At 44.6% G+C, this 72,089-nt stretch overlaps 3 protein-coding genes and 1 long non-coding RNA gene across 5 annotated transcripts in view; 3 read left to right on the forward strand and 1 right to left on the reverse strand.

Moving 5' to 3' along the window:
• Positions 1-9,521: 9,521 nt before the first annotated feature.
• On the forward strand, positions 9,522-41,125 carry LOC142198437 (uncharacterized). The gene is made up of 5 exons (XM_075269478.1): positions 9,522-9,600; positions 12,951-13,029; positions 13,123-13,254; positions 15,350-15,892; positions 39,216-41,125. The coding sequence occupies exons 1-5, from the start codon at positions 9,538-9,540 to the stop codon at positions 39,950-39,952; spliced, it is 1,554 nt and encodes a 517-aa protein (XP_075125579.1). The 5' UTR covers positions 9,522-9,537; the 3' UTR covers positions 39,953-41,125.
• Positions 25,239-34,444, forward strand: LOC142198432 (oocyte zinc finger protein XlCOF8.4-like). Its single transcript, XM_075269473.1, has 5 exons — positions 25,239-25,363; positions 25,753-25,848; positions 25,932-26,058; positions 33,719-33,813; positions 34,155-34,444. The coding sequence occupies exons 1-5, from the start codon at positions 25,286-25,288 to the stop codon at positions 34,275-34,277; spliced, it is 519 nt and encodes a 172-aa protein (XP_075125574.1). The 5' UTR covers positions 25,239-25,285; the 3' UTR covers positions 34,278-34,444.
• Positions 36,013-36,804, forward strand: LOC142198440 (uncharacterized). The gene is made up of 3 exons (XR_012715358.1): positions 36,013-36,084; positions 36,487-36,565; positions 36,659-36,804. It is a non-coding gene; the product is annotated as an uncharacterized LOC142198440 (long non-coding RNA).
• Positions 41,126-57,520: 16,395 nt separating the features above from the next.
• Positions 57,521-72,089, reverse strand: part of LOC142198402 (uncharacterized) — a 169,274-nt gene continuing 154,705 nt past the window's right edge. For both annotated transcript variants that reach the window (XM_075269431.1, XM_075269432.1), the window contains one exon: positions 57,521-59,415. In XM_075269431.1, coding sequence (XP_075125532.1) covers positions 58,097-59,415 — 1,319 coding nt within the window. In that variant the 3' untranslated portion in view covers positions 57,521-58,096. The remainder of the gene's footprint in view (positions 59,416-72,089) is intronic.

A 72,089-nucleotide genomic window follows, 5' to 3' on the forward strand; every position in this document is an offset into this window, starting at 1 on the left:
ATGTGACCAGTACATGGGGGCGGAGCTCAGGAGAGGAGAAGGGTGAAGGACCTGTGATGATGTCATGTCGGGGCGGGGTTTCTATGCTCCTGTGTGTTCCTGGGACTTGTAGTTCTCTCCTCTTCTCCCGCATTACTGTTCTCCTACATTGTGTCGGCTGTTGCTTTGTGTCGGCGGTTGCTTTGTGTCGGCGGTTGCTTTGTGTCGGCTGTTGCTTTGTGTCGGCTGTTGCTTTGTGTCGGCGGTTGCTTTGTGTCGGCGGTTGCTTTGTGTCGGCTGTTGCTTTGTGTCGGCTGTTGCTTTGTGTCGGCGGTTGCTTTGTGTCGGCTGTTGCTGTGTGTCGGCGGTTGCTGTGTGTCGGCGGTTGCTTTGTGTCGGCGGTTGCTTTGTGTCGGCGGTTGCTTTGTGTCGGCGGTTGCTTTGTGTCGGCGGTTGCTTTGTGTCGGCGGTTGCTTTGTGTTTACTGATAGGTGTACTGCGCAGATTTGGGATCCCCAAGACCATGAAATGTGATAATGGAGCTCAGTATACAGGGCAGTGATTGAGCAGTAATGGAGGCCGTGGGGATACAGCGAGTGTCTCTTACCTCAGACTGTCCGAAAGTCATTTATACACAAAACTCCAGGACCCTCCAATAACCTCCCGGATGTGACGGAACAAAATCTTCTCATTGTTTGTTCTGTACAAAGCTGAATGTCACAAAAATCATCAATGGAAATCAAATGTATTAACTAGAGATGAGTGGACGCTGTTCGATGGAATATCATGGCGTTAGGCGTACGGTGTATTTGTTCACAATTGAATACCAGGCCGCAAACGCAGTAAAAATTTGTGTCCCCTCCCACCTTTCCTGGCGCGTTTTTTGCTACCAATAACAGGAACTACGACAACGGAGGCAGTGAAAAAATTGAAAAAACCCATTGGCTGCCAAAAACATGTGACCTCTGATTCATAAGAATAGTGTCGGCCATCTTTGTCTCATTCTTGGTGTTGGAGTGATAGAGGAGAGTGCGGGTGTGTCAGACTGTCAGGGCGATACAGGGCTGTGGTGAGGAGGGAATTGGGAATGATAACAGCTCAGAGCTCAATAATCACTAGCTAGCAAATCATACAGCAGCAGCAGGGGACGTGGGCGAGGACGGGGATACCCAGCTGTATATCCACTCCACAGTCCAGGTTACTGGAGAGATTCAGTCAGCAAACAATTTACTCTTCCTTATCCTCCTCCTACAACCCCCAGCCCCTACTCCTGAATGTAGTAATATTTTATTTTTTTTTTAAAGGGGCTCTAACAGCAAAATCCTGCTGCTAGAGCCCCCACATATGTGTGTGAAGTCTTTAAAAAGGCTATTCAGGCACCGCTAAAGTTATATTAAACTACCCCCCCCCCCCCCCCCGTTTTAAAATAATAACCTAAAAAAGAATGTGCTCTACTTACGGATCGTGCACACTGGGCGGACATTCAGGGTGTGTCTTCATCTTCTTTCCCCGCCTCTTCTTCCTCCGATGTCTTCGGGTCCCGTCCTCCTCCGGCGCTTGCTCGTGGGACACTGATATAAAAAAAAATAGCTTGGGCGCATGCGCAGTAGCATGCGGCTTCTACTACGGCTTCTTCTTCTTCTAGACACTTCTGCGCTGAAATGAGTGATAATCCTCTCTATCAAAGAAATGTCATTCATGCCAGCGCAAAAGGAAAGCATATATAAAAGGGGTGGGGCATCATAATGAAGGGGGCGTGGCATCATAATAAAGGGGAGAGGGCGCATTATAATAAAGGGTGGTGGGGTTAATTATAAAATGGGACGTAGTGACGTCAAAATAATCATATAAAAGGAGGCGTGGTCATATAATAAAAGGGGCGTGGTTACATTATAAAAGGGGCGGGAAGTTTGACAAGAAGTGGGGCTGTTACACTACTGTTATGTCTCTCACTGAATATGATGTGACAAGATGACGCCAGTAATATCTGGATATGGCTAGAATACGTCTTATTGTCCCAGGTTGCAGATAATATCCTATGTCCATACTGGCATCTTGTAATCCATTGTGGTCCGGGGACACAGTAGTCCCACTAGCCGTCTCCTTTTGGCTGCAGACGTCTCCTTTTGGGCATGTATTTCAAGGAGCCAATTTAATGACCAAGACCAAGTTAAAGGGGTTGTCCCATCACAAGGCTCCTATCTATACTGCTGGTTTATGTGGATTTAAGACTTTTCCTAAATTCATTGCTTTATCAGAACTGCTTTGTTTGGCCGCTCTCTTAATTTATTCACTTTATTGTTTACACCTCATTTCTATGGCCCTTGGGAATATCTGCTCATTTGTCAAGTGATGTAGCTGCATGTTCTGGGGGGGGGGGGAGAGGCTGGGAGCAGCTCTGAGCTGTTTGTGTCTTCTTCTCAGATAGAGCTCCAGGATTTCTGAGCTCTTATCAGTCGGTTTAATTGAATTTGGCTGATAAGGGCTGAGATAGGGAGTCCATTACCTCTGTATGTAATGCAAACTGACTCAAATCCAACTCTGCTACATCAGCTTCACACTGTGGTAATTCATTTACAACCAATCCTGTGCAAGTGAAACCCCACCCACCTATGTATCAAGAAAAGCAGGAAGTGAAGAGAGCACAACAGCCTGCAGGTTAGTGAACAAGCGGCATGGGAATACCCCTTTAATGAAAAGACAATTCAGAAGGACATCTCTATCCTCCAGCCCTCACACATCTAGAGTCTGGGGGTGGATGGAGTTCAGAGCTAAGTCAAAGCTGTATACTAGGCTATATGTATATACTGTAATGCTCGCATGGGACTGTGAAGATTGAGACTGCAAATACAAAGACATTCCTGTGTGTTATGGGCTTTTGACAATGTACCAGACATCATGACAAGATGGCCTCTATACTGTGCTCAGGTGTAGGCCTGAACATGTGAGCACAACAAGATTATACAGGGTTTCCCATGAGAGCATGGGAGAACCTGGCACATCCACAGAAAGTGACATCACAAGACCCGCCATCACAGGAAGCCAGGTCTATCCTTTATAGTGAGGAGTCCTGGAATGGAGGTCTATCCTTTATAGTGAGGAGTCCTGGAATGGAGGTCTATCCTCTATGATGTGTCCTGGAATGGAGGTCTATCCTCTATAGTGAGGAGTCCTGGAATGGAGGTCTATCCTTTATAGTGAGGAGTCCTGGAATGGAGGTCTATCCTTTATAGTGAGGAGTCCTGGAATGGAGGTCTATCCTTTATAGTGAGGAGTCCTGGAATGGAGGTCTATCCTCTATAGTGAGGAGTCCTGGAATGGAGGTCTATCCTCTATAGTGAGGAGTCCTGGAATGGAGGTCTAACCTCTATAGTGATGTGTCCTGGAATGGAGGTCTATCCTCTATAGTGATGTGTCCTGGAATGGAGGTCTATCCTCTATAGTGATGTGTCCTGGAATGGAGGTCTATCCTCTATAGTGATGTGTCCTGGAATGGAGGTCTATCGTCTATAGTGAGGAGTCCTGGAATGGAGGTCTATCCTCTATAGTGAGGAGTCCTGGAATGGAGGTCTATCCTCTATAGTGAGGAGTCCTGGAATGGAGGTCTATCCTCTATATAGTGAGGAGTCCTGGAATGGAGGTCTATCCTCTATAGTGAGGAGTCCTGGAATGGAGGTCTATCCTCTATAGTGATGTGTCCTGGAATGGAGGTCTATCCTCTATAGTGATGTGTCCTGGAATGGAGGTCTATCCTCTATAGTGATGTGTCCTGGAATGGAGGTCTATCCTCTATAGTGATGTGTCCTGGAATGGAGGTCTATCCTTTATAGTGAGGAGTCCTGGAATGGAGGTCTATCCTCTATATAGTGAGGAGTCCTGGAATGGAGGTCTATCCTCTATATAGTGAGGAGTCCTGGAATGGTGGTCTATCCTGTATAGTGAGGAGTCCTGGAATGGAGGTCTATCCTCTATATAGTGAGGAGTCCTGGAATGGAGGTCTATCCTCTATATAGTGAGGAGTCCTGGAATGGAGGTCAATCCTTTATAGTGATGTGTCCTGGAATGGAGGTCTATCCTCTATATAGTGATGTGTCCTGGAATGGAGGTCTATCCTCTATATAGTGATGTGTCCTGGAATGGAGGTCTATCCTCTATAGTGATGGGTCCTGGAATGGAGGTCTATCCTTTATAGTGAGGAGTCCTGGAATGGAGGTCTATCCTCTATATAGTGATGTGTCCTGGAATGGAGGTCTATCCTCTATAGTGATGGGTCCTGGAATGGAGGTCTATCCTTTATAGTGAGGAGTCCTGGAATGGAGGTCTATCCTCTATATAGTGATGTGTCCTGGAATGGAGGTCTATCCTGTATAGTGATGTGTCCTGGAATGGAGGTCTATCCTGTATAGTGATGTGTCCTGGAATGGAGGTCTATCCTCTACAGTGAGGAGTCCTGGAATGGAGGTCTATCCTGTATAGTGAGGAGTCCTGGAATGGAGGTCTATCCTCTATATAGTGATGTGTCCTGGAATGGAGGTCTATCCTGTATAGTGATGTGTCCTGGAATGGAGGTCTATCCTGTATAGTGATGTGTCCTGGAATGGAGGTCTATCCTCTACAGTGAGGAGTCCTGGAATGGAGGTCTATCCTCTATAGTGAGGAGTCCTGGAATGGAGGTCTATCCTCTATGACAGTGATGGCGAACCTATGGCACGCGTGCCAGAGAGGGCACGCAGAGCCCCCTCTGCTGGCACGCGTGCTGTCGCCCTGATCGCTCACTAACGGCGAATCCGATGCAGGATTCCCCGTTAGTGAGCGATCGCTGCCTTCAGCTGGTTGTGCAAATGCGCATCCAGCTGAAAGCTGTCAGTGTAGCTCAGTGTAGGCCACGCGTACTACGCGGCCTACACTGACTACAGAGTGTGACCTCTGAACAAGCGCGGGCGTGATGACGTAAGTCATCAGCGCGCGCAGTGAACAGAAGAGAGAACACCCGGCAGCTCTTCAGGTAACTATATTGTGTTTGTTTGCACTGTCAGGGGAGGGGGGCAACGGTGGACATTTCATGTTGTGTAGGAGGGGGCTACTGTAGACTTTCATGCTGTGTGGGTAGGGGGCTACTGTGGACCATTTTATGCTGTATGGGAGGGGGCTACTGTGGATCTTTCATGCTCTGTGGGAGGGGGCTACTGTGGACCAGTTCATGTTGTGTGGGAGGGGGCTACTGTGGATCTTTCATGCTCTGTGGGAGGGGGCTACTGTGGACCAGTTCATGTTGTGTGGGAGGGGGCTACTGTAGACTTTCATGCTGTGTGGGTAGGGGGCTACTGTGGACCATTTTATGCTGTATGGGAGGGGGCTACTGTGGACCAGTTCATGTTGTGTAGGAGGGGGCTACTCTGGACCATTTCATGCTGTGTGGGAGGGGGCTACTGTGGACCATTTCATGTTGTGTAGGAGTGGGCTACTGTGGACCATTTCATGTTGTGTAGGAGGGGGCTACTGTGGACCATTTCATGTTGTGTAGGAGGGGGCTACTGTGGACCATTTCATGTTGTGTGGGAGGGGGCTACTGTGGACCAGTTCATGCTCTGTGGGAGGGGGCTACTGTGGACCATTTCATGCTCTGTGGGAGGGGGCTACTGTGGACCATTTCATGCTGTGTGGGAGGGGGCTACTGTGGATCTTTTCATGTTGTGTAGGAGGGGGCTACTGTGGATCTTTCATGCTCTGTGGGAGGGGGCTACTGTGGACCAGTTCATGCTGTGTGGGAGGGGGCTACTCTGGACCATTTCATGCTCTGTGGGAGGGGGCTACTGTGGACCATTTCATGTTGTGTGGGAGGGGGCTACTGTGGACCATTTCATGCTGTGTGGGAGGGGGCTACTGTGGACCAGTTCATGTTGTGTGGGAGAGGGCTACTGTGGACCAGTTCATGTTGTGTGGGAGGGGGCTACTGTGGACCAGTTCATGCTGTGTGGGAGGGGGCTACTGTGGACCAGTTCATGTTGTGTGGGAGGGGGCTACTGTGGACCAGTTCATGTTGTGTGGGAGGGGGCTACTGTGGACCAGTTCATGTTGTGTGGGAGGGGGCTACTGTGGACCAGTTCATGTTGTGTGGGAGGGGGCTACTGTGGACCAGTTCATGTTGTGTGGGAGGGGGCTACTGTGGACCAGTTCATGCTGTGTGGGAGGGGGCTACTGTGGAGTATACAGGTATAATCCTGTGTGGGGGCCACTGTGGGCCAGATTGTACTGTGTGGGGTCCCCTCACTATGTATATCACACAGTATTTGTTTTATAGCAGACGTGAAATTAGTACAGGATGTAATAACATTGCACGGTAAACTATAAAACAGATCCTGTGCGATGTAAATAGTGAAAATTAATTGTTTAAAAGTACAGAATGCAGAGACCTTTACCTTTCAGTACAAGATCTGTAAAGCCCCAGTCACATGACTGTAATTTGTGGGTCCGCAATTGTGGACCCACAGAGTTTTAAGGTTAAATTGCCGTGTTGGCACTCCGTGATAATTTATTTGGTTTAGGGTTGCAGTTTAGGCACTCGGTCTCAAAAAGGTTCGCCATCACTGCTCTATGATGTGTCCTGGAATGGAGGTCTATCCTTTATAGTGAGGAGTCCTGGAATGGAGGTCTATCCTCTATAGTGATGTGTCCTGGAATGGAGGTCTATCCTCTATAGTGAGGAGTCCTGGAATGGAGGTCTATCCTCTACAGTGAGGAGTCCTGGAATGGAGGTCTATCCTCTGTAGTGAGGAGTCCTGGAATGGAGGTCTATCCTCTATAGTGATGTGTCCTGGAATGGAGGTCTATCCTCTATATAGTGAGGAGTCCTGGAATGGAGGTCTATCCTCTACAGTGAGGAGTCCTGGAATGGAGGTCTATCCTCTGTAGTGAGGAGTCCTGGAATGGAGGTCTATCCTCTATATAGTGATGTGTCCTGGAATGGAGGTCTATCCTCTATATAGTGATGTGTCCTGGAATGGAGGTCTATCCTCTATAGTGAGGAGTCCTGGAATGGAGGTCTATCCTCTATAGTGATGAGTCCTGGAATGGAGGTCTATCCTCTATAGTGGTGAGTCCTGGAATGGTGGTCTATCCTCTATAGTGAGGAGTCCTGGAATGGAGGTCTATCCTCTATAGTGATGTGTCCTGGAATGGAGGTCTATCCTCTATAGTGATGAGTCCTGGAATGGAGGTCTATTCTCTACAGTGGTGAGTCCTGGAATGGTGGTCTATCCTCTATAGTGAGGAGTCCTGGAATGGAGGTCTATTCTCTATAGTGATGTGTCCTGGAATGGAGGTCTATCCTCTATAGTGATGAGTCCAGGAATGGAGGTCTATCCTCTATATAGTGATGTGTCCTGGAATGGAGGTCTATCCTCTATAGTGATGTGTCCTGGAATGGAGGTCTATCCTCTATAGTGAGGAGTCCTGGAATGGTGGTCTATCCTGTATATAGTGATGTGTCCTGGAATGGAGGTCTATTCTCTACAGTGGTGAGTCCTGGAATGGTGGTCTATCCTCTATAGTGAGGAGTCCTGGAATGGAGGTCTATCCTGTATAGTGATGTGTCTTGGAATGGAGGTCTATCCTCTATAGTGATGAGTCCTGGAATGGTGGTCTATCCTGTATAGTGATGAGCCCCACCTGCCAGTGTCCGTAGATGACTCTCAGCCTGCGCTGTGAACAAGCAGACAGCGGGGATGCCTGGCTGCATCCCACGATCGACCCATACGTCCATTGCGATCAACGTATTGGGCACCCCTGCTCTATAGTGATGTGTCCTGGAATGGAGATCTATCCTCTATAGTGATGTGTCCTGCCTGTGGGCAACACTATGAAGGGGGTTTAACAAGGGAAGATCACACTGTTCCTACTCCTAGGATTATAGTGTGGGGTGATTTAATGTATGGTAGTCAGACCCCTCTTGCATATCATTACCCAGACAACCATTAATAAACTCATTGATAGCATGCCAAGTCATGTAAATTCCTTCAGGGGGCGCTGGTAATCCATACTGACTAAATCAGGTGTTTTGGATATTTTGTTTCCATTTTTAATCATTTGCATATCATTAAAGGGATTCTCCAGTTTTGTGGGCTTGCGTCCTTATGTGTCGCAGCGCAAGCCCCGGCTCAAGTGACTGACGAAGTAGAATTCGATCTGAATTTCAGGAAATATTTGATTCATATCAAATCCGGATTTCCTCACACTTTATGGTAACAAATCGCACGGCTTCAATCAGGGTTTAAGCCCTTGGATGCTGCGGTCAATCATGATCGCATCATCCAAGGGGTTCCACCATGCGAACTGGCGAGATCAGGTGTTGCCGTCGTGATCAACAAAAAAATGCTGATACTCACCTGTCCTGGGCTCAGCATCCATTACAGAGCTTTTTGGATGCCAGGAGTCTGTGAACGGGTGCATCAATGCATCTCCCTGCGTTGCGCTGCTTGCATCGAGGCAGGCGGCAGCACTTCCAGCAATCCTTGTAATAGGTAACAGTGATTAAACTGATCCCATTAAAGCGCTTTCTCTTCTTCGTTTCCCCTTTTACATGGCGCAGCGAGGGATAGGAAGCCGACATCTCGCCACAACCGTGCATGTCCGGTCACATGTTCATTAATAGAAGACGCTTCATATGCTGGCTAACGTCCAGCCTTTCATTTTGTGTACTTACTTTCCGGACACCCTGTATAATAAAACCCCTGAAATGCTGCGTTCATGTTTGACTGCGACATCTCAGGGGTTAACACCCGCAATCGGAGCTTAGCTCATTTGGACACAGGGTGCGCACCATGCTTTCACGTACTTTGCAGGAAGTCCTTCCCAGCAGAGCTGGACTATTAGGGCGGATGTCGGGAAAGGGTTAATGCGATTCACCGCAAATTAATTCTGATCGAATTGGATGGTATCAGAAAACTAGGTGAAGCTGATTGAATTCACTGATCTCTAGTCTTGTGTACTGCAACTACAGGGTCTGGTGCGCGACAACTTCAGGGTCTTGTGGTCTAAAACCTCCGGGGTCTTGTGCGCGACAACTTCGGGGTCTTTGGGTTTCTTACACATTCGTAGCTGAGGTTATTTTCATGAGAGCTTTACTGTCATGGTGTTTTCTTCCCTGACACGTCTTCTCTGGGGACAATGAGGAAATACGATGGTCGTCATTCTTACAAACTCCTGAGGTAGTGCCCGTAGTCTCACGAGATAGACCCCATGACCATTGGAGCTCCCTGCTGACCACACCTGAGCCATCTTTGTGTATAGCGGGGTCTGGAGGCGGCCGCCGATACCCGCGAGCTGTCACTAAGTGACTCTTCTATTCCTTCCCTCGCACTGATGACATCACACCACCTACTCCATATGAAGCAGAAAAGCTCCACCCCCTCGTGACATCATCACAGGTCCCCCATCCACCACTTCTCCTCTCCTGAGCTCCGCCCCTCATGCACTGGTCACATGACGGTGACATCAGCAGAAGGTCCTATTCCTGTCTATTATTATACTCAGCCCATCTATCGTATTGGCTGGACACGGATGTTGTTCATGGACCCCGACAGATCCTATGGCTACAGGCCTGGAGGTGAAAGATGTATGAAGGTAAGACTAAGATGTACGAAAGTGGGATGTGGCAGAGAGGAAAGGAGGAGACAGGCGAAGATAATGGAGAGGGAGGAGAGGAGAAGATAATGGAGAGGAAGGAGAGGAGAAGATAATGGAGAGAGAGGAGAGGAGATGATAATGGAGAGGAAGAGGAGAAGATAATGGAGAGGGAGAGGAGAAGATAATGGAGAGGGAGAGGAGAGGATAATGGAGATGGAGAGGAGAAGATAATGGAGAGAGAGGAGAGGAGAAGATAATGGTGAGGAGAGGAGAAGATAATGGAGAGGGAGAGGAGAGGAGAAGATAATGGAGAGTGAGAGGCAAAGATAATGGAGAGTGAGAGGAGAGGAGAAGATAATGGAGAGGACAGGAGAGGAGAAGATAATGGAGAGGAAGGAGAGGAGAAGATAATGGAGAGGGAGAGGAGAACATAAGGGAGAGGAGAAGATAATGGAGAGGGAGAGGAGAGGATAATGGAGATGGAGAGAAGATAATGGAGAGGGAGAGGAGAAGATAATGGAGAGTGAGAGGAGAGGAGAAGATAATGGTGAGGAGAGGAGAAGATGAAGGAGAGGAGAAGATAATGGAGAGGGAGAGGAGAAGATAATGGAGAGGGAGAGGAGAAGATAATGGAGAGGGAGAGGAGATGATAATGGAGAGGAGAGGCGAAGATAATGGAGAGGGAGAGGAGAAGATAATGGAGAGGGAGAGGAGAAGAGTAGATAATGGAGAGGGAGGAGAGGCAAAGATAATGGAGAGGGAGAGGAGAAGATAATGGAGAGAGAGAGGAGAAGAGTAGATAACGGAGAGGGAGAGGAGAAGATAATGGAGAGAGAGAGGAGAGGCAAAGATAATGGAGAGGGAGAGGAGAAGATAATGGAGAGGGAAAGGAGAAGATAATGGAGAGGGAGAGGAGAAGATAATGGAGAGGAGAGGCGAAGATAATGGAGAGGGAGAGGAGAAGATAATGGAGAGGGAGAGGAGAAGATAATGGAGAGAGAGAGGAGAAGATAATGGAGAGAGAGAGGAGAGGCAAAGATAATGGAGAGGGAGAGGAGAAGATAATGGAGAGGGAGAGGAGAAGATAATGGAGAGGGAGAGGAGAAGATAATGGAGAGGGAGAGGAGAAGATAATGGAGAGGAGAGGCGAAGATAATGGAGAGGGAGAGGAGAAGATAATGGAGAGGGAGAGGAGAAGATAATGGAGAGGGAGAGGAGAAGATAATGGAGAGGGAGAGGAGAAGATAATGGAGAGGAGAGGCGAAGATAATGGAGAGGAGAGGCGAAGATAATGGAGAGGGAGAGGAGAAGATAATGGAGAGAGAGAGGAGAAGATAATGGAGAGAGAGAGGAGAGGCAAAGATAATGGAGAGGGAGAGGAGAAGATAATGGAGAGAGAGAGGAGAAGAGTAGATAATGGAGAGGGAGAGGAGAAGATAATGGAGAGAGAGAGGAGAGGCAAAGATAATGGAGAGGGAGAGGAGAAGATAATGGAGAGAGAGAGGAGAAGATAATGGAGAGGGAGAGGAGAAGATAATGGAGAGGGAGAGGAGAAGATAATGGAGAGAGAGAGGAGAAGATAATGGAGAGAGAGAGGAGAGGCAAAGATAATGGAGAGGGAGAGGAGAAGATAATGGAGAGAGAGAGGAGAAGAGTAGATAATGGAGAGGGAGAGGAGAAGATAATGGAGAGAGAGAGGAGAAGATAATGGAGAGAGAGAGGAGAGGCAAAGATAATGGAGAGGGAGAGGAGAAGATAATGGAGAGGGAGAGGAGAAGATAATGGAGAGGGAGAGGAGAAGATAATGGAGAGGGAGAGGAGAAGATAATGGAGAGGAGAGGCGAAGATAATGGAGAGGAGAGGCGAAGATAATGGAGAGGGAGAGGAGAAGATAATGGAGAGAGAGAGGAGAAGATAATGGAGAGAGAGAGGAGAGGCAAAGATAATGGAGAGGGAGAGGAGAAGATAATGGAGAGAGAGAGGAGAGGCAAAGATAATGGAGAGGGAGAGGAGAAGATAATGGAGAGAGAGAGGAGAAGATAATGGAGAGGGAGAGGAGAAGATAATGGAGAGGGAGAGGAGAAGATAATGGAGAAGGAAGAGAAGCGAAGATAGCCAGGAGGGGGAGGAGAGGCGAAGATAAAGGAGAGGCGAAGACAGGCATGAGGAGGAGAGGTGAAGGCGGCCAAGAGGGAGAGCAGTACTGAATTTGTCAAATATGTAGGAAGGTTTATTGCAGTCGGGGTTATTCTTACCATATGGCCCTACTGACCAGTGTACAGGGAAGGGAATGTTCTGAAGTCATGAAGTAGACAAGTGGTCAGCAAGGATCATGACAAGTAGTTCTTACAGAGTGACAGTGCAAGGTGCTGCCATATAACATATTGTCTGGCCTGCGGAGGACAGCATGGAGGATTGTACATATACACAGTCCAGTCCCATTAATGTCACCACCTGTCACAATCCAGAATAAGCCCCTTTGGCAGAGCAGGCCGCTGTGAGACCTGCAGGATGAGAGGGGATGTTGTGATGATGTCACTGGGATGTTGAGCCGACTCCAGTGCCGTGGCCAGCTGCGCTAGGTTACGCGGTGGAGCATCCATGGCGCGAACAACCCGATCAAGGTGGCCCCACAGATTCTCAATTGAATTCAATTCCGGGGAATTTGCTGGCCAAGGGAGTGCGGTAACCTCATCCTGGTGCTCCTCGGACCACGCACGTACACTGGGCGCTGTATGACACGTGGCATTGTCCTGCTGGTAGATGCCATCATCCTGAGGAAACACATGTCACATGTAGGGGTGAACATGGTCCGCAAGGATAGATGATCCATTGTGCTGATCCATCATGCCTTCCACAATGATGAGTGCACCCAGATGGTTGATGACACGCGCCTTCTGCCATTGGTTATTTAACATTGACGTCAAAAGTAGGCGCTGGTCACATTAATAGGACTGGACTGTGCACATATTATACTGCTCTTCTGTGTAAGACCCGCCATTCAGCTGTATCCACACAGAGTCAGAAAGGGGGGCAAAACGTGTGTAATATGATATGATAGGTTTAATAGGACACAAGAAATAACACAACACAGTGTGCACCCAATCATGTGACCCCACATCATATATAACCTACTAAGCACATATATAATACAGTACAATATACATATATCAGATGTGACACTACAGACATCCTCATCTGCAGTAATAAAGGGTCTCTCCGGAGTAGTCACCTACCTGTCCGATGGGGCCAAACAAGTCACAGGATCACCTACTGAAGGCAAACATGGCGGATGTTTCATCTCCTTACAGTCTGTTGTTACAAAATGTTGTTTCTTCCCTCTTTAGGGTGAAGATCTGATGGATATTAAGGTTGAGGTTAAAGATGAAGCAGAAGAGGAGACGGATTCCTGGACTGATCAGCAGTGTAAGGAGCGGAGACTTTCTCCTCTAGATACTACTACTCCCATCATCTCCTCATCACATGGCAATCTATCCCATCACTGTGTGTTTCCTACAGATGGAGCCATTGCCAGAAATCAGGGAGAAGATGTGACTGATATTAAAGCGGAGGCTGAAGAAGAGAGGATGAGGGGCCATCACCTGTGTAAGAGGGAAGTGGAGGAGGAGATTCCAGGAAGTGTTACCACAGGTACGGAGTCATGAATGGAGAAGGAGAAGTCCCAGGTTTCTTAAATAAGTTGAGTAGGACATGTACTCTCTTCTTCTCAAGAAGTATCTTCACGTCTATTGGTCACATGGCAATGTCACAGCACCACTGATTAAAATGAATGGTCCTATATAAATATATAGTCCTAGGAGCCCTGACAGTGTCATACACTATCTATTATAGATATATATAGTCCTAGGAGCCCTGACAGTGTCATACACTATGTATTATAGATATATCTAGTCCTAGGAGCCCTGACAGTGTCATACACTATGTATTATAGATATACAGTCCTAGGAGCCCTGACAGTGTCATACACTATGTATTATAAATATATAGTCCTAGCAGCCCTGACAGTGTCATACACTATGTATTATAAATATATAGTCCTAGGAGCCCTGACAGTGTCATACACTATGTATTATATATATATAGTCCTAGGAGTCCTGACAGTGTCATACACTATGTATTATAGATATATATAGTCCTAGGAGTCCTGACAGTGTCATACACTATGTATTACAGATATATATAGTCCTAGGAGCCCTGACAGTGTCATACACTATGTATTATATATATATAGTCCTAGGAGCCCTGACAGTGTCATACACTATGTATTATATATATATAGTCCTAGGAGTCCTGACAGTGTCATACACTATGTATTATAGATATATATAGTCCTAGGAGTCCTGACAGTGTCATACACTATGTATTATAGATATATATAGTCCTAGGAGTCCTGACAGTGTCATACACTATGTATTATAGATATATATAGTCCTAGGAGCCCTGACAGTGTCATACACTATGTATTATAGATATATATAGTCCTAGGAGCCCTGACAGTGTCATACACTATGTATTATAGATATATATAGTCCTAGGAGTCCTGACAGTGTCATACACTATGTATTATAGATATATATAGTCCTAGGAGCCCTGACAGTGTCATACACTATGTATTATAGATATATATAGTCCTAGGAGCCCTGACAGTGTCATACACTATGTATTATAGATATATATATAGTCCTAGGAGTCCTGATATTCTCCCTCTCCATACTGTCATTACTCATAGTGAATACATCGGGTTAAGTTTCCTTTATTTCCTTGCACCTTAAGATTATGAGGAATAATTCACTTGAGGTTCTTCCCCTAAGACTTTCGGATCAGGATTCTAAGTGAGAACTCATTATGGCTCAGGGTTTGGCCAATTTACCAAACTTTTACAAATGCACTGGAAACATTGCGAGCATCTTACCAATATACCTTTACAAGCCAATATTCACTGCGTCCTTGGGTATTGTCTTCTGCCTTGTTTCCAAACACTTTGATCCCAACATGGCCACTGATGGAGGAGACGTGAATAGACTTATCCATTGAATAACACTAATTCGTGCTAGTTACCTATTCCAAGTGTTGTGTTATTCAATGGAGGCCACCCCTCTCCATAAGCAGCCATTTTGGGACCAAAGCACTGAGTAAACTTGGAAGAGGACTATATTACACCAGGGGACAACACCGCTCAGCGCAGGATAATGGGCTTACTACAGTATATTAGTAAGCTGCTCACATTGTTTCCAGCACATTGTTAAAATTGAAGATAAAGGGGCCAATTCCTCTAAATCAATGATTTCTTAGTGTATTCGAATAGAAAAAAGTTGATCAAATGTATAAATATTGGTAACCATTAACATTACGTCTCTCCGGCTACGTAACTCACACTTGCAGTGTTTGGTGAAATCTATATGTGGCTGTTTATGTGAAAAGGGCCCACACTGTCGATATGGAGTTCTTGGTATCATTGTAACGGTTATGGTGTAACATTTTTTGTTAATTTTTTGTTAAACATAATTTGTAAACTTGACATATTTTTAAATAAAATTTTTGCATAAAACAAAATTGTGATTTTTTTACCCAAATATGTTTTGGATTATTTTCTCTATAATTAGTATCGACGATCTGGGCCCTTTTCACGTAAACAGCCACATATAGTGTTTCCAGTCTAATAAGAATGTTATAACTTTCTCTACTTCTATGTCAAAAGAATAACTCACTAAATCCATATTTTCAGTAAACTGTAAAGGAGAAGATGAAGATATGGTGGAGCGCTCCTCAGGAGAAAACCTCATTACCCCTAATGTACATCCAGGACGTCACAGTACAGATCCATCATATAATCCCCCGAATCATGAGGAACCTTCTGACCAACCACAGATTGTGACCACAAGTACTGGCCAGAAACCGGGGAAAAGGTTTCAGTGTGGGGAATGTGGAAAAGAGTTTACACAAAAAACACATCTCAATATACACAAAAGAATTCACACAGGAGAGAAGCCATATTCATGTGCAGAATGTGGGAAATCTTTTAAGACAAAAGACCATCTTTCTGTACACCAGAGAATTCACACAGGAGAGAAGCCATATTCTTGTTCAGAATGTGGGAAATCTTTTAAGACAAAAGACCATCTTGCTGTACACCAGAGAAGTCACACAGGAGAGAAGCCATATTCATGTCCTGAATGTGGGAAATGCTTTAAGACAAGAAGCCAGCTTTCTACACATCAGAGAAGTCACACAGGAGAGAAGCCATATTCATGTTCTGAATGTGAGAAACGTTTTATGACAAGAGGCCAGCTTTCTGTACATCAGCGAGTTCACACAGGAGAGAAGCCATATTCATGTTCAGAATGTGGGAAACATTTTAAAACAAGAGACCATCTTGCTGTACATCTGAGAGTTCACACAGGAGAGAGGCCGTACTCATGTTCAGACTGTGGGAAATGCTTTAAAGATAAATCAACTGTTCTTAAACATGAGAGAATCCATAAAGGAGAGAAGACATTTTGATGTTCTGCTTTGTGGGAAATAAAAAAAATGTCCATATAATAAATCTTATTCTTGCTTGGAGTGGTCAGGGTGTGTCCCGTCACACTATCTACTAATGATTAGGGTTGAGGGATCGGAAAAGATCGGATTCCGATCGGCAATCGAGTAAATTTCACGATCTCGATTTCACGATCTTGATCTTTTCCAGCGAGATCGAGGTCGGAGGTTATCTCAAGATCGGCTCAACCCTAAAAGTGACTTTTCCCATAGAGAAGCATTGACTAGGGTTGAGGATCGGGATCAGATTCCGATCGGCAATCGAGTAGATTTTACGATTGCGATCAACTGCAAAAAGATCGGAAATCGGATTTTAAAATCGATCCTGAAATCTCAAGATCGGCTCAACCCTACTAATGATACACATGTCCTTGATACATCCTATCCAGAATCCCTTTCCAGTATTGGTTGTGCGTTCCTATCACATATGTGTCAAGGTGACATTGTCCACACCAAAGACAACTGGAGTCCTGTCACACCTTAGTTCAGCATAGAAGGCTTAATAAAATATGGGAGCGCACTGGACCGAGTGACCATGTTTCACTGATCGTCCATAAGAGCAGCCTCCCATCTACCTCCAGCTCCTTACAAATCTAGAAGAACGGACTTCTTGTCTCTGGATTATTGAGGGGAGAATCCCATTAGATTTGTTTAACAGAATATTCATGATGTTCAACTCGAAAAGAACCAGAGGGCCGCAATTCACGACAATTTGTCGAAACAAATCTTGTCCATCATGTACCAAAAATGCTATTATTGTACTCTGGGGTCTAATGAAACACCAAAGCATCATAAGTGGAGATCCAGGGGAGGCGAGTAACAATAAGCTATACGCACCGTGCTTCACTTCTCTTGGGCATCGTTGCAGTGTTCGGCCGTCTCCTGGCATCTTGTATAGGCCTTTTCTTGGCCTCTGACTGACATCACGCACCCCAGGATGCCTGATGGTCTGTAATGTCAGAATGGTGGTGTCAGGTGAGGGGCGTGATTCAGTCAGAGTCAGAGCTCAGAATCACACCCATGCTTGTTCCTGTCTGACTCCGCCCATCTGACTAAATAGTATATCGGACACCAAAACTAACATTGTTCTGAAATGGCGGGGACTAGAGAGAAAATTCCAACTGTGCTGAAATCAGTGAAACAGCAGATAATAGATGATGTAAAGAGCTGAACATATATATATATATATATATATATATATATATATATTATTTATACACATCAATGGTGGCTTTTAAAATAATAGAGGGGTCAGGGTTGGTCATCTGTTCTGCATTTGATTATACTGACTGGTAACATACTACACAGTCCAGTCCCATTAATGTCACCACCTGTCACAATCCAGAATACCCCCCTTTGGCAGAGCGGACCACTGCGAGACGTGCAGGAAGAGAGGGGATGTTGTGATGATGTCACTGGGATGTTGAGCCGACTCCAGTGCCGTGGCAGCTGCGCTAGATTACGTGGTTGAGTATCCATGGTGCAAACAACCCAATCGAGGTGGTCCCACAGATTCTCGATTGGGTTCAAGTCCGGGGAATTTGCCGACCAAGGGAGTACGGTAAACTCATCCTGGTGTTCCTCAAACCACGCACGTCCACGTCCTACTGGTAGATGCCATTGTCCGGAGGAAAAACAATTCGCATGTAGGGGTGAACATGGTCCACAAGGATAGATGATCCATCGTGCCTTGCACAATGATGAGTGCACCCAGATGGCTGTTGACACCTGCCTTCTGCGATTGGTTATTTAACGTAGGCGGTGGTCACTTTAATATGACTGGACTGTGTATATGGGAGTGAGGAGAAATGTATATACTCAAGTTATCGATGCGATCCATGTTGAAGGTTCCAAGATTAAGGGGATAACCATTCCTCTGGCACGATTTTGGACACTGCCTCCCGTATATAGCTTTGTGCCAGTGGGTAGTGAAAAAATGTGAAACGCAAATGTGGGGTCTGTAGAGTACAAAAGAAATGGCCATGAGACCATAACAAAGGCCTTTTTGGTGTCTAAGCTATCCATGGCTAACCAGGGATGGAAGTCGGCCCCTCTACCCACCGCCATAGCAGCTCAGAAGGTCTTGGTGGAGTAGCCTATGTGAGAGGGGTGTGCAATGGAGGGGAGGAAGGTCTGAATACTATTGGCAACAATTTGTAATCTTGATTAAGCAAAGACTGGGCCTATAGGATTGATGATGTGCCAGGTCTTCATTAGGTTTAGGAATCGTTCTTGGGGCAGTGGTGGAATCTACAGTGAGGTTCGTAAGATGAATGTCGTTTTGGAGACAAGTGAGGTAAGGAAGTATCTCTGGGGATAAGAGTTTGTTGTATTCAAAGGCTAATCCGTCTGGGCCTGTCTATTTATGGTTTGTGGAACTAGTGATCGTCTAGTGGATCTCCTCCTTGTATATACACGACTCCAATAAGGCCTTCCGCTCCTCCATCGTATTAGCCAAGTGAAGTCATAAAGATCAATGATCTATTGTTATAGTCACATTCCAATAGGGACGATCCTGAGAGTGAAGTAGGACAGGAATCACAGCTCAGGGTAGACGAGGAAGAGTCGCCAGAGTAGTGTAACACACCGGGCGGCCACGAGATCAGCAGAGCTCCAATTATTATAAACAAATATAATGAAATATTTGATTCGAATTGTCCCTCAATATTCGACTATTCAATTGAATATCGAATCCTATTACAGTCTATGGAGAAAAAATGTTTGTTTAAGGGGAAACCAATATTTGCCTAAGGAGAGTCACCAAATCCACTATGACACCCCAGGAAATGATGCCAACACCTCTGGAATCCAACTGGGACAGCAGGGGAAGCATGCCTGGGGGCATCTAACATGCCCAAGTCCCTGTATTACCCCACTATCACAGCCTAACAACTACACACTTTCCAAACTCAATAGAACCTCTGTGGAAAGTGGAAAAATACTTGGAAACCTTCTTTCCTCCACAATAGTATGGACCGAAATACAAATTTTAAGCTAAAGAAAAATTAGCATGCACCCCTTTAAATCACATTGCCCATGACAGCCACAGATGGAATAGGCAAGAGGGAAATCAAACAGCCCCCACCCTTAACTGTCATTGTGCATGTGTGTGTGTGTGATGTGGCAAGCCCTCCCAAACTTAGCTTCAGGCCCTTGGGGTGAGGTGAGCCTTGTACCAGCAGAGTTTTAGGCCCTTGGGGTGAGCCTTAATGGGGTGGTTTTAAATGTCGGTTTTCACCGGTGATGGTGGTGGAGGAGGAGGAACTTGTGAGCTGGAACAGAAACATGGAACTGTGTCTCGTCATTACTAGAGATGAGCGAACGCCGTACGATGGAATATCATGGCGTTCAATGTATTCGTTCACAATTGAATACAAGGCCACATACGCAGTAAAAATTTGTGTCTCCTCCAACCTTCCCTGGCGCGTTTTTTGCACCAATAACTGTGCCGAGGAGGTGGGACAGGAACTACGACAACGGAGGCAGTTAAAAACTTGATAAAAACCCATTGGCTGCCGAAAACATGTGACCTCTGATCGATAAGAACGGCCGCCGCCCTATTCGCCATTTTTGCCGTCAGACATAGGGAGAGAAACATATCTGCTGAGGGCGAGATAATGATTAGCTTCAGATAGGCAGGCAAGAACTAAAGAAGAAAACCAACAGCTCAGAGCTATACACTGCAGGGACATCAGTCCAGCTTTCCCTGGATGGTGGAAAACAGGGACACACAACAGATACAACTTCATATATAGCGGAGAAACAGCGTTCATTGTTGGCTGTCCGCACACAGAATAGCCGGAATACACAGCAATTACAAGTACATATCGCTGGAAAAAGCCTTGAATTTTTTTGGGGGCCTGAAACATAGCAGCAATCCACAGCAATTACAAGGTCATATAGCTGAAAAAAAAACTAGAATTTTGTTGTTTTGTGAAAAATTGCAGCAATCCACTGCAGTTACTTCTTGCTATATACATGCAAAGCAGCTTTGCAGGCTGTGTAACCCCAAAACAAGGATACAGAGCAATTAGGTCAGGCTATGTACGCTCAATCCAGATATCCAGGGTGTGTACCCCCAAAACCTAGGTGGGAGACCCAGAAATGCAGTCAGGCTATATCAGCTCAATCCAATTTTTAAGGGTCTACCCCTTGTATTTTTCATTTATTTCTGTGACATTATTTCCACCAATACCTCAAGCAGTCCAAGCACCGGACACTGGTACTAGAACACTGAAAACTGCTCTATAAATGTAGTACAACTGCAGCCATTACTTCTCCGCCCTCCCAGGATCTTTTCTTTGGGTCCTTTTCCCCCTCTGTTGAACCCCTTCCCCTCAATACGGTGAGATACACTAAACAATATATGTGATACTCAGGTTGCTCATGCCTACCTATTTCCAAGGGCCACTGGTGGCATTCTTCACAGTCACACAAGTACAGTTAAGGATTGTTTGATGCACAAGTTTATTTCCTAAAGTATAAGGAAACTTTAATGAAGGACAATCCGAACATCTGGTGTGACCGTTGTGACAGGACCAGGGGAAAAGTGGGAGAAGGAGTATACATTTCTTCCAGGTTCCTGTCATACACAATCTAGGTGCAGCTGTGCAAAGCTGCGCTCCTGGCTGGTGGGTCTTACCAAAACCCTGGTAAAGGTCTGGCTGCTGGAGCAGGGAGTATTTGTGTCTCTACTCCATTCAGCTACTCCAGGTTTTGGGATATGTGGGGTTAAATCCTTGCACCATACTTGGCTGGATTGAACTTTCATTTTGTGCCAAAAAGTGGTCAAGACAGCGATCCCTGAGCTAATCCCGTTACACCGTCCATTGCCAACTGCAGCACTCCAGTTACCATCTCTGGAAGTGGTACAACTTCTTTCTCTGCATTTAGCCATGCTCGATGCTATGCTAGCTGACTACACTTGGTTGCTCGAGGGTTCTCTTAATGCATATCACCAAGGTGCATCAGATGTGTTTTTCAGCACTGAGGCCACCTCCTCTGAGATGCTAAAGGAACTTCAAAAGATTTGTGTACTGCAGCAAAAGAGAAGAGAAAATAAGTGTAGGGCACAAAGGGATCAGAGAGGACAGAGCTGGGGTCGGCCAGGTACTCCCACAACATGCACCTATACTTGTCCCTCCTGGTGACACTAGGCCCCTCAGCGGCGGTAATTTGGCCAGGGGGGGCCATTAACATGTCCCTCCTGGTGACAGTAGGCCCCTGAGTGATGGTAATTTGGCCAGGGGGGCCATTAACGTGTCCCAGACCTAGGAATAAGTCTTGCAACAGGGTAGAGTTTGCATGCCTTTGCCTCTACCCACCGTTTTTGCTGCTTAGCTTCCCTCCACATCTACACTGCTTTCACCCCTAGACATCACCCCAGTTTATGCCTCTGCTTCTAGCCACCTTTTTTGTTGATTTAGCTTCTCTGCGCATCTACACTGCTTTTGCCCCTAGACATCACCCCAGTTTATGCCTCTGTTTCTAGCCACCTTTTTTGTTGATTAGTTTGCCTGCACATCTACACTGCTTTCGCCCCTAGACATCACCCCTGTTCATGTCGGGTCGGTGGCCTCGTCATCCACCAACTCCTCTTCCAATTGCTCACTGTCCCCTTACTGAAAACCAAACATAACCACAGCTCAGGCCTGGTATGTGTCGTACCCTGCACCCTGCTTAACGCAGCTGCCATATCCGGAGTTGTGATGAGCGCATGCTAATGTTTCGTGTCCAGTGGAAAGGATGGGAAAGGATTTCACATAAGTCTGCCACCCATGGAAACTCATGGTGCAGAAACTGTAGGAGCTGACTCTGAGGAACCCTTGGGTTTTGGACATGGTACTCCATCAAAGTTCTCTGCTGCTCACACACTCTACTCAACATGTGCTACGTCGAGTTCCAGCGTGTGGGGACGTCGCACATCAGCCAGTGTTCTGGCAGATGGAGGCGTTCCTGGAGGCTTCGTAGCTAGCAGCGGCTCCTGTACACTAGCGAAAGAGGGCGCACAAGCGCCGCACTTTCACCAGTAGCTTGTGTACATTAGGGTATGTTTTCAAAAAACGTTGCACCACTAAGTTGGAAGTGGGCCAGGCATGGAACGTGTTGGAGGCTGGCAAGCTCCAGAGCTGCTACCAGGTTCCTGCCGTTATTACACAAGACAAACATGCCTGGCCCCAGGTGTAGCAGGGAAAAACACATTGCCATCTCAGCCAGGATGGCATCCCTGACCTTGGAGGCAGTGTGCTGTCTGTCCCCCAAGCTGATGAGCTTCAGCACGTCCTGCTGACATCTCCCCACGCCAGTGTTACAGCGTTTCCAGCTTGTAGCTGGGGTGGAGGTTGCAGCGTAGTAGGCTTTCAGAGAACCCCTGCCATGAATTTTGGGCTGGGAGAGGAGATAGGCCACCCCAGTTTGCACCCCAGGCCCAGACTCCACTACATTCTCCCGGCCTGTCATTAAAGATAAGCAGTATCCCTGACCGCAGGCGCTTGTCGATGCGTCGGTGGTCGAGTGGATCTTGCAGCAAAGCGCGGATCTCTGGGCCTGACTGATGTTATGGGACACGTGCAGGCACAAGGCGGGGACAGCACACCAAGAGAAGTAGTAACGGCTAGGCCCAGCATAGGGAGGTGCCCCAGCTGCCATCTGGTGACGGAAGGCCTGGGAATCCAGAAGCATAAAAGCCAACATCTCCAGGGCTGGGGTCAGCCAGGTACTCCCACAACATGCACCTATACTTGTCCCTCTTGGTGACACTAGGCCCCTCAGTAGCGGTAATTTGGCCAGGGGGGGGCCATTAACGTGTCCCTCCTGGTGACAGTAGGCCCCTGAGTGGAGATAATTTGGCCAGGGGGGCCATTAACGTGTCCCAGACCTAGGAATAAGTCTTGAAACAGGGTAGAGTTTTGCATGCCTTAGCCTCTACCCACCGTTTTTGCTGCTTAGCATCCCTCCACATCTACACTGCTTTTGCCCCTAGACATCACCCCAGTTTATGCCTCTGCTTCTAGCCACCTTTTTTGTTGATTTAGCTTCCCTCCACATCTACACTGCTTTTAATACTTGTCTGGGGAGATACTGGGAGGACATTAGTGAGTCTTCAGTGGGGTCAGGGGGGTTAAAGTGACTCAGCGATCCTCTGCCAATGGTAACCAAAATGCCTCAGCGGTCTCATCTTTCAGGCTGTAGAGGTGCAGGGCAGGAACAGAAACCGCATGGCGGGATCCATAATGACCACTGAGTATTCCGGGTCATAGTGGATACAGAGAAAACCAGACCTCTGGAGCTTTGAAATGTGAAGGGACTGGAAGACAAGTGAATCGGAATCAAGGACCAGTTCTCAAGCCCCTTTGGTAGTGTTTGTCACAGTCTTGGTGGTTTTACCACAATTATAGGGTCATGGGTGGAGGAGTTGCTCTATAAGGCGGCCATTCAAGTTGCCACAGTCTCTGTCAGATTGCCATATGGGAGTCAAAAGTTGAAGACTGAGGAATGAGTTAACACCCTTAGAGGCAGCCACAAATCATACCAATTTGGTAACTCAGCGAGGCCACAATCCGCCCCCTGCCCATATTACAAACACAATCACAAAATCCTCAGGTGAAGAACCTATGGTGCTCAGGTGTACTGCAAAGGACCTGGAAGATAAAAATAGAGCAGAGCATTCTGGGATTGACTGCAGGGTCCACTGGTCTGCATGCTCAACTCTCAAGTTGCTGAGTGCCCACCCTATAACTGTACCAAGAGGAGCAACAGGAGTAACTATACGGTAGTCAAGAAGAGCAGTGTGACCAAGAGGTAAGCCGGCCACTGAGAATGCTGGGAGAGATGGAACGCCAGTGTGTGCGCAGTTACAAAAAGGGTCACGCTCTCGCTCCACATCTCCTTATTTGAGGTCCACCCATCAGACTCTTCTACCCTGTGATCTAGCGCGCCCTCGGCTCACAATACCAGTTCTTAGATCACTTTGATTCGTGGCTTCCCCTCTTTCTATCCTGTAGAATCCTCCCCTTATCATGACTGACTTTATACCCCCATTAACCCATCTTCTCCCAAGCTGTCTCAGTTTCTCTCACGACTTTCCTCCTCACACAGGATTGATATTTGACGTCTTATGGATTCGGACATGGCGCTGCCTAGAATATCAGTCCCACAGTGTGAATACCGTGTACACCGCAACACTGCTGAAATAGACTTAACCTGATGGCGGTAACTGGGTGGGGGGTTTCTCAAGCCTGTGACTGACCCCCCATAGAGCAGACCACTCAGCCAATGCGATGGTAAGAAGGAGGGGAGTGGGATACGGCCATGCTCAGCCACTCTGGACTTGCTGGAAACTTTACAGAGACTAGAAGTAGTGGCCATGGCGGTCCGGAGGGAAGAGACGGGAAACGGGAAAAATTAGTCAGAGACGTCTCACATAAGTCACCGTTACTGCCCTGTATATATCTGGTATATACTACTATATGGTAACTAAATAGTGATAATATGGCGATACCTAAATAGAAGGCCCCCCGCCCCCTGCCTGTACTGAGCCCCGAGATACAACGCTGGTCACCATAGATACAACCCCACTATAGTCACCGCTAGTCAAAGCAAAATAACTCCACCCCTCATGTACTGGTCACATGATGGTGACATCATCACAGGTCCTTCATCCTTCTCTTAAGCTCCGCCCCCATGTACTGGTCACATGATAGCGGTGACATCAACACAGGTCCTTCAGCTCTTGCAGGTCCTGCTCCGTAGTCAGTGCTGTTGTCTTGTTCTCTCTGTTATCAGCCATTACCCCAGGCTATAGATATATATATATACTGTATATACAGCAGTGACTGCTCTCAGGACACGTTCACACTGCGACTAGAAGGTAAGATGACATCACTGCTCCAGGTGTGAACAGAGTCTTAGTTCCATGATCCTGCAGTCACATACAATGGGCCCCATCACTGGTGTCTGTGGGAATCCTCCTGTATCCATGTGAGGAGCTCCTGTATGTCACACATGATGTGGCCCCTGGAGGATTTCGGGCCCCTCCTCTCTCCTGCACTACTAGATCCTCCAGCTCATCCAGTTTCCTCCTCTTCTCCTCCAGACGCTCCTTCTCCTGAATGACCCACCAAGGATGGACAAGGACAGGACTGAGATCACCAGAAGAATATTAGACTTCACCTTGGAGATCATCTCCCTGCTGAGCGGAGAGGTATCTGTACTACATTTCTATCATCTATCTGCTGAGCGGAGAGGTATCTGTACTACATTTCTATCATCTATCTGCTGAGCGGAGAGGTAACTGTACTACATTTCTATCATCTATCTGCTGAGCGGAGAGGTATCTGTACTACATTTCTATCATCTATCTGCTGAGCGGAGAGGTAACTGTACTACATTTCTATCATCTATCTGCTGAGCGGAGAGGTAACTGTACTACATTTCTATCATCTATCTGCTGAGCGGAGAGGTAACTGTACTACATCTCTATCATCTATCTGCTGAGCGGAGAGGTATCTGTACTACATTTCTATCATCTATCTGCTGAGCGGAGAGGTATCTGTACTACATTTCTATCATCTATTGTCTCTCCATACACAGGAATACATTATACTGAAGACGCCCCCTCTCTCCCTGATACATGAGCAGAAGATTCTAGAACTCACCAACAAGATGCTGGAGCTGCTGACTGGAGAGGTGACACTGCTGGGAATGCTGGGAAATTCTCCAGTAACAGCACTGGAGGGGGAGGGGTGATGACTGTATCATTGTGTTGTCAGGTTCCTATAAGGTGTCAGGATGTCGCTGTCTATTTCTCCATGGAGGAGTGGGAGTATTTAGAAGGACACGAGGATCGGTACAAGGAGGTGATGATGGAGGACCCCCGACCCCCCCGGACATCACATGGTAAGAGGAGATATATATATTATATACAGACCCCCGACCCCCCGGACATCACATGGTAAGGGGAGACTATACGCATATTCACACATTCCTCAACAATGAAATTGTAACACCAAGAAGAAAAATTTTCCGACTTCTGGAAATCTCGAGATGGATAGACATGTTAATGATATAAAAAGAATGGAAACAAAATATCCAAAACTCCTGGATGTATTCAGTATGGAGAATGAGCGCCCCCTGATGGGAATCCCTGCACCTTTACATATGGCCAATCCTCGGCTATTATTATATTGAATACAAAAGGGGAACTCATCACTCATTCCAGGACTCCTCACTATAGAGGATAGACCTCCATTCCAGGACTCCTCACTATAGAGGATAGACCTCCATTCCAGGACTCCTCACTATAGAGGATAGACCTCCATTCCAGGACTCCTCACTATAGAGGATAGACCTCCATTCCAGGACTCTTCACTATAGAGGATAGACCTCCATTCCAGGACTCTTCACTATAGAGGATAGACCTCCATTCCAGGACACATCACTATAGAGGATAGACCTCCATTCCAGGACACATCACTATAGAGGATAGACCTCCATTCCAGGACTCCTCACTATAGAGGATAGACCTCCATTCCAGGACACATCACTATAGAGGATAGACCTCCATTCCAGGACACATCACTATAGAGGACAGACCTCCATTCCAGGACTCCTCACTATAGAGGATAGACCTCCTCTCCAGCCTCCATTGCTGTCTTGCTGTGCAGCCTTTGAGAGCAGTGATGTGAAGTCAGTGATCATGTGTAGCTTTACGTCTTGTAACCTATTGTGTAATCATCTTCTGATGGTTGTGTCCACACTGTTTTCCACCCTAAGTGTGGGATGTTGCCTCCAGTTTCTCCTGCAGTACAGGCTGCATCATTACACTCTTTTCTTATAAACAGACAATTCTTCCCCCCCCCATGCATTGGTCTCATCCTCCCCGCACTGATGACATCTCAGTCTAGGCATATTGTGATCTGCTGAGAAACAAAAGTGTCTCAAGTCAAGAGTTCTGTTCCTCTTATGTTGTGACAAGTGATGATGACCAGCACGTCTGTGGACGTCTGTGCCCCTCCCACATGTCACAGATTGGAGCTTGGGGGTTGAAGACTTGATCTCTTGCAGTTCTCGGTGACCTCGGCTATTTCCTCCATTAGTAGAACATTTCTGTGCGTCCTCCTTGGTGTTACAATTTCAATGTTGAGGAGTTTACACTGGGGCAGAGGCTGACACTATCTCCAGCATTAAAGCCTTAACTCTATCCCGAGCATGGACTTGTATGTAATGTACGTCATAATATCAAGGGAGCGGGGAGATTATATAGAGGTAACCAAGCCCCAAAGAAAGGGAGTGCTGGCTGCATTATACAGCATATAATCCACCAGCAGCTTCCGACAACTCCTCAGATACTGCGGCCAGTTGTGACAGCAGCATCTCTAGATCCATGGAGGGGAAGGGGCACTCCTCTGTGTTCTGATGACCTCACATCTGGAAATCTACAAACTAGGCCTCCTAGGACTATATATCTATAATACATAGTGTATGACACTGTCAGGGCTCCTAGGACTATATATATCTATAATACATAGTGTATGACACTGTCAGGGCTCCTAAGACTATATATATCTATAATACATAGTGTATGACACTGTCAGGACTCCTAGGACTATATATATCTATAATACATAGTGTATGACACTGTCAGGGCTCCTAGGACTATATATATTGTCACGGAGCAAAGGTATACGTCTTCCTCCGGATGGTCTTTTGAATCAACACGGACGCAAGAGGTCAGGAGACAACAGCAATTTATTGTAATCCACAAAGTTAGTAGCCGGCGGCGGTCACATCAACCGTAATAACAATAAGTCCACAGAAGTCACAATCCAATGATAACTTTGGTTCCTTGGTCCTGTAACTATATCCTGGCTCTCTGCAGAGCTGTGCACAGGCCGGCTAACACATACTAACTCCAGCTACAACTATATACTAAGACTGTTACACCTATATCTGTGGGTGGGAAGGGCTGAGTCACAGATCCTTCCCCCCTCACCTATACCAAGGAGAGCAGACTCCCTGTCTACTATGGACAATGCACCATCCAACATCTTCTTGGAGACACTGATCAGATTATCTCCACCCATTGTCCTCACTGGTCCTCACTAGTTAGAGGTATTTGCATACAATGTGCTAACACACTAGACCCTAATCAGCCAACTACACATTGATGTATATAACAGGTTAGAGAATACATTCCACATGAAATATATATTACACATTGCCTATAGTATAGACTCTAACCATCCCGTGACAACCCCTCCCCCTCTCAAAACATGTGCATGACACAATTGGCCTACACAGGTAAATTGGGGAATGCACATCAGTCTCTATAGCTCATATGTCTTCCTGCCGGGATAACCCATCCGCGTTCTGGTGTTGGTTCCCTCGGCGGTACTGAATGGTAAAGTTGTAGGGTTGAAGGGCTGGCATCTGGCAGAAAATCCGGTGGATCCATGTTGGCGTCTCTCTGAGCTTGGCTTCGGGTCACTGCTCCCACAAAGTGGCACTGTAGATTTCCAACATCGTTGCCTAACAGAACATCGGCCGGCAGCCCGCTCATCACACCAATTGTGCATCGTTTTGGTCCATAACCATAGTCGAGTTCCACGGTAGCTTTAGGAATACGTTTCCGAGTACCTCCTGCCAACTCGATAGAAAGGCCAGGGCCCTCCTCTAGGGCCTCAGGTCGAACCACTCGGGGGTCCGCTACCGTTAGGAAAGCTCCCGAGTCTCGGAATCCAACAACTGTTCGGCCATCCAGTAGGACCTCCTGCAAGTGCTTCCGCTGAAGGTTTGCGGGATGTGTGGCGGAAGGCTGAATCCCATAGACCCCTGGAGGTGGAACAGATGGGTCATTCATGGAGTCATCTGGAAATGGGGCCAAACTTTCTGTCCTAGGGGTGGTTCCCAGGTAGTGAATAGGCCGGGATGCCACGGTGGCCCGTGCCCCCATGTTAACAGGGCAACTAGCTTGCAAATGTCCAGGCCGCCCGCACCCAAAACATCTGCGCTCTAGCATTCTTCCAGTAGGTCGTTGTCTAGGGACAGGGTTGTTCATAGCTGGAGGCCGATGGGCTGGGGCAGGGGTAGAAGGGGAATTGTAATCCTGAGGCCGGACACGAAAGGTGGGTGGCTGGATGAAGGGTGTCTGGCGGACTGTGGTAGTTTTCCGCTCCTCTGCAAACAACCTCTTCCACTGCGGCTTGATGGTCAGGCCCTCATCTGCAAGAGAAGCAGCTTGCTCAACTGTGGCTGGGTTCCGTTCCAGCACCCACTCACGGATCTCAGCGGGGCACTGGGAAAAGAACTGTTCCTTAAGTATGACTTGGAGGATCTTATTGACTGTGACAGTCTCCTCTCCTTCTAGCCAGCGCTTGCATGCTTGCTTCAACTTGTGGGCGAACATGTGGAAGGAGCTTCCCCCATTGTAAGACAAAGAGCGGAACTGAACTCGGTAGGTCTCTGGAGTGACTGCATAATACTTCTGCACCGCTCTTTTAATGGCCTCATAGTCCCGCTGATCACTAGGGTCCATGGCTCTGAGAGCTTCCGCAGCCCCATCTCGTAGGTGCCCCACCAGATACCGGACCCAATCCTTCTCTGGGACTTCCATCAGGCGGCACTGGTGTTCGAAGTCCTGAAAATATCCATCAACATCCCCAGCCGCTTCATCAAAGGTCTTGAAGTGTTTATGGGAGACATATGGTGGTTCTCTCACTGTTGGGCTGGGGGTCGGCGTTTGATTATAATTCCTCGTAGTTATCTCAGCCATTCGCCTTTCATGCGCCATTCTTTCCTTTTCATGCGCCATTCTCTGTTCCTCCTTCTCCGTTTCCTGAGCCCTCTGTAATGCTCTACTCCTTTGCTCTGCAGTTGCTCCTAGCCCCAGCACTGCCAATTCCTCCTCATACAAAACAACCCATCTGCTCTTTTGGGTCTGTACCTGCCACTCCCGTATCTCTACTGTCTCCTGGGGGCAGCCCTCCTCATGGTCGCTTTGCAGGGTCATCTCCTCCAGTGCCTCGATCAGTTGATCTTTCGTTCTTCCCTGGTAACTCAGGTTTAGTTCCCGGGCCCTTACTTGTAGACTTGCCATAGTCCAGTTCCTGTATTCTGAGGTTGTGGCTCCATTAATCGCTGAGCTGCTGTAGTCCATCTCGCTGTCCGCTGTTGATCCCACCGCTGCCAACCAGTTGTCACGGAGCAAAGGTATACGTCTTCCTCCGGAGGATATCTTGAATCAACACGGACGCAAGAGGTCGGGAGACAACAGCAATTTATTGTAATCCACAAAGTTAGTAGCCGGCGGCGGTCACATCAACCGTAATAACAATAAGTCCACAGAAGTCACAATCCAATGATAACTTTGGTTCTTTGGTCCTGTAACTATATCCTGGCTCTCTGCAGAGCTGTGCACAGGCCGGCTAACACATACTAACTGCTAGCTATATACTATATACTAAGACTGTTACATCTATATCTGTGGGTGGGAAGGGCTGAGTCACAGATCCTTCCCCCCTCACCTATACCAAGGAGAGCAGACTCCCTGTCTACTATGGACAATGCACCATCCAACATCTTCTTGGAGACACTGATCAGATTATCTCCACCCATTGTCCTCACTGGTCCTCACTAGTTAGAGGTATTTGCATACAATGTGCTAACACACTAGACCCTAATCAGCCAACTACACACTGATGTACACAACAGGCCAGAGAATACATTCCACATGAAATATATATTACACATTGCCTATAGTATAGACTCTAACCATCCCGTGACATATCTATAATACATAGTGTATGACACTGTCAGGACTCCTGGGACTATATATCTATAATACATGGTGTATGACACTGTCAGGACTCCTGGGACTATATATATATATATATAATACATAGTGTATGACACTGTCAGGGCTCCTAGGACTATATATATCTATAATACATGGTGTATGACACTGTCAGGGCTCCTAGGACTATATATATCTATAATACATAGCGTATGACACTGTCAGGGCTCCTAGGACTATATATATCTATAATACATAGTGTATGACACTGTCAGGGCTCCTAGGACTATATATATCTATAATACATAGTGTATGACACTGTCAGGACTCCTAGGACTATATATATCTATAATACATAGTGTATGACACTGTCAGGGCTCCTAGGACTATATATATATATATATATATATAATACATAGTGTATGACACTGTCAGGACTCCTAGGACTATATATATCTATAATACATAGTGTATGACACTGTCAGGGCTCCTAGGACTATATATCTATAATACATAGCGTATGACACTGTCAGGGCTCCTAGGAATATATATATCTACAATACATAGTGTATGACACTGTCAGGGCTCCTAGGACTATATATATCTATAATACATAGTGTATGACACTGTCAGGGCTCCTAGGACTATATATATCTATAATACATAGTGTATGACACTGTCAGGGCTCCTAGGACTATATATAGCTATAATACATAGTGTATGACACTGTCAGGACTCCAAGGACTATATATATCTATAATACATAGTGTATGACACTGTCAGGGCTCCTAGGACTATATATATCTATAATACATAGTGTATGACACTGTCAGGGCTCCTAGGACTATATATATCTATAATACATAGTGTATGACACTGTCAGGGCTCCTAGGACTATATATATCTATAATACATAGTGTATGACACTGTCAGGGCTCCTAGGACTATATATATCTATAATACATAGTGTATGACACTGTCAGGGCTCCTAGGACTATATATATATATATATATATATATATATATATATATATATATATAAAATACATAGTGTATGACACTGTCAGGGCTCCTAGGACTATATATATCTATAATACATAGTGTATGACACTGTCAGGACTCCTGGGACTATATATATCTATAATACATAGTGTATGACACTTTAAGGGCTCCTAGGACTATATATATCTATAATACATAGTGTATGACACTGTCAGGGCTCCTAGGACTATATATATCTATAATACATAGTGTATGACACTGTCAGGGCTCCTAGGACTAGATATATCTATAATACATAGTGTATGACACTGTCAGGGCTCCTAGGACTATATATATCTATAATACATAGTGTATGACACTGTCAGGGCTCCTAGGACTATATATATCTATAATACATAGTGTATGACACTTTCAGGGCTCCTAGGACTATATATCTATAATACATAGTGTATGACACTGTCAGGGCTCCTAGGACTATATATATCTATAATACATAGTGTATGACACTGTCAGGGCTCCTAGGACTATATATATATATCTATAATACATAGTGTATGACACTGTCAGGGCTCCTAGGACTATATATATCTATAATACATAGTGTATGACACTGTCAGGGCTCCTAGGACTATATATATCTATAATACATAGTGTATGACACTGTCAGGACTCCTGGGACTATATATCTATAATACATAGTGTATGACACTGTCAGGACTCCTGGGACTATATATATATATGTAATACATAGTGTATGACACTGTCAGGGCTCCTAGGACTATATATATATATATATATATATATATATATATATATATATATATATATAATATATAATACATAGTGTATGACACTGTCAGGACTCCTAGGACTATATATATCTATAATACATGGTGTATGACACTGTCAGGGCTCCTAGGACTATATATATCTATAATACATAGCGTATGACACTGTCAGGGCTCCTAGGACTATATATATCTATAATACATAGTGTATGACACTGTCAGGGCTCCTAGGACTATATATATCTATAATACATAGTGTATGACACTGTCAGGACTCCTAGGACTATATATATCTATAATACATAGTGTATGACACTGTCAGGGCTCCTAGGACTAGATATATCTATAATACATAGTGTATGACACTGTCAGGGCTCCTAGGACTATATATAGCTATAATACATAGTGTATGACACTGTCAGGACTCCAAGGACTATATATATCTATAATACATAGTGTATGACACTGTCAGGGCTCCTAGGACTATATATAGCTATAATACATAGTGTATGACACTGTCAGGACTCCAAGGACTATATATATCTATAATACATAGTGTATGACACTGTCAGGGCTCCTAGGACTATATATATCTATAATACATAGTGTATGACACTGTCAGGGCTCCTAGGACTATATATATATATCTATAATACATAGTGTATGACACTGTCAGGGCTCCTAGGACTATATATATATATCTATAATACATAGTGTATGACACTGTCAGGGCTCCTAGGACTATATATATCTATAATACATAGTGTATGACACTGTCAGGGCTCCTAGGACTATATATCTATAATACATAGTGTATGACACTGTCAGGGCTCCTAGGACTATATATCTAGATAACATACAATTTTCTTTATTTATGGCCTATGTTTAGAACATAAGTAACCCTAAAAGTGTCTGATGTATAGACAGATCTCCAGCCGCTCATGTATTCCGTCACTGTGTGTTTGTCTCTCCACAGATGGATCCAGTAGGAGAAATCCCCCCGAGAGATGTCCCCTGAGTCCTCTGTATTCCCAGGACTGCCCGGAGGAGAATGTCCCAGACAGTCAGCAGGTAGATGGCACTGCTGAGTCCTGGGGTACATCTATATAGGGGGTGGAGCTCACCGCTCCTGCACTCATACATGTGCTATAGTCTCACCAAAATCTGACCATAAAGTGACTGAACCAGAGATATTACATTATTTCTTCCCTGTTTAGGGTGAAGATCTGATGGATATTAAGGTTGAGGTTAAAGAAGAAGCAGAAGAGGAGACGGATTCCTGGACTGATCAGCAGTGTAAGGAGCGGAGACTTTCTCCTCTAGATACTACTACTCCCATCATCTCCTCATCACATGGCAATCTATCCCATCACTGTGTGTTTCCTACAGATGGAGCCATTGCCAGAAATCAGGGAGAAGATGTGACTGATATTAAAGCGGAGGCTGAAGAAGAGAGGATGAGGGGCCATCACCTGTGTAAGAGGGAAGTGGAGGAGGAGATTCCAGGAGGTGTTACCACAGGTACGGAGTCATGAATGGAGAAGGAGAAGTCCCAGGTTTCTTCAGGTCGGTTCCCCCTTAGAGCTCCAGTCCAGTAACTCTCCAGCAGAAAGTAATTCCAGCTATTAAACTAAGAACAGAACTATAAGCCATAAAGCAGAAGTTGTAGCCGAGCGTTGTGTGAATACTGGACTACTGGATAGAGATGGCAGGAGTTTCTGGTCCTGGTCAGACTGGGGCAGGAGCGTCTCCATCCCGCCATTAGTCCTAGTGAATACATTGGGGGAAGTCTCTTATTTTCCTTGGAGATCCTACAGATTATTAGTAATACAACAAACAATCTGAAGATCATTTCCAAGCAACAGAAATGAGAAATAAAGTAGAAGAAAATAATCATAAACTGGAAATTCTCTCGTCTGCGAGAAAAGACTGAAAAGGTGGAAGAATCATAAAGAACACAATGGAAAGGGGATAAACATCACCTAATCCTATTACCAGATTATAGGTGGACAGTATGGCTGTCCTAGGATGATGGACCTATTAGTTCAGGATGTCTCATATATAATATATATATATATATATATATATATATATATATATATATATATATATATATATATATAATACATAGTGTATGACACTGTCAGGACTCCTAGGACTATGTATATCTATAATACATAGTGTATGACACTGTCAGGGCTCCTAGGACTATATATATCTATAATACATAGTGTATGACACTGTCAGGACTCCTAGGACTATATATATCTATAATACATAGTGTATGACACTTTCAGGGCTCCTAGGACTATATATATCTATAATACATAGTGTATGACACTGTCAGGGCTCCTAGGACTATATATATCTATAATACATAGTGTATGACACTGTCAGGGCTCCTAGGACTATATATAGCTATAATACATAGTGTATGACACTGTCAGGGCTCCTAGGACTATATATAGCTATAATACATAGTGTATGACACTGTCAGGGCTCCTAGGACTATATATATCTATAGTACATAGTGTATGACACTGTCAGGACTCCTAGGACTATATATATCTATAATACATAGTGTATGACACTGTCAGGGCTCCTAGGACTATATATATCTATAATACATAGTGTATGACACTGTCAGGGCTCCTAGGACTATATATAGCTATAATACATAGTGTATGACACTGTCAGGGCTCCTAGGACTATATATATCTATAATACATAGCGTATGACACTGTCAGGGCTCCTAGGACTATATATATCTATAATACATAGCGTATGACACTGTCAGGGCTCCTAGGACTAGATATATCTATAATACATAGCGTATGACACTGTCAGGGCTCCTAGGACTAGATATATCTATAATACATAGCGTATGACACTGTCAGGGCTCCTAGGACTATATATATCTATAATACATAGCGTATGACACTGTCAGGGCTCCTAGGACTATATATATCTATAATACATAGCGTATGACACTGTCAGGACTCCTAGGACTATATATATCTATAATACATAGCGTATGACACTGTCAGGGCTCCTAGGACTATATATATATCTATAATACATAGTGTATTACACTGTCAGGGCTCCTAGGACTATATATCTAGATAACATACAATTTTCTTTTTTTATGGCCTATGTTTAGAACATAAGTAACCCTAAAAGTGTCTGATGTATAGACAGATCTCCAGCAGCTCATGTATTCCGTCACTGTGTGTTTGTCTCTCCACAGATGGATCCAGTAGGAGAAATCCCCCCAAGAGATGTCCCCTGAGTCCTCTGTATTTCCAGGACTGCCCGGAGGAGAATGTCCCAGACAGTCAGCAGGTAGATGGCGCTGCTGAGTCCTGGGGTACATCTATATAGAGGGTGGAGCTCACCGCTCCTGCACTCATACATGTACCAGACAGTCAGCAGGTAGATGGCGCTGCTGAGTCCTGGGGTACATCTATATAGGGGGTGGAGCTCACCGCTCCTGTACTCATACATGTACCAGACAGTCAGCAGGTAGATGGCGCTGCTGAGTCCTGGGGTACATCTATATAGGGGGTGGAGCTCCTGCACTCATACATGTACCAGACAGTCAGCAGGTAGATGGCGCTGCTGAGTCCTGGGGTACATCTATATAGGGGGTGGAGCTCCTGCACTCATACATGTGCTATAGTCTCACCAAAATCTGACCATAAAGTGACTGAACCAGAGATATTACATTATTTCTTCCCTGTTTAGGGTGAAGATCTGATGGATATTAAGGTTGAGGTTAAAGAAGAAGCAGAAGAGGAGACGGATTCCTGGGCTGATCAGCAGTGTAAGGAGCGGAGACTTTCTCCTCTAGATACTACTACTCCCATCATCTCCTCATCACATGGCAATCTATCCCATCACTGTGTGTTTCCTACAGATGGAGCCATTGCCAGAAATCAGGGAGAAGATGTGACTGATATTAAAGCGGAGGCTGAAGAAGAGAGGATGAGGGGCCATCACCTGTGTAAGAGGGAAGTGGAGGAGGAGATTCCAGGAGGTGTTACCACAGGTACGGAGTCATGAATGGAGAAGGAGAAGTCCCAGGTTTCTTCAGGTCGGTTCCCCCTTAGACCTCCAGTCCAGTAACTCTCCGGCAGAAAGTAATTCCAGCTATTAAACTAAGAACAGAACTATAAGCCATAAAGCAGAAGTTGTAGCCGAGCGTTGTGTGAATACTGGACTACTGGATAGAGATGGCAGGAGTTTCTGGTCCTGGTCAGACTGGGGCAGGAGCGTCTCCATCCCGCCATTAGTCCTAGTGAATACATTGGGGGAAGTCTCTTATTCTCCTTGGAGATCCTACAGATTATTAGTAATACAACAAACAATCTGAAGATCATTTCCAAGCAACAGAAATGAGAAATAAAGTAGAAGAAAATAATCATAAACTGGAAATTCTCTCGTCTGCGAGAAAAGACTGAAAAGGTGGAAGAATCATAAAAAACACAATGGAAAGGGGATAAACATCACCTAATCCTATTACCAGATTATAGGTGGACAGTATGGCTGTCCTAGGATGATGGACCTATTAGTTCAGGATGTCTCAGAGTGGGTGAGTGTCAGAGATGGTAGCATTGATCTTCTCATGGAGGATTATCGTGTCGCCATCAGTCATTGAGAGGTTTAATCTTTTCCAGTTGAAGGCGATTTGAGTACGTTCAGCCATCAGAATGTTCCGGAGTCATTTCTATTGGGTGTGTTGGTGGGTAGTAGCGTTACGACTCAGAAGGAAATCTGAGGTAGATAATAGAAATTACTGACCAAAAAGTCATTGCTCCATTCTGTGGATAGCTACTCAGGCTAGAGGACAGGTCCACCATATACAGGGAATTGTACCTAAGGTATTACAACCCCTAAAGCAGAGGGGCGAGTCTGTAGGATAGAAAGTGTGTGGTGGACCAAATCCGTCCTATGAAGAACTTTCAGAGAAGGTTCCATAAAGGTGACCTGCCAAATGCTTAGTCAGTCCATTGAGCTGGAGTTTAGGTGGAGTCAAGGTCCCAATACCAGGCTGCCATAAAGTCTCATTTGGTTTCGGGGGCAGAGAGAGAGCCCCTATCTGTCGCTCTCTACAAACATAGTCTATCAAAGGGAAATTTCTCTATTACATGGAATGAAGGAACATAGATAATGACTAGGGTTGAGCCGATCTTGAGATTTCAGGATCGATTTTAAAATCCGATTTCCGATCATTTTCCAGCCGATCGCGAACATGAAATTTGCTCAATCGCCGATTGGGATCCGATCTCTCCTGAACCCGATCACTCAACCCTAACAATGACAGATCCGATTAGTCCTGAAAGACTCCGTGGGAGGCAGAGAATACGTGCTAATGAAATAGTCTTCGATGAAGGCCCACCAGTCACAGAGGAAGTCAACGGTGAAACCTAGCGTGTCTCCAACAAACGAATACCTCAGGAGAGAGGCCTGGAGTGAAAGGGGGATTGCGATACCGGGATAGCAGTGGGGAAATTGGGCTTGGCAGACGACGGCTACAACGCACATTTCTTCCACATATGTATACATACGTATAAACAGTTATCTTCACAGCCACTGGAGTTGTATGAGAGGCCGACCCTGAGTTCAAAAGTAGAGCTAGTAGGGAAGATGGGGTTAAAAGCATTGACTCCAAAGTGACCCATTGTTGGCAGTCTGTCTTGTTATAGATAGCACAGAACTGTGAGAGCCGAGCAGCAATATAGGATCTATAAAGATGAGGGACTGACAGCCTACCCGATCCCTATGGATATGTATATGTGCTAGTTACCTGTGCCAAGTGCTGAGATATTCAATGGAGGCCACTGGTGGATGTGACTGAATGAATTCCTCTCCATGAGACACCATGTTGGGACTGGAGCAGTGAATATATGGGGTGAGGAGACTGTACTCCAGGAGGGGCGACGCTGCTTGGAGGAGGATAATGGGCTTTTTATTAAGTTACTCTCAGTGGCCGATCCCTTTAAATTTCTGGTGTGGCGTATTGTGTATTCTAATCACATGGATAGAAGAAACTGGGTCAAATGAAGAAGGGCTGGTACCTATAAAAGTAATGTCTCAGTATCTCCGGGCTATGTCACTGATAAATTATCATTTATTTCATAATCAGCATGTGTGTTTCCGGCCTAATAGGAATGTCATAAATTCCTTTAAAAATAAATCACTAAATCCATTTTTAATCTCAACAGAAAATCCCAGTGCGATCTCTGAGGGAAACGTCATGTTATCAGTAAGTGATAAAGGAGAAGATGAAGATATGATGGAGCGCTCCTCAGGAGAAAACCTCATTACCCCTAATGTACATCCAGGACCTCACAGTACAGATCCATCATATAATCCCCCGAATCATGAGGAACCTTCTCACCAACCACAGATTGTGACCACAAGTACCAGCCAGAAAGAGGGGAAGAAGTTTCAGTGTGATGTATGTGGAAAAGAATTTACAAAAAAATCGCATCTCTCTAAACACAAAGTAATTCACACAGGAGAGAAGCCATTTTCATGCTCAGAATGTGGCAAAAGTTTTACTCAAAAATCACATCTTGTTACACATGAGAGAATTCACTCAGGAGAGAAGCCATATTCATGTTCAGAATGTGGAAAGTGTTTTACAGAAAAAGCAAGTCTTATTAAACATGAGAGAATTCACACTGGAGAGAAGCCATATTCATGTGCAGAATGCGGTAAGTGTTTTGCAGATAAATCAACTCTTGTTAAACATGAGAGAAGTCACACAGGAGAGAAGCCGTATTCATGTTCAGAATGTGGGAAATGTTTTACGGAAAGAAGAGGTCTTGTTGTACATCAGAGAATTCACACAGGAGAGAAGCCATATTCGTGTTCAAATTGTAGAAAAAGTTTTACAGATAAACCAACTCTTGTTAAACATGAAAGAAGCCACACGGGAGAGAAGCCATATACATGTGAAGAATGTGGAAAAAGCTTTATGGAAAGAAGACGTCTTGTTGTACATCAAAGAAATCACACAGGAGAGAAACCATACTCATGTGCACATTGTGGGAAATGTTTTACAGACAAATCAACTCTTGTTAAGCATGAGAGATGTCACACAGGAGAGAAGCCATATTCATGTGCAGAATGTGGGAAAGGTTTTACAGATCAATCAAACTTTGTTAAACATCAGAGAACTCACACAGGAGAGAAGCCATCATGATTTTCTGTTTTTAATTTTACAAAAGTCCGTAGTCTTGTTAGAAATGCTCACTTTTTTTGTAACTCATCAGGTTCTTCACAAACATTATCCAGCCAATAAGAGTTTATACAGTGGGGAAAATAAGTATTTGATACATTGGCATTGGAAAATTTGCAAAATCGCCAATGCTTATTTTCCCCGCTGTACGTGGGTGGAATCATCCTGGACGTGACGGAGATCAATGGAGAAGTCTTGTGGATGTAACAGAGAAGAGTCTTGTTTTTTCACAGTAACCATCACCACGAATGTCACTTTTTCTTATTGGATTCTAGAGATTGAACTTTTTGAAGTTTTTTTGAAATTTTTGAAAATTTGTGCTTTTAATCTAAAATGTTGGGGGTTCGCAACTTACAAAACAGATGGGAAATAGGTGGTGGCCCAGGGGAGGTGCAGAAAACAATAATAAATAGATATACTCCCCTTCCCTCATGTCTTCTGGGTTCCTGGCAGTATCTGGGTTCTCTTGCAGCCTTCTGGGTGACATTATGCACCCTGAGGTCATTCTGGAGGCCCAAAAAGAGACCTCAACGGTGACACAAAGAATAAGAAGTCACCCAGGAGGCTGAAAGATACCAGAAGAGGGCTGATACGGGGCGCCGGACACCATAAGGATGTCTAGAAGACGTGAGATATGGGGGATGTAACTGTTTGCTATTTTTCCACACCTAGGGCCTCCACCTAATATTCTCTGAGGTTTGAAGAGACCCCACAGTAGAATAATTTCACCTCCGATTCATGACAGACTTATTCGACTGAACACAAAATAAAGTGATTCTTCAGAGCTTCACTCATCTCTACTGGACTCATACGTTCCCACACACTGCAGGAGAATCCAGAGTGACCCTGATAAGGAAGGACCCCGCGTGTAACCTGTATAACATGTGGACCTGCCCATATCTGATCTTCAGTCATACAGTGTCCAGGGTGGGCCATTTATATGGAAACACATGAATAAAATTGGAATGGTTGGTGATATCAACTTCCTGTTTGTGGCACATTAGCATATGGGAGGGGGAAAACTTTTCAAGATGGGTGGTGACCATGGCGGCCATTATAACTCGGCCATTTTGGATCCAACTTAAGTTTTCGCAATGGGAAGACACATCAAACTTATTGAGACTTTCATAAGAAAAACAATGGTGGACTTGATGTTATCGTAACTTTATTCTTTCATGAGTTATTTACAAATTATAGTTATAGTGTCAGAACTGAATTTGTGGATGTCATGACTCTTACTGGGCTTCTGGAGACCAATGGCTGGGGCTTCTGGTACAGCAGTAGTAGCTGGGGCTTGCGGTGCAGCGGTAGTAGCTGGGACTTGCGATGCAGCGGTAGTAGCTGGGGCTTGCGATGCAGCGGTAGTAGCTGGGGCTTGCGGTGCAGCGGTAGTAGCTGGGGCTTGCGGTGCAGCGGTAGTAGCTGGGACTTGCGGTGCAGTGGTAGTAGCTGGGGCTTCTGGTGCAGCGGTAGTAGCTGGGGCTTGCGGTGCAGCGGTTGTAGCTGGGGCTTGCGGTGCAGCGGTTGTAGCTGGGGCTTGCGGTGCAGCGGTAGTAGCTGGGACTTGCGGTGCAGCGGTAGTAGCTGGGGCTTGCGGTGCAGCGGTAGTAGCTCGAGCTTGAGTTGCAGCGGTAGTAGCTGGGGCTTGCGGTGCAGCGGTAGTAGCTGGGGCTTGCGGTGCAGCGATAGTAGCTGGGACTTGCGTTGCAGCGGTAGTAGCTGGGGCGTGCGGTGCAGCGGTAGTAGCTGGGGCGTGCGGTGCAGCGGTAATGTAGAACCGATTAGGAACAATAGATCCCAGCTCAAGGCGCAATACTTAGGTACTCAGTGATCAGCTGCAGCAGTTCAAATAATCAACAGGTGGGAACCAAGATGGCCACAGACAGGAAACACACCAAACGCCATCTTACTAAGGGACCAGGACTGACAAAACAAAAAGTTCATCAAAATAAGATCCTGATATTATAATTAATCGAGGGATATTGATGTTGCCCAGGGGTTCCCAAGCAATCTTCCTTTTGCGAGAGGAGGGTAGAGAGATCATCATGTTGAAAGAGTCTAGGATAAGTCCCAGGAACTGAACTTGAGTTGATGGCACCACCACTGATTTCTGCCAGTTTACCAGCCACCCCAGCTTGTTTAGTAGAGCTACAACGGTCTGCACCTGCGTGGTAAGAACCTCCTTTGAATGAGCCTTGAGGAGCCAGTCATCCAGATACGGGACTATGAATATGCCTTGAAGGCGCAGGGCGGCAGCGACCGGAGCTATGACCTTTGTGAAGGTGTGGGGGGCGGAGGATATGCCGAACGGGAGGGCTGTGAACTGGAAGTGCGCCTCTTTCCCTTCTATGTATATGGCAATCCTTACGAACTTTCGGTGTGCCGGAAAGATGGGTACGTGGAGATAGGCGTCCTTCAGGTCCAGAGTGACGAAGTGATCTCCAGGCTGTAGAAATGGCAGCACTGACCTGATGGTTTCCATGCGGAAGCGCACCTTGCGGATGAAGCGATTCAGGTATCTGAGATCGATGATCATGCACCACTCGCCTGATGACTTGGGGACCAAGAAGACTGAAAATTAGAAGGAGGCACGCTTACGCCCACGAGAGGAGCCCCGACCTCCTCCTCTGCCAGACCGCCTCTGGATCCTCTTCTAGAGGCTTCCCGTCCCCGAAAGGAGGAGCTCTGTCCTTCAAAGGGCTGCGGTAGATTTTTGCCCTTGGAGTCGGCCAATCCCTCCATGATGCGGTTGAGCTCCTTCTTGAACAGCCGGCTGGGTTCAAAGGGGAGGCTGCATAGGCTGTTCTTGGAGGTGAGGTCGGCCCTCCAGGGCTTCAGCCACAGGGGCCGGCAAGCGGCAGTGGACAATGCCATCGATTTGGCGGCCAATCTGGTCTGAAAGTGGGTGGCCTCGGTTAAGTGATCCATCAGCAAGGTGATGTCTGACAGGAGGTCGTCACGGTCCACTCCGGAGTCGATATCCTTGGAGAGAGATGAAAGCTCTGCCCGCAAGCCAGTGACCACCTCATTGGCAGCAATGCCAAGAGAGACTTGGGCAGAGGAGGCCGAGTAAATTCGTCTCAGGGATCCTTCCATCGATCCATAGGATCCCTCCCCTGGTGTTTATAGGCCAGGGGGAGGAGCCTTCTGGAGGGACTGCCCCTCCTATTGTTTAGGTCAAAAAACAGGATAATGGGCCCAATGGGAGGACCCCCCCAATCTTCTTGGACACAGGCCCTCTTGGGAGGGGAGGGAGACCCCCCCAAACGCCTCAGGTAAAAAAACGCTCGTTTCTAGGGGATGGGGCCGCCGTGGGATTCGCGCTACTGCGCATGGGCGGCAGACGCCCAAACCTGACGGACCCGGGAACCTAGAGAAAGGTTCCTAGGTCCGGAAGTCCCCCCCTACACAGGGAAGCCACGAACAGTGTACGCGTGGCACAGAGGACTCTCCTGGCGGGGGGAGAATGAAGACTTGGCAAAGCAGGAAGAAAAAGAAAAGAAAAAAAAAAAAGGTCTTCCACTGCTAGGTACACAAAAAGTGAGGGGAAAAAAGAAGCAGACCCCTATGAGAGGTCAGAACCCCTGCTCCCCCCTTGACCACCTGTCCTGTCCCACAGGACAGAAAAAAACACAAGGGAGGAGCAGGTCTTCTGGCCTCTTATAGGGGTCAAAGCTGTTAGGTAATTAAAAATTCCACCTGTCCTAACAGCTCATAGGGGCAGGAATACCCCAGTTGTGCTGCTGTTGGGCATAGGGGGAAAATACGATTTGATACATTGAAGCGTGAGGAAATCCAGCTTCAATGCAAATGGAAGATTTCCTGAAATTCGGATCGAACTCTACTTCATCAGCTTCGATTTGCTCATCTCTAATCCTTACGCATCAACAGGATTAAAAGGTCGCCTTTTATCACACAATTCTTAGTATAGTAACATAACGGTGTCATCAATCGGTGCGATACAACACTCCCATCATGTGTGGGTAGATGTAATACCACTACCTAGTATATTGTATCGGGTTAGCTCTATGTAACATGGTGCAAATGCCAACACATAATATAATAATTACCAGATGTGACCCCAATAGAGAGGTCCAGCCCCACATCCCCATGTGTATCGCCCCCTACAGGGCTCTGCCAGGGGTATATATTAATACCAGGTCGGTGTAAATGTCCCCAATGTGATTGGATCCCCAGACATATCGGTAACTGATACAGTCCAGTATATAACATGACTGGCTACATGGACACCACTGGATGTGTCTGGATGTTATACCATCATGTAAGTTAGGTGTGGTGTAATGTGGGATAACACTCAGCCAGGGGCGCTCCAATCCCCCAGATATTATAGGGCGGGTGTATATGGAGGGCACATAAGGGCTGGGGCTCACTGGTCACCACTGTTACTTCGCAGCAATGAGGTCCTGGGTTTGACCTGGCCAAGGACAACATCTGCCTGGAGTTTGCACGTTCCCCCTGTATTTGTGTAGGTTTCCTCCGGGTACCTTTAACCCCTTGTGAATGTGTAAAATTTAGGGCTAAAGGTATTATCGAAAAAAATAAAATAAAATGTCTAAATTTCACCTCCAGATTGTTTTCATTCCAGTGAAATGCATAAAGGGTTAACACACTCCCCCAATGCTGTTTTCAGTTATTTGACGGGGGCAGTTTTGAAATTGGGATCATTTATGGGGGTTACTAATATGTAATATCTAGGCCTTATAATCCCCCAGAACTGAAGTCGTCCCTAAAAATCAGGTTTGGGAAATTTTCTGGTAAAATCTGGAGAATCGCTGTTACACTTGTAAGATTTATAATGTCCACAGTAAATGACCGGACGATTCCGAGATGATCCGATATAAAGCAGAGATACGGCAGATAACATGTGTACAGGGATTTAGGTGGTGGGACTGTCTGTGTGAAAAGCAGAGAATTTCACATTCTGAAAATTGTGAATTTTATGAAATTTCCATCAAATTTGCTATTTTTTCTTAAAAGTAAATGCAAAAAATATTGATTAACGTTTTCCACCACCATGAAGTATAATGTGTCACGAAAAAACAATCTCAAAATCACTGGGATAAGTTATTGCCATATAAAGTAACAAGTCAGTTTTGGAAAATGAGGCCGAATCCTTAACACACTTTTAGGCTGAGTCCTTAAGGGGTTAAACATTGTTTTGCTCACCCAATATACAGACTAACGGCCGGCCCTAATCTTTGATGATTTCTTGTTTAATTTCCCGCTCCGATCACCCAATACACAGAGAGACGGACGGAGGATAAGCCGAAAATATATTCATTTCTTTAGCGTATTTCTTTGTGGCTGTGCATATTGTGAGAAGGTGACGGGCAGAGTGCTGGAGTCCCCCTATATCAGCCCCAGATTCCTGACTTCTGTGTGGTCCAGGGCGGCTCTGGAATAGGTCTCAGCCCCAGATGTGGGTCATAGGCTGGTTACTGGGCCATAAGAGGCTGCAGAGCCTTCACTTCAGGGCAGATCCTGGGGGGAGAGGAAGTGCCGGGGTCTGTCCTGAAAATACTGAGTGTCTGGTGAGATAATACTGTGCTAATGTGTTGGTTGATTCGTGTGGCTGGTAGTAAGCCCCATGTATAGTTAGTATTTTCTGTTTAGTTAGTTGCTCAGACGAGCAGGATTTTGTTTTGCCTTTTTGCCTGAAGTCAAGGCTGTATTTTATTTTGCTTATCCTGTCTCTGGCGTAAAGGTTTATTTATTTTACAGTTTTTTTTTTGTTTTTTTTTTAATAAACCGGGTTTTGCTGCAAGACTTGCGTCTCTGTCTGTGACTGGTTGGATACACACCGCTGCTTCTACCAAGCTAACCTCCCCACACTATATACAGTATTGCAGCCTGTGTTAATCTAATAAAAACCTTCTGTTATTTTGGTAACCCAATAGACATACAAACCGCCATGCCGCCATTTTATCAAATAAAAAATACAAGCTGGCTGATGCTGTTCTAGTCTAATAATACGGTAACCCTTTCAGTGCTTTGATATTTTTCTTGAAATAGTTTTTCTAAAAAAAAAAAAAAAAAAGTAAATAAATAAAAAATATACACACAACGTCAGACTTGTTGGCAATCACCATTATAATTAAGCAATGTGCAATCAAATGACTGGAAACAACAGTGCAGGGGACAGGCTAAAGGAGGAGAACACATTTGTGCAAGTTCTAATAATAAGATTATAGATGGCAACAGCAGCATAACTTCTAGTCTTGACAGTTCCGACAGTAGCCAAAGTGTTGCCGTACTTTTTAAAGCAGTGAAATACAATTTTTTAGTCAGGGTTTTGTGTGTTCCTTCGTCGCCTCTGTCTTTCCTTACTGTTGGCCACGTCTCCTCCTTTAACTTCACTGACACAGATTTCATTCCCTAGTAGTCCTGTGGCACCTGCCGAGAGAGAAATTCTTTATACTCCAAAACTTCCTCTTCTTCATCCTTGAGCGCTCATCTTCTATATAAGAATTGTTTTGGACATTACAAGGCAAGGTACAAGATCTGTGAACAGATAACTAGTCATGGGGGTGCAGACCCACGTGTAGGAACTAGGTCTCTCCGCACTCCCATGAAAAATGGAGTCACCAGCATATTTGGCAAAATAGAATTACCAAAGGCAACAGGTGAGTAAAACCGTTCTATTCCTTCTCCCCATGATTGTCTTTCTAGACAGGTCACATCTATCATCTGCAGTCAATCATAAAGGAACGTGTGCCGAGGAAATAGATATCTGCACCCAGCCACCCCACTGGCTGATCTGGCCCATCTAACTCCTCCACAATGGACCAATTCCCACCCCCAACTTCATTTGCACCTGTTGTTCATGGGTATGACACCAACCAGGAGTGTCTCCCACCCTCAGCATTCAGGACCTGTCTCTCACAATTCTGTCTAGTCCTACCACTGAGGTTCCATCTATTTTGAGCTAGTCACTAACCACGGCTCGTTTCCTGTCGTCCTACCAGCGGCACAATATAGGGGGTATTTCTGCCCCTGTGTGTTGGTAGGACAGACGGATTTTTAATTAGCAAATCACATACATGGCTTGCCCTATAAGGAGGCACAAGAGCCTCCCCACTGCATGTTTTTTTTGTCCTGTGTGGACAGGGACAGGTGGGGAGGACCTTGTGTCCTCCTTAGGGCCAGACTGTGTACGTACCGCAGTTCTGGACCCTTGCTTTGCTTTCTTTTTTTTTTTTTTTTTTTGCTTTTCTTTCCCTCCTAAATAGGAAAGAAACGTTGTTATTGAAGTCTTAGTACCTCTTCTCCTCACCTTTAGCTTACCTGAGTTGTTTGCCAGTGGTTGCCGGCGCTGCTCCGGAGCCTGCGATAGGTTTGCAGATGGGAACCTCTCTCCCTCTGCTGAGTTCCGCTACGGACTCCTTTCCTTGCCGCGCACTTCCAAATCGCGGCTATCGCATACTGGATGTACACTTCCGAGACTACTTGCGGCCTGTTCCCGGCATTTAAAGTACCCAGGTCCCTCCTGGAAGATATGGGGGACCCTTGGGATTGCCCTATGAGCAGTAAAAGCCTGAAAATCAGGGTTTTTTGTGGTGGGGCGCCGGGCACATTAGCCCCGCCCCCTTTGGGTCACTCTCTTTAAGGAAGGCTCCAGAAGCAGGCAAGTTGCCCTTCCTGGTGTATTCCTTGTATACCGGTGGGGTTTCTCCTGCATTCCTGTGGAAAGCATCTCTTCTGCTTGGATTGTGTTTCTCAAATTCTTCAACCTTGCTAAACTTCAGTTCAGAGATCAGCTCGTCAGGAGGCCTTTATGGCTGAAACCCTGGCAAGCTGATCTCGCCTCCAAGTTTGCGCTCTGCTGCCTTCCTGTTAAATATCTTGTATTTGCCGGTGAGACTTGTGTCCACTGTTAAATATCCGGACCTGGCCTTGTCCACGATAGGAAGAAGTCAGCTTGTTATAAATCAGTGTAGAGGTTTATTAATATCTTGAAGGAAAACACAGGAACAGGGAAAATGTCCAAATAACACAAATATCAGTCAATTGTCAATAGCTTACATCTTCAGAGAAGTTAAATCATCTGGATATCTTGTAGTTACAGCTTTGTTCATGCTTGTCATCTGGTTGGTGGACTTGGGCTGGTTACGACGTCCATGGATGTCCATCTGCCTGGACCACCCACCCTGGTGTTCCCAAAGACAGACCTCCTGGTCTTCCCCTGGTCTTCCCAAAGACAGACCCAGACATGTGTATTTCTTACTCATTTATATTCATGAGAGTGGGTGTTACCTTCCATCTTGTAGCTATGTAAGGAGATTTCTAAAATAGTGTACTCTAACCGCACCCATGTTCCAAGAATATAAGACTATGATGTCAGTAGAGTGTTAACCCCATGTCTGCTAGAGAATATTGTAAATATATAATATTTAACATTTCCCCCTTTTGAGAGTGAAATATCTGTTTGAACTCTCAAGATATACCATACGACAATATTCATACAATTAGATTATATCTTCTTTCTTCTTTGCTGGAACTTAATTTTCATTGATTGTCCATGTAACAATAATTTCATCAATTTGCAATACATTTTGACATTAATAAATGTTATGTTATGGTAAACTGTGATCAAAGATGGAAACAATTTGATCCACTATCTACCCTACACCTGATGAAGGCTCTTCTTTCATCGTCTGGTCTTCTGGTCATCTCTTCTTCCGTCATAATAGAAGGCTTATTACCACAAATGTAGTTCTTGACTTAAAGTCCTTTAGATTTCCTCCGTGTTGTGCAGATATTATAACATTGTCCATTAAAGTTCATATTGAGAAGATATTGATATAACAACAAAGTCCATATGTTTCACTTCACCAAGACATAGACTGTAGAGGAGTTTCCTTTGGTAATTCCCTTGACCACCTGTCACTGTACAATCATGTGACACTTCTGGAGCAATACTGCAAAAGCAAGGCAAGTGTGAATTCTGACATCATCCCTGCTGCTTGTCAGTAAGGTTCAGTCCTGGAATCTCAGTCTCTTGGATACACAATTTCTGTGTTCGGGTTCTATCATTCACAACCCTTTTGCTCACCAAACAACTTGAAGTCTTGAAATAGAGAGGATTCCACCAAACATTGATGAGGACGTCTTTATATCTGTCCAATCATCAGCTGATCAAAGGTTCCAACCTCCAGTAATAATTTTTAAACACAGTCCTTGGCATAAGCTTAAGCATATAGCATCATACCTTCAGATTTTGTCTTTTCCCGCACATCTTCTTCTTGTAACTGTTAAAGTCTTTTTATTAACATTTGATATCAAACTTTATCATAATCTTGGACTTGATTGAAGATAAGTTTTCTTTCCCTAATAACTAAGCCAAATTAGGCAATTGACTAAACTATAATATCACAGTGTACCATACCACTCATTTATATATCATACTTCTCTTTATATTGTATCAATATTTATATTTGACTTATAAAATATTGATATTCAATACATTTATCAAACTATCTGATAATAGTACTTTGGATACAATAATCTATATAAACATCATATATCAACATATATATATCTTTATATCTATATGTATGAATATGTATGTGTACTTTACTTGTGATGACAAATTGCAACATGACTTTGAAATATAATGTGATCTCATTAATTACCATTCTATAGACAATCACTATATTTATTCTTTAGTTAGAACTTTTCACCAATTATACTAAACATATATTCCTATATGAATGTGTTATCATACTTATCATACATTTTCTAAAGTTTAGTCACTTTATTTACCTTTTTTAATAAGAAATAATTTTATTTTGAACATTACTTTATTAAATATCATTGTGTTCTTTATCTGAGACACAATATTAACCCTTTATTCATAAAAACTTATGTGACTAAAGTTTCCTCTTAACACCTCGTCTCTTCACAGACTCCTGTGACCTTTTTCACCTTTCAGATACCTCCAATACCAAGAATAGAGACAAGACTTAACACACTTGACTCTGCTAAGACACAAATGTAAAAATACATTATTTTTAAACTTAACTGTATATATTCTTGTGTACTGGCTGTATGTGAACACCATATATATATGAAATAAGTATATAAATCATAAACATTTCAAAATATGTCACATCCTATAATCAGAAGTGTAAAGAATAAACCAGAGACTATCACTCTTGATATCCCATATACCTCTCCCTTCATGAAGATGATTAGCGTATCTCATTTGCATATAAGACATTTATGTTTTCCCGATGTTTGTAGATGTTGATGTGTGTAAGTGTATGCAAGTGTGTGCGTACATGTAAGAATACATAATCAATAATAATACAATAAAACTATAGCTAACTAGATTTTCCCACCATAACTAATATATTTATTATCCCATGATCCAATTACCCCAATAAACCTTTATTATATGTCAGGTTTGAACAAATATATTGAAGATTATCTGTATCTTCTCAAAAGCTACTTTTTCCTACAGAATGTTCACCTAAAATAACCTTGCTTTGTAGTGCAGCTGTCACCTTTTCTCTCAGCTCATGTGACTTAAACACTTGGTTTTCCTGTAGGTATAAACATATGAGGTTCCTTTCAATGGATTTCACATATATTTGCTAATTTCCCAATTTAATATAGAGGATCATATAAGATAAAAAATAGAAAGAAATAGAAAAAGAAAATAGAAATAGAAAATAGAAAGAAATAGAAAATAGAAAGAAAATAGACGTCTCTTTGTTGGATATATTTTCCTTTTTTCCTTGTTGGATGCATCCTGATTTTCTTAGGCCTATTTGTGATGTCACAGATCTGTTGTATACACCAGTGGACACATAACACACATAACACTTATACTGACCAGCCCATCAGGGTCACAGGTCACAATGTGTTGCTGTCAATCAACTGACCACATGAACGAACACTTATTCTCACAGTAAGTAAGAGCTCCATGCCTAGTTGCATGCCTTCATACATAATGGATTATAACTTGAAAATCCTAAAAACATGGACTTTACATGAAACTATTGAAAAACATGCTTGAGGTAAGTTAGAACTTCTATCACTTTATCATGCATTGTTATTAGTTACACCATGTGAAATTAGTTTACTCATTAATAGTTAGACACTCCATGTATTCTTTTGGCTATAAGGAAAGAATGATGAATGAATGGACATCACTGATTGAACTGATCCATTTTTCCATATATCTATATCTGATGAGAAAAAATAGATAAACTTTAGCAAAAACCAAATTAATACAATAATGATTTTAACCAATGGAAAATTTAATAACTTTATGGATCCCTAGTACTATTTGATCATATTCATATAATGTACATAACATGTTCCTCCTCTCTCTGCATCCAGAGAGTGGACTATGACAAAAATCTGTCACCACACATCAGGCTCTCCTCCTATATGTGTGTGTATATATATAATAATATGATCCATAGTATTATTCACAATAGCATAATTAGGATTATTTTACAAACATTATCACATAATCATGTGGGTTATACCTGATCATTGGACTTCTCCTCATGTAAAAGGGATTTCTCTTTACATAGCCAGATAGTACATAAGTAAATACTCAATAGACAGTCATTCCTTCAGAGATACTTTTAAACTCGACCCCTGACCTTCCTGTCAATCACATCCCACAATAACTCCACCAGGTCATTAGAGAATGCCAAGCTTGCCCTTTTCCTAAAAATATTAGGTAGCTCAAATTCCTCTTGGTTACTGGGAAGATCTGACATTTTGGAGACAACTGGTCCCTTCCCAGATACATTCTTTTGCAGATACTCAATAGATTTGGTTGGCTGCAATTCTTTAATTTCAGTTAATAATGGAATTTCAATTTGTGGATTTTCTTGCATGGCATATGGTTTATATACAACATGTAATTTCCTACGTTTCTCATAGATTTTGTCACTTTCCCTCCTATAAATAGGGGACACTTTAACATGATTTGACAGATGTCTCTTAATAGGCTTTGCTTTTTGCTTTGGACATACTCGATTTACATTTGACATATGTTTCTGATGTCTTCTGGCCATGTCCAATAAACTAGCAGCTTCAAATAAAGTCTTCTTATCTGAGGCACTGGCAAGGGTGACTGCATCCAAGAATTTGAACTTTTTAACAAAACTTTTCACCATAGATGAAGAGTTCACCTTTTGAATGACAGTTTTGTATGTCCTTTCAAATTTAGACATGAATGCATATGTACATTCTTTTCTGCCAATCTTTATCTCATTCAGTATGTCAGATGTTGGCACGCTGTCACCTCTAGTGCACCAGATTAATTTCTTTAATCTCTCCACATCACTGTCTTTTAACCAATCATTTGACTCGTTATCATAAGACATTTTTGCAGACAAACGTTCTGTAAAATCAATAGGAAGCCATAATTTAAACAGTTTATTTCTCTGTTCAATATTTAGATCAAATTTCTCTGCATGGCTTTCAAAAATTTCTGAGTTTCTACACACATGGATCTTTACATCATATGTGGGAATGGCTTTACTCAGATTGATCAAATATTCCTGAGATTTTAATTTCAATTTAGTTTCTTGTATCATTTGTTCCTCACCATCTATGGCCATTACTGCCACGTGGTGCTCTTTATCAACATGTTGAGATTTCTCATTATCTGTCTGAACAGATTTATGCATACTATTTCTTAATTTCTTCTCTGTTACCACGTCATTAAAAATCTTTACCATAGAAGCTATATTCCTAAATACCTGCTTCTCTTTTGTAGAACAAATTCTATTTTCAATCTTAGAATTTGCCTGCTCACATTGTGTATACAAATCTTGCCATATACTCGCTAAATTGTCACTAGACACAATTTTAAACTCAACGTTACACTTTTTAGACAATGACTCAAATTTTTCCATACTTTAAAAGTAAAATCTTTACTCACCACTGTAGAAAGCTTCACCTTTAGCTTGTCCTTGGAACAGCTGGTCCCTGTCATCAGAACGTCTCAGTACGTCTGGCACTTGTGGTCCTTCTGTGTTTCCTCACAGGCTTTCCTCACACAGGCTTCCGTATCATATAACACGTACAACAGTCATCTGTATCTCACCAATATAAGTTCTTTTTCGAAGTCTTCCTGAATCTTGCAATTCATACAACTTGCAAAATACTCCTCTCTTCCCCCTTAATTGCAAGTGAACGGAACGAGAAAAACAGGAAAAAAAAAACCGACCGTGCTGGCTCGCCACTGTAAAATATCTTGTATTTGCCGGTGAGACTTGTGTCCACTGTTAAATATCCGGACCTGGCCTTGTCCACGATAGGAAGAAGTCAGCTTGTTATAAATCAGTGTAGAGGTTTATTAATATCTTGAAGGAAAACACAGGAACAGGGAAAATGTCCAAATAACACAAATATCAGTCAATTGTCAATAGCTTACATCTTCAGAGAAGTTAAATCATCTGGATATCTTGTAGTTACAGCTTGGTTCATGCTTGTCATCTGGTTGGTGGACTTGGGATATTCACGACATCTTGTCCAGGATGACAGAGAGGGATGGCAGACAGACCTGCCATAGATTCCCCATGGATCCCCCTCATGGATGACGACCACGACGTGTGTGTCTGTCACTCATTTATATTCATGAGAGTGGGTGTTACCTTCCATGTTACAGCTATGTAGGGAGATTTCTAAAATGGTGTACTCTAACCGCACCCATGTACCCAAAATACAACAGATATGATGTCAGTAGAGTGTTAACCCCATGTCTGCTAGAGAATATTGTAAATATATAATATTTAACACTTCCCTTTGAGCCAGGGAAGGTATTCGGCCAAGGGCTGGACGACCTTATGGAAGGTCTCGCTGAGGGCAAAGGGAAGTCCCTGCCACAAGCTTCCAAGGGAAAAAAAAAAAACTTCAGTAGACTGGAGGATGAACATCGATCTAAGGTACCTCAACCAATTCATAAAAAGAAAAACCTTCCAGATGGAGTCTGTAGACTCTGTAACATCTTTTCTACAGCAAGGAGAGGTAATGATCACTCTAGATCTGAAAGACGCGTATCTCCATGTCCCTATTTTTTGCCCTCAAAGGAGGTTTCTCAGAATCGCCATTTATATGACCGGCCACAGAGAGCATTATCAATTAGCTGCACTGCCGTTCGGCATCTCCTCAGCCCCATTCGTATTTACCAAGGTGGTCGCTCCGGTCACCGCCGCCCTCAGACTACAAAGCCTATTTATCGTTCCCTACCTGGACGACTGGCTCATAAAAGCTCAGTCTACTGCAATCCTCCAACAACATCTCCAGATAGCCATCAACTTCCTACAGAAGTTAGGTTGGATAATCAATTGGGAGTAATCAGAAATCGTGTCAGCCACCTGGAAAAAGTTCCTGGGTTTCATTGTGGATTCTGAGTCGATGCAGATCTTCCTCTCCAGCCCAAGGAAGTTGAGAATAGAGGCTGCCGCCCGTTTCCTATTTTGGACCCGGCGAGTTACCATCCGCACCGCCATGAGAGTCCTGGGCCTGATGTCATCCTCAGCCAGGGCGGTCCCTTGGGCTTTATGGCATTTGTGTCCCCTTCAGACAGAAGTGTTGAGAACCTGGAATGGCACGGGGATTGCACAAGAAGATCTGCCTTTCTCCCAGTACACGTCTTTCCCTTAGATGGTGGTTACACCTAAAAGACGGAAGGTCAATGGTCCCGACAGTGTGGACCTTGTTGACAATAGATGCATCCCATCTGGAATGGGGAGCCCATCGGGAAGACAAAACTGTGCGAGGTCGTTGGAGGAGACCAGAGTTGGGAACGTCTAATCTCAAAGAGCTCAGAGCAGTCTATCTGGCACTTTGTCACTTTGCTCCAGATTTCCGAGGCAAAGCAGTCAAGGTCCGTTCAGACAACATGACCATGGTGGTCTATTTAAACAAGCAAGGTGGCACCAGATCTCCAGCCCTGCTCAGAGAGGCGAACCTAATATTTTCCTGGGCAGAAAAGAATCTGACCCAGCTGTCCGCTGTTCACATCAAGGGCTCCCTAAACATAGTAGCGGATCAGTTGAGTCGGCGTATCACCATATCAGAAGAATGGTCTCTCAGTCCAGACGTGTTTCAGCAGATCGTCCAAAGATGGGGTCTCCCAGAGGTCGATCTTATGGCAACCTGACTCAACGCCAAGGTGGGGACCTTCTGCTCTCTGTACCAGGAGGACAATACCTTGGCAGTGGATGCCCTGTCCATCCCGTGGTGGTTCAGGCTGTTCAGACAGGACCAAACCTCGGGAATTGCCATAATCCCGTTCTGGCCAAAAATGGCTTGGTTTGCCCAGCTCATGAAGATGAGTCAAGGCATATACTGAAGACTTCCCCCCATCCCAGATCTGGTAAACCAAGGACAGCTGAGATGCCAGAATCTGAGGAGATTCAACCTGACAGCCTGGAGGTTGACCAGTCCCTATTAAAGGAGCTCTATTAGTATAATTATGCTGTATGAGCCTCACATATACGTGAATAGCCTTTAAAAAGGCTATTCAGGCACTGCTAATCTTATTTTAAACCCCCCACCGTTTTAAAATAAAACTATAAAAACATATATGCAAGTCATACCTTAGCGTGCACGCTGGGTGATGATTCACGATTCAACGTCATCCTCTGGCACGCCTTACTCTTCTTTCCTCTTCTTCTTTCAGCGACGCCCTCCGGTCCTGGCTCTCCCCGGCTTCATCATCTTCTTCCAGCGATTCAAATACGATTGCTTGAAATCCGGCGCATGCGCAGTAGCGCTCCCTCCGGAGCTACTGCGCACACTCCGTGCCATTTTTCTCAATGGCAGTGTGCACGCGCCGGATTTGATCCTATCGGATTTGAACCACGGGAAGTCAATGACGATGAAGCCAGGGAAGAGCCAGGACCGGAGGGCGTCGCTGAATGAAGAAGAAAGAAGAGGAAGGCGTGCCAGAAGATGACGTCAGATCGCGAATCATCGCCCAGCGTGCATGCTAAGGTTGATTTACATATATGTTTTTCTAGTTTTATTTTAAAACGGGGGGGTTAAAATAAGATTAGTGGTGCCTGAATGGCCTTTTTAAAGGCTATTCATGCATATGTGGGGCTCATACAGCATCATTTTGCTGATAGAGCCCCTTTAAGGAATAGAGGACTGTCTCAAGCCGTCCTGAAGACCCTTGCAAGTGCCAGAGCGGTGTCAACTAAGAACAACTACCGAAGAATCGGTAACATTTTCAACGCCTGGTGCCTTGAACATGAAGTGGACTCCTCCGATCCCCCAGTAAGGGTGATCCTGGATTTTCTTCAGGACGGACTAGACAGAGGGCTTGCTGCTGCTCTGTCCGCCTATCTGGGGAGGCGTTTGTCTCGAGATCCTTTAGTGAGCACCTTTAGTAAAGGGGCAACTAGGCTGAGACCAGTAGTTACTACTCCTGTCCACCAGTGGGATCTCAGTACGGTCCTCTCGGCACTATTTACAAGTCCCTTTGAGCCTCTGGATGAGGTCGAATTAAAGTTCTTGACCTATAAAACAACTTTCCTTTTGGCTATAACGTCGGCCAAAAGAGTGGGGGAGCTGCAGGCCTTTTCATCAGAGGAGCCATTTACCTCCTTTTTTCCTGACCAGGTCCAGCTCAGGTTTCTTCCAGGCTTTAGGCCCAAAATTCCTTCCACTACAAACATTAACCAATTAATCTCTCTGCCTGTATTTTTTCCTTCTCCTTCTTCGGCTGATGAGAAGAAGTTTCACACCCTGGACCTTGTAAGATGCCTGAAGATTTACCTTCAGCGTACACGCCCCTTTAGGAAGTCCGTAAACCTCCTTATCAACTATGTGGGGAAACAAAAGGGACTTAGGGCTTCGAAGCCCTCAATTTCTCGCTGGGTCAGAGAGACGATCAAAGTCTCTTATTTGGGCCAAGGTTTATGTCCTCCGGCCCTCTTGAGGGCACATTCACCACGATCAGTTTCCACCTCCTGGGCAGAGTCTAGATTATGAAGATAATCTTGTTTCCCTTAGTCCTAACAGTGGCACAAGATTTCCCGCCCAAGGAAGTTTTGATATTGTTATATTACCTTGTGTATTACTTTTGTGTGTACATGCAGGGGGGAGGCTCTTGGGCCCTCTTATAGGGCAAGCCATGTATGTGATTGGCTAATTAAAAATCCGCCTGTCCTTCCAGCACACAGGGGCAGAAAATACCCCCCATATTGTGCCGCTGTTAGGACTAAGGGAAACAAGATTATGTTCATAATCCTTCGTTATAAACAATGAAGGAGATACAATCCAGCTTCGCCGAGCTGTCCAGAATTTCATTGGTTCTCCTCCGTGGATATTCTGCCAATCAAAATATTAGTTCTTCTTTTCTTTATTTTTATTGTTTTTATTTTGCCGACCCCCACAATGAGGCAGAAATTTTTTTTTTGCAATTCAAATGTTTTATTGATTTTTACAAATATAATAATATAAAGCAAAACAGATCATGAATACAACAAATACAAGCACTGCGGACTAGAATCCACCAGCTTGCCGAGCTGCCAGACAAATCTTATACAGAAGCCTCCAGAAACCGGCGATGGTGCGAAGAGAAGAAGGTTTAACCAAGTCAATCACCGCTCAGTGAAGACAATGACAGCAGGACCTGAAGGCGTGAGGTAGATGCCAAATTGAGATTGACAGGACTCCAGGTGTCCTGGGGGTGAGCAATGTACACCCGATGCATATGTTCTGGGAATGCAGTTTTGGGTCAATACCAAAAAGAGGTTCTAGATCTGGTGCTGAAGATTTATAGTGTTAGCAGACTGAAGGACATGTATGATTAGTAGAGGATGAGATGGAGCAAACCCCGAATGTCCTAGGGATCTCCTACATAGGATTCCAGACCAGGACGCTTATCAATACCAACTGGACTCAGTCATCTCCACCTACACATAGGGAACGGAAGTCTATGATAAGCCCTGAGAGATGGGGATATATAATACTGAAAGCCATACACATATATAACAGTATCTGGGGTCCGGGTATTAGAGCCCTGGGTCTACCCTGACACACCTTACTCAGAGACAACTTATTCTCTACTCATCTCCCACATTCACCTTACAGAGGAGAACATCAAAACGGTTTCTCTCTTGTGTGACTTCTCTCATGTGTAACAAGACTTGATTTTTGCGTAAAACTTTTCCCACATTCTGAACATGAATATGGCTTCTCTCCTGTATGAATTCTCTGATGTTTAACAAGACCTGATTTGTCTAAAAAACCCTTTCCACATTCTGAACATGAATATGGCTTCTCTCCTGTATGAATGTTCTCATGTGTAACAAGGGCTGCTCGCTTTGTAAAACATTTCCCACATTCTGAACATGAATATGGCTTCTCTCCAGTGTGAATTCTCTCATGTGAAACAAGACTTGAATTATGCGTAAAACATTTGCCACATTCTGAACATGAATATGGTTTCTCTCCTGTGTGAATTCTTGCGTGTTTAACAACAGTTGATTTATCTATAAAACATTTCCCACATTCTGAACATGAATATGGCTTCTCTCCTGTGTGAATTCTCATATGTGCAACAAAACTTGCTTTCTCAGTAAAACATTTCCCACATTCTGAACATGAATATGGCTTCTCTCCCACATGAATTTTCATATGTTTACCAACAGTTCTTTTATCTTTAAAACATTTCCCACATTCTGAACATGAATATGGCTTCTCCCCTGTGTGAAGTCTCTCATGTGCAACAAGACTTGCTTTCTCAGTAAAACATTTCCCACATTCTGAACATGAATATGGCTTCTCTCCTGTGTGAATTTTCATATGTTTGATAACAGTTCCTTTATTTTTAAAACATTTCCCACATTCTGAACATGAATATGGCTTCTCTTCTGCGTGACTTCTCATATGTTTCACAACATTTCCTTTATCTTTAAAACATTTCCCACATAGTGGACATGCATATGGCTTCACTCCTGTGTGATGTTTCTCATGTGCAACAAGACTTGCTTTCTGAGTATAACTTTTCCCACATTCTGAACATGAATATGGCTTCCCTGTGTGAATTCTCTGGTGTACAGTAAGATGTTCTTTCCTCTTAAAACATTTCCCACATTCCGCACATGAATATGGCTTCTCTCCTGTGTGACTTCTTTTGTGTATATTGAGATTTGGTTTTTGTGTGAATTCTTTTCCACATTCCTCACATTGAAACCTTTTCCTCCCCTTCTTCCTGGTACTTGTGGTCACAATCTGTGGTTGGTCAGAAGGTTCCTCATGATTCGGGGGATTATATGAAGGATCTGTACTGTGACGTCCTGGATGTACATTAGGGGTAATGAGGTTTTCTCCTGAGGAGCGCTCCATCATATCTTCATCTTCTCCTTTATCACTTACTGATAACATGACGTTTCCCTCAGAGATCGCACTGGGATTTTCTGTAGGATTAGAAATAAATTCAGTTTTTATTTTTCCAAAATACAAAGTAGAGATATTAGGCAAGTAAACACATTTGCAGTTATTGATGCCGTTTACAATATATTAGTGACAGCCCGGAGATACAGAGACACTACATTTATGATGACCGGCCCTTCCAGTTTCTTACTACTCATATCCATATAGCTAGAATACACTTTACATACGTTTTGCTTTCTTATACTGACTGTATATAACTGTCACGAACTGAACTCACTGGGTCTTGAACCCATGACTTCCTGACTATGTTCTGCGGCCTTAACCATTGCACTATTTGGAAACCTGTTTTGTTCTGTGCTTTACCTGGTCTGGTCTCTTCTGTTGGAGTAATTGGTTTATTAAGATCACCTGTTCTGTGGCCAATCACAGTTTAGACCATTCCTATATGAACTCACAGCTCACTCCATCCTGTGCCTGATTATTCTGGCTGTCTGCTTCCTGTTGCCCTGAACCTCACCACTGCCTTGCTGCTCTTGTGTACCGAACTTTGCTAACGCCTGACTACGATTGATCTGCTCCTACCGTGTACCGAACCCTGCTAACGCCTGACTACGATTGATCTGCTCCTACCGTGTACCGAACCTTGCTAACGCCTGACTACGATTGATCTGCTCCTCCTGTGTACCGAACCTTGCTAACGCCTGACTACGATTGATCTGCTCCTACTGTGTACCGAACCTTGCTAACGCCTGACTACGATTGATCTGCTCCTCCTGTGTACCGAACCTTGCTAACGCCTGACTACGATTGATCTGCTCCTACCGTGTACCGAACCCTGCTAACGTCTGACCACGGTTTCTTCTACTTCTGAGGTACTTATCCTTCATTACTACTATTTAAGTACTGTACCATTTGCCCCACCAATTGGACTCCAAATCTGATAACTAGCATCGTTACATAATAATCAGGCCCAACATGGAGGCCGGAGGGGCGGAGTCTGCTTTGTCACAGCATGCCTTCCAGATCTCGGAATTGCATAACCTTGTGTATGGCCTTCAAGGACAATTAAATGAAATGAAAAGTCAAGTCACTGAATTACAACAACAAGTAAATGAATTGCGTGCAAATTCTGCTGCTGTCAGTGCCACTTCGCAAGTTTACCGGATTCCACTACCAGAAAAATTTGGTGGAAAGAGACACTTGTACCGAGGATTCCTTAATCATTGCCGGATGATTTTTTCTACGCATTCCTCACAGTTCCCTACTGATAGGTCCAAAGTTGTGTTCATCATTGCCCTGCTAATAGACGATGCACAAGCATGGGCATCACCTTATTTAGAACAGGATGATGAGATTTTGGACAATCTGAAGGACTTTCTTGCATCAATGGACTTAGTATTTGATGACCCCAATCGTTGTGCCACTGCTGAGGGGGCTCTGCGGGATCTTCGCCAGGGAAGACGCTCTGTTGCGGAATATGCTGCAGAGTTTCGGCGCTGGGCTTCTGATGTTTCCTGGAACACCTCCGCACTAAAATGGCGGTTCTATGGAGGACTTTCTGAATCTGTTAAAGATGAACTTGTTAAAGTAGATCTTCCAGCTGACTTTGAGGAGTATATACGGTTATGCGTCCGTATTGACCAAAGACTCCTGGAAAGGAAGCGAGAAAGACGAGGCTATTATGATGCAGGCACCTTCTCTCATTTACCTGAGGGACGGTTTCTCCCAAAGATGCAGACACCTTCTCAAACAGGTTCGGCCCCAGAACCTATGCAAGTAGATGCCATCCGGGGACCAATTTCAACTGCTGAAAAACGTCGCCGCCTTGCTGAAAAATTATGCCTTTATTGTGGACAACCTGGACATTATGTTCTTGACTGCCCTAAGAAACCTCAACGGGCAGTTGCGGCAACTGAGATTCGACCAAATTTGGAATCTTGTCCCCACTGTGCTTCTCTTAGTCTGGTGACACAGCCTCTGTTTTCCACCACATCTTGTCCTGACAATATGACCTCTAACCGACCTCATTTCACCTTACCAGTTCAGCTTTCATATGGTTCCTACAAGTTGTCCACTACAGCAATGTTGGATTCCGGTGCAGCTGGAAATTTTATGGACATTAAGTTTGCATTTGATAATCATATTGAGCACAGTGCAAGATCTTCACCAGTTGAATTAGTAACTGTTGATGGGTCACCTTTAAATTCTGGTCCGGTTACTCATGAAACTACTGAACTGGAAGTATTGATTGATCCCGGTCATCAGGAGAGGATTTGTTTTCAGTTAATCTCTTCACCAAAATTTCCAGTAATTTTGGGCATACCATGGCTTAGCATCCACAATCCTTCAGTAGACTGGAAGTCAGGAAATGTAACTTTCACTTCTGAATATTGTCAACAAAATTGTCAACTGAAGCAGCCTATTCTTTCCCAGGTAGGAGCTACTGAAAGATCCAGCACTATCGCTGTCGAATTACCTGAACCTTATAAGGAATTTAAAGATGTTTGTGACAAAAGGAATGCCGACCAGCTACCCCCTCACCGCACCTATGATTGTCCTATTGAACTTTTACCCGGTGCATCCATACCTTATGGACGCATCTATCCACTTTCAGAGATGGAGCTGAAGGTCCTGGATGAGTACATCAAAGAAAATCTGGCCAAAGGATTTATACGGCATTCCACTTCTCCGGCAGGTGCACCTATATTCTTTGTACCAAAGAAAGATGGCACATTACGTCCTTGTATTGACTACAGAGAACTAAATCAAATAACCGTTAAAAATCGTTATCCTCTTCCGCTTATTCCAGAGTTACTCGAGAGATTACGGTCAGCAAAGATCTTTACTAAGTTGGATCTACGAGGGGCATACAATCTTGTCCGTATACGACCTGGGGACGAGTGGAAGACAGCATTCCGAACACGCTACGGCCATTTTGAATCCCTTGTTATGCCTTTTGGACTTTGCAATGCCCCAGCAACTTTTCAACATTTTATTAATGATGTCTTCCGAGATCTGCTGGATCAATTTGTGGTGGCGTATTTGGATGACATATTAATATACTCTGAGAACCTTGAAGAACATCGTAAGCAGGTTACCATGGTTTTGAGCCGTCTAAGAGAGAACCAACTATATATTAAACTGGAAAAATGTGAATTTGAAAAGACAGAAATTCAGTTTTTGGGGTACATCATTTCTACGGAAGGATTGCGCATGGACCCTAGTAAGATCCAAGCTATTTTAGACTGGCCTTCTCCCAAGAATGTCAAGGAGATCCAAAGATTTGTCGGCTTTGCAAACTTCTACCGCAAATTTATTAGGAATTTCTCAAAAGTTATTAGTCCGATAACAAAATTAACCCAGAAAGGGATTCCTTTTAAATGGTCTTCAAGTGCCAACAAAGCATTTAACCAATTAAAGACACTTTTTACTTCTGCTCCTATCTTAGTTCATCCTAATCCAGACCTTCCATTTATAGTTGAAGTGGATGCCTCAGATTCAGCAGTAGGAGCAGTGTTGTCCCAAAGAGTTGGAGACAAACAGTTGCTTCATCCTTGTGCTTTTTTTTCTTGCCTGATGTCTCCTCCAGAAAGAAACTATGACATTGGGAATAAAGAATTACTTGCAATTAAGAAAGCATTCACAGAATGGAGGCATCTTCTTGAAGGAGCATCTCATGTGGTTCAGGTTCTTACAGATCACCGAAATCTAGAATTTATTAGATCAGCCAAGAGACTTTCTGGTAGACAGGCTAGATGGTCTTTATTTTTTTCCAAGATTTAATTTCATTATTTCCTACAGACCGGGATCCCGCAATGGAAAAGCAGACGCCTTATCCCGGATGTGTTCTGACATAACACAAGATGACACATCCGAAACCACCATCTTACCTGCTAAGAATTGTGTAGGGGCAATAATTTCCAAGGATATACTTCAGAAGATCAAAGAAGGTTATAATGGAGATCCCTTCCTTAATCATCCCCCCACAGATATTGATTTGGTGTTTAGAGATGGGGTTTGGACTCTTGATCAGTGTGTATATGTTCCTGAGACTACTCGATTGGAAATTCTGCGCCTTGTTCACGACTCTAAACCCGCAGGTCACATGGGAGTCGAAAAGACCAAAGAACTTTTGTCTCGTTCATTTTGGTGGCCCAAATATCAAGTGGATGTAAAGAAGTATGTTTCTTCCTGTCAAACCTGTGCTAGGAATAAGACCCCTCGATCCTCACCAGTGGGATTACTTCAACCCCTTCCTATTCCATCTCGTCCTTGGGGTTCTGTTTCCATGGATTTTATTGTTGAACTACCATCTTCAAGAGATATGCGTACAATTCTGGTAGTGGTAGACCGTCTGACCAAAATGGCCCATTTTATACCAACAAAGGGGGTACCCTCTGCTGAAGAGACTGCAGAATTAGTCATCCGAGAAGTTTTCCGCCTACATGGCATACCCGACAATGTAGTTTCTGACCGTGGGGTACAATTTACCTCAAAGTTCTGGAAGAGTTTTTGTGCCACTCTAGGGATTGAAGTAAACTTATCTTCTGCCTTTCATCCACAATCTAATGGGCAAACTGAGCGCACTAACCAAACCCTTGAACAGTATTTGCGGTGTTACACAAGTTATCTCCAGGATGACTGGGTTAATTTCCTTCCTACAGCGGAATTTGCTTATAACAACTCCCAGCATTCTTCTACATCTCAGAGTCCATTTTTTGCCAATATGGGTTTCCATCCTACATTCATTCCCAACCTTCCAATTTCTTCTTCAGTTCCTGCTGTCTCCGACAGACTGTCTACTTTGAAGCAAGTTCAAGAAAAATTGACAAACGCTCTGCATGAAGCCCAAGATCGCTATAAGAAGACTGCTGATAGACATCGCAAGTCTTTTCCTTCCTTTGGTATAGGAGATAAGGTATGGCTCTCTACAAGAAATTTGAAGCTCAAGGTACCTTCAGCCAAGCTTGGTCAGAAATTTATTGGACCTTTTGAGATTGTGGCTCAAATTAATCCTGTAGCATTTCGTTTAAAACTCCCAGAATCTATGCGGATTCACCCTGTTTTTCATTCCTCTCTTCTCAAGCCTTTTGTGGAAAATCCATTCCCGGGACGTAACTTGCCTCCACCTGACCCAGTTATTGTTGAGGGAGAAGAGGAATATCTAGTAGAGGCTATTTTGGATTCTCATATTCATCGAAATCAGTTACAGTACTTGATAAAGTGGCAAGGGTATGGTCCTGAAGACAATTCATGGGAACCCGTAAACAACATCCATGCTCCACAACTGGTAAGAGAATTTCATCAGCACTATCCAGAAAAGCCAAGCCAAGTATCGTCCAGAGGACGCTCCTGGAGAAGGAGGAGTAATGTCACGAACTGAACTCACTGGGTCTTGAACCCATGACTTCCTGACTATGTTCTGCGGCCTTAACCATTGCACTATTTGGAAACCTGTTTTGTTCTGTGCTTTACCTTGTCTGGTCTCTTCTGTTGGAGTAATTGGTTTATTAAGATCACCTGTTCTGTGGCCAATCACAGTTTAGCCCGTCCTATATGAACTCACAGCTCACTCCATCCTGTGCCTGATTATTCTGGCTGTCTGCTTCCTGTTGCCCTGAACCTCACCACTGCCTTGCTGCTCTTGTGTACCGAACTTTGCTAACGCCTGACTACGATTGATCTGCTCCTACCATGTACCGAACCTTGCTAACGCCTGACTACGATTGATCTGCTCCTCCTGTGTACCGAACCTTGCTAACGCCTGACTACGATTGATCTGCTCCTACCGTGTACCGAACCCTGCTAACGTCTGACCACGGTTTCTTCTACTTCTGAGGTACTTATCCTTCATTACTACTATTTAAGTACTGTACCATTTGCCCCACCAATTGGACTCCAAATCTGATAACTAGCATCGTTACAATAACTGTGGCCTCTTTATCTTCAGTTTTCACAATGTGCTAAACAAAAATGTCAGCAACTTCCTAATATACTGTAATAAGCCCATTATCCTGCACTGAGCAGTGTCGCCCCCTGGTGTAACAAGAAGAGAAAACCGAGCCGACCCTAGTGTAGTATTTACAACTTATTTGGCAGAAACAAGGTGAGGAAGGTATAGTCTCTCACCTGATGAGGTTGTGTGAGACACAACCACCGTTAAGACAAATCAATGACACCGCTGGAGCAGCTGCTAGATGAAACGTCCTAGGGACGTGGAGGCAAGGATAGTACAGACCAATGCACTGGAATAACCGGGCCAAAAAATGTATATCATCAGCGCTCACTCGAAATGGTGTAGAACAAAGACTTTATTGCACAACGCGTTTCGAGCCATAAACAGCTCTTTCTCAAGTGCACAACATTGACCTTAAAATCAATAATTGAGTCCCTGAACCCGGGCTGCTGCCCCTCCATCACCTCATTCAGGAGCCAGGACAGGCGAGCAGTGAGAGGTGGGGGAGGGGCGGCACCATACCATGAAAATGTCACAAATGGCGGAGTGATTCCTGCTGGGACAAGGTAAGGGAGGGCGCAGACATTTACTTTAAGGGGATTACAATGGCAGAATCTCTAGTGCTGGGTCCAAGGGTGGGGGAAGGGGTAGCAGCTATTAGGGGCAGCACACGGTGGCTGCTCCTCCCCCACATGTGGTAATGGTACTAGGTGAAGCACATGTGGTGGGTGGCAGAGGAGCGCTCCCCCAAGCACAAGTTACAGCACAGTTGTTTTGGTTATTTGTGCTGTGACTTGTAGTGCTTGGGGGACAGCTCCTCTGCCACCCCCCACATGTGCTTCACCTAGCTGCCCCCAGTAACACCATGCACTAATGCCTGCACTGATCATGGGCATTAACCCCTCTGGTGCCTCGGTCAAAGCTGACTGAGGCACCATTTAACCAGCGATCACAGGCACCCTGTGCAAGCTCCAGGTCCTGCGTCCCGTTTCTTTGACAGCCGGGACCTTGTGAAGTCTCCAGCCTGTCATTCTATATTTTCTATTGCAGGTTACTCTCTGTAGCCTGCAATAGAAATGCCAGATTTTTGCAATTCATTAGCATTATACTGCATTGCATTTGTGATCAGACCCCCTGGGGTTCAAGATCCTTAAGGAGGTCTAAAAAAATGCAAAAAATTTAAAAAGAATAGTAAAAAAAAAAAATTCAAATCACCCCCCTTTCTCTAGAACAGATATAAAAGTACTTAAATACTGTGAAACCCGTACACGTTAGGTCTCCCCGTTTCCAAAAACGCCCACTTCACAAATCTATACAAAATTTTTTCCTATACGGTAGGATGAGGCTATGAGGTAGGGAAGAGAGCACTGTCTGTTTTTGGATGCCAGGTCACCCAACCAAGATTTCTGGGAAATCACTCTATGAGAAGAGTCAGAAGATCCTGAAGCTGGAGCCGAAAGTCTAACAACGTCTACGTAGGATCGGCAACAAACGGTGCGGCCTTCCTGAGGTGGGGACAGAAGAGGGAACGTCCTTTATAGGGACACTGCTTCCTAACTGAGATTCCAAGTCACTGCTGGCTACTAGGCTAGGTCTATACAACGCCGCTGCCACCTCCCAAGGATTCTCAAGGAACCACCTGCTTTATATCTCCATGGGATTCCTTAATAACCCCGTGTCATCACAAGGACGGGAACTGTGTAAGGACACACGACGCTCCGGAGCTGTAACCCATGAGACAGTCCCATAGTCATCACAAGGATCCTTTCTTCTTATAGACTTGACTCCATAGGATGAGATATAAGACAATAATCTATATCAGACACAAGGCCCCGATGTTATCAAGAAGACGAAAAAGGAGCACCAAGACGCGGCATCTGTAATGGACTGAGGGTCCTTAGTCTCCGCCATGTTCATAGAGACACGAATATCCTTCAGCAACTGATCTGTGTCCTCAGAGGGAAACTTTTAGGTAAGTTACTGTGCACAGATCAGAATCTGGAGGGAGAAGGAGGTCACTGATAGATCTAGAGGAGACCCCAAAATATAACTGCTCCGACCTCCTGTCACATCCCGACATCTGCCGAGTAACTACCAGCATCACAACAAGTGACACCGGAAACTGCACATCACAGGATTGGTTATGTCGGCCAGAGTCATCGTGTACCCGGATATATACAGTGTTGGCCAAAAGAATCGCCCCACCTGCAGTTCTGTCAGATAATACTCGTGTTCTTCCAGATAATGATTACAATCACAAATTCTTTGGTATTTTCTTCATTTAATTTGTCTTCAATGGAAAACTACAAAAAGAATTGTCAAAAAGCCAAATTGGATATAATTCCACAGCAAACATAAAAAGGGGGTGGACAAAAGTATTGGCACTGTTTGAAAAATCATGTGATGCTTCTGTAATTTGTGTAATTAACAGCACCTGTTACTTACCTGAGGCACCTAACAGGTGGTATATAAACAAGGATGAAGATCAGCATCACTCGGAGGAAGACGTAGAAAAATTCTTTATTCCATTTCCAGCGTAAAAAACATATAACAATGAAGAAAAAGTGATGACAAAAAACACATTAAAAAACGCCGACGCGTTTCGGAACACACAGTTCCTTAGTCATGACTAAGGAACTGTGTGTTCCGAAACGCGTCGGCGTTTTTTAATGTGTTTTTTGTCATCACTTTTTCTTCATTGTTATATGTTTTTTACGCTGGAAATGGAATAAAGAATTTTTCTACGTCTTCCTCCGAGTGATGCTGATCTTCATCCTTGTTTATATTCCATTCAATTTGCCTTTTTGCCCGGAAGGCTGATCGTGCACCCCGGTTGGAATATTAGAACACACACGGTGAGCTCCAAACTTTTTTTCTCTCTTGGACCTAACAGGTGGTGGCAATAACTAAATCACACTTGCAGCCAGTTGAAATGGATTAACGTTGACTCCACCTCTGTCCTGTGTCCTTGTGTGACCACATTGAGCATGGAGAAAAGAAAGAAGACCAAAGAACCGTCTGAGGACTTGAGAAGCAAAATTGTGAGGAAGCCTGAGCAATCTCAAGGCTACAAGTCCATCTCCAAAGACCGGAATGTTCCTGTGTCTACCGTGCGCAGTGTCAGTAAGAAGTGTAAAGCCCATGGCCCTGTGGCTAACCTCCCTAGATGTGGACGCAAAAGAAACATGGACCAGAGATTTCACCGCAAGATTGTGCGGATGGCGGATAAAGAACCTCGACTAACATCCAAACAAGTCCAAGCTGCCCTGCAGTCTGAGGGTACAACAGTGTCACCCCGTACTATCCAGTGTCAGCGTCTGAATGAGAAGGGACTGTATGGTAGGAGACCCAGGAAGACCCCACTTCTTACCCACAGACAGAAGCCAGGCTGGAGTTTGCCAAAACTTATCTGAGAAAGCCAAAACCGTTCTGGAAGAATGTTCTCTGGTCAGAGGAGACAAAAGTAGGAGAAGGCCTCAACATAGAGATTACAGGAAAAAAGAGAAGAAGACGCCCCCTACAGTCAGACATGGCGGAGGTCCCTGATGGTTTGGGGTTGCTTTGCTTCCTCTGGCACTGGACTGCTTGACCGTGTGCATGGCATTATGAAGTCTGAAGACGACCAACACATTGTGCAGCATCATGTAGGGCCCAGTGTGAGAAAGCGGGGTCTCCCTCAGAGGTCAGGGCTCTTCCAGCAGGACAAGGACCCAAAACACACTTCAGGTCAGCACTAGAAAATGGTGGTGAGAGAAAGCCCTGGAGACTTGTAAAGTGGCAGCAATGAGTCCAGCCCTGAATCCCATAGAACACCTGTGGGGGAGGGGGAGAGATCTCTTGGTGGCAGTTTGGAGAAGGCCCCCTTCACATCTCAGGGGGGACCGCGAGCAGCAGCCAAAGAAGAAGGGTCTGAGATTCCAGCAGAGCCTTGTAAGAAACTCATTGCTGGTTACCGGAAGCGGTTGTGCGCAGTTATTGTGTCTAAAGGTCGTGCTACCAAGTATTAGGCTGAGGGCGCCAATACTTCTGTCCGCACCAGTTCTGGAGTTTTGTGTAAAATGATCAATGATGTGACTTTTTTTTCATTCTCTTTTGTGTTTTTTCTTTGCAAGCAAAATAACTGAAGATATTACCCAAGAGTTTGTGCTTGTAATCATTATCTGGGGGACACCGAGGATTATCTGACAGGACTGCAGGGGGGACAAGACTTTTGACCAACACTGTACAGTATATAGTCTCTCCTTACCATGTGATGTCTGGGGGGGCCGGGGGTCTGTATATAATATATATATCTCCTCTTACCATGTGATGTTCGGGGGGGCCGGGGGTCTGTATATAATATATATATCTCCTCTTACCATGTGATGTTCGGGGGGGCCGGGGGTCTGTATATAATATATATATCTCCTCTTACCATGTGATGTCCGGGGGGGCCGGGGGTCTGTATATAATATATATATCTCTTCTTACCATGTGATGTCCGGGGGTCTGTATATAATATATATATCTCCTCTTACCATGTGATGTCCGGGGGGGGCCGGGGGTCTGTATATAATATATATACCTCTTCTTACCATGTGATGTCCGGGGGTCTGTATATAATATATATATCTCCTCTTACCATGTGATGTCCGGGGGTCTGTATATAATATATATATCTCCTCTTACCATGTGATGTTCGGGGGGGCCGGGGGTCTGTATATAATATATATATCTCCTCTTACCATGTGATGTGCGGGGGGGCCGGGGGTCTGTATATAATATATATATCTCCTCTTACCATGTGATGTCCGGGGGGGCCGGGGGTCTGTATATAATATATATATCTCCTCTTACCATGTGATGTCCGGGGGGGCCGGGGGTCTGTATATAATATATATATCTCCTCTTACCATGTGATGTGCGGGGGGGCCGGGGGTCTGTATATAATATATATATCTCTTCTTACCATGTGATGTCCGGGGGTCTGTATATAATATATATATCTCCTCTTACCATGTGATGTCCGGGGGGGGCCGGGGGTCTGTATATAATATATATACCTCTTCTTACCATGTGATGTTCGGGGGGGCCGGGGGTCTGTATATAATATATATATATCTCCTCTTACCATGTGATGGGCGGGGGGGCCGGGGGTCTGTATATAATATATATATCTCCTCTTAACATGTGATGTCCGGGGGGGCTGGGGGTCTGTATATAATATATATATCTCCTCTTACCATGTGATGTCCGGGGGGGTCGGGGGTCCTCCATCATCACCTCCTTGTACCGATCCTCGTGTCCTTCTAAATACTCCCACTCCTCCATGGAGAAATAGACAGCGACATCCTGACACCTTATAGGAACCTGACAACACAATGATACAGTCATCACCCCTCCCCCTCCAGTGCTGTTACTGGAGAATTTCCCAGCATTCCCAGCAGTGTCACCTCTCCAGTCAGCAGCTCCAGCATCTTGTTGGTGAGTTCTAGAATCTTCTGCTCATGTATCAGGGAGAGCGGGGGAGGGGCTGTGATGGGGCCCCGGCTCCTGCTCCCTCCTCCTCCTGGCTCTGTGATGGGGCCCCGGCTGCTGAGGGCCACACAGTCCCCCGATGTCTTCTTCACCAGTGAGTATTCCTGTGTATGGAGAGACAATAGATGATAGAAATGTAGTACAGATACCTCTCCGCTCAGCAGATAGATGATAGAAATGTAGTACAGATACCTCTCCGCTCAGCAGATAGATGATAGAAATGTAGTACAGATACCTCTCCGCTCAGCAGATAGATGATAGAAATGTAGTACAGATACCTCTCCGCTCAGCAGATAGATGATAGAAATGTAGTACAGATACCTCTCCGCTCAGCAGATAGATGATAGAAATGTAGTACAGATACCTCTCCGCTCAGCAGATAGATGATAGAAATGTAGTACAGATACCTCTCCGCTCAGCAGATAGATGATAGAAATGTAGTACAGATACCTCTCCGCTCAGCAGATAGATGATAGAAATGTAGTACAGATACCTCTCCGCTCAGCAGATAGATGATAGAAATGTAGTACAGATACCTCTCCGCTCAGCAGATAGATGATAGAAATGTAGTACAGATACCTCTCCGCTCAGCAGATAGATGATAGAAATGTAGTACAGATACCTCTCCGCTCAGCAGATACATGATAGAAATGTAGTACAGATACCTCTCCGCTCAGCAGATAGATGATAGAAATGTAGTACAGATACCTCTCCGCTCAGCAGATACATGATAGAAATGTAGTACAGATACCTCTCCGCTCAGCAGGGAGATGATAGAAATGTAGTACAGTTACCTCTCCGCTCAGCAGATAGATGATAGAAATGTAGTACAGATACCTCTCCGCTCAGCAGGTACATGATAGAAATGTAGTACAGATACCTCTCCGCTCAGCAGATTGATGATAGAAATGTAGTACAGATACCTCTCCGCTCAGCAGATACATGATAGAAATGTAGTACAGATACCTCTCCGCTCAGCAGATACATGATAGAAATGTAGTACAGATACCTCTCCGCTCAGCAGGGAGATGATAGAAATGTAGTACAGATACCTCTCCGCTCAGCAGATAGATGATAGAAATGTAGTACAGATACCTCTCCGCTCAGCAGATACATGATAGAAATGTAATACAGATACCTCTCCGCTCAGCAGATAGATGATAGAAATGTAGTACAGATACCTCTCCGCTCAGCAGATAGATGATAGAAATGTAGTACAGATAC

Source organism: Leptodactylus fuscus, chromosome 3, assembly GCF_031893055.1.
Source record: "Leptodactylus fuscus isolate aLepFus1 chromosome 3, aLepFus1.hap2, whole genome shotgun sequence".
NCBI classification, from domain to species: Eukaryota; Metazoa; Chordata; class Amphibia; order Anura; family Leptodactylidae; genus Leptodactylus; species Leptodactylus fuscus.

Bases quoted from the DNA above. Each gene is read 5' to 3' on its own strand.
- LOC142198437 (XM_075269478.1), top strand. From the start codon at position 9,538: ATGTTGTTCATGGACCCCGACAGATCCTATGGCTACAGGCCTGGAGGT. The intron at 13,030-13,122 runs GTAAGGAGCGGA...TGTTTCCTACAG, and splicing joins TTCCTGGACTGATCAGCAGT to ATGGAGCCATTGCCAGAAAT. The intron at 15,893-39,215 runs GTTTTATGACAA...TATGTGGAAAAG, and splicing joins ATGTTCTGAATGTGAGAAAC to AATTTACAAAAAAATCGCAT.
- LOC142198432 (XM_075269473.1), top strand. From the start codon at position 25,286: ATGGACAAGGACAGGACTGAGATCACCAGAAGAATATTAGACTTCACC. The intron at 25,364-25,752 runs GTATCTGTACTA...CTCCATACACAG, and splicing joins TCTCCCTGCTGAGCGGAGAG to GAATACATTATACTGAAGAC. The intron at 33,814-34,154 runs GTAGATGGCACT...GCCAGAAATCAG, and splicing joins ATGTCCCAGACAGTCAGCAG to GGAGAAGATGTGACTGATAT.